Genomic DNA, 72,089 nt, shown 5'->3' with positions numbered 1-72,089 from the left:
GCGTTCCTTTCCTGGGTATGGCCAGCCTTGTCCAGTGCCTCCACAGCTAACAGAAAAATCTCATGTCGGCACCCGCAGGTGGTCTGGCCCACCTCCTAGCTGGCTTCAGGTGTGACAGGCGAGACCACCCTCAGTGGGCCAGGCGCTCAGTGGCCAAGCCGAGCAGGAAGGCAGGGCCTTCCCCTTAACCCACCTCCAGATGAACAATTCGGCTTTTAGTCCAATTGGCCCAGCAGCCACTGTAATAAGAAGACAGTGGGTCTGACATCGACATTTCACTCGCACAAGCCCAGAGAGCCCCTGTGACTCAGCTGACCACTGCAGAAACACCAGCTCGGGCAGCTTCCCAGAGCCGGTTCTCCAGGACTCTCTCCCTGTCTCCAGACCCCGTTTGAGGAATCAGGACCCATAGAACTGACGGGGTTGAGTGGCCTAGAACCTGAGGGAAGGCTGCAGTTGTCTGTTGCGCTGTGAGGGGTCTGTGGGAAGGAGCTGCTACTAGACGTTAGGAGCCCAGGGACAGGGACAGGGACTTCTGACCACAAGGACCTGAATTCTATCAACACCACCAATGAGCATGGAAATGGTTCTTCCCCAGAGTCCCAGTGAAGACCCAGCAGCCAACACCCTGAATCCCCGTGAGATCCTGAGCAGAGGACCCATGCAGTGTGCTGGCTTCTAACCTAGAAAACTAAGCCAATCAGAGGGCACTGTGTTGAGCTACTGGGTTTGCAGTCATTTGCTGAAAAGCAGTAGGAAACCCACTCTGGTCTTCATTTCCTTTCAGCCTCCAAGCCCCTCCAGGAAAAAGGCTTCCACACCTTTCTCAGAGTCTGCCACTCAAGGCCTCAGCTGGGCTCCATGTTGCCAACCATTCTAGGTTTTTAAGAAAAGTTGGGTTTTTTTTCAAAAGTGCCATTTCCCAGTTTTTACAATTTTGATAAATAGTTTAAAATCTTAAACTGCGTGGGCTGACGGTCTGCAGGGCACACAGCTCTTGGTGTTCATACCAGCTTTTCTCAAAGTCTTTCAAGGTGATCTCCCAAAAGGGTTCCATAAACAAAGAACTTTGGGAAACGTTACATATTTTTGCAGGTTCACCAGTGTTATTGATATTTTAAAGGCTCTGGTGTAGTAAAGATACCGACTTCACTTTGTGTTGTTGTTCTTTTTTTTTTTTTTTTGCTGTTCTCAAACTTTTTGGCTAAGGAACCTGTGTTCATAGACTGTCTGTTAACGTCACTCACGCTGCTGTGAGTGTTCTGCCCCGAGGCAGCCTCTCCCAATAAACAGACAGAGAAAAGAGAATCCATAGCCACAAAGATCCTGGGAAGGTGAACTCATTGGCCGGTCAGAGAGTTTCAGAAAGTTCTGGAAGAGAGGGGTGGATAAGGTAACAGTAACAGGTAAGCCAGGGCATGGGGCTTGGAGAGGCCAGGAGGTGTCGGCAATCCAAAGGTGCTCCAAGCCAGGAGTCAACAACCAATAAGAGAGACATTGGTGATGAGGACAGAACCCAGGAGGCTGAGTCACAGGACCATCCATGGGACAGACCATGGCCAACCTCTGGTGGTAGTTAATGAATAAGTGTCATTCCAACATGAATGTTGGTTGACATTTAACAAGTCACATGAAAGTAACACTGTGACGAAGTATATTAGAGCATCATTCATTGCTGGTCAATGGCGCCAGCACCTCCTCTGCTGAATTGGATGACGGTTTTTGAGTCCTGGAAGGCTATTCCCTTCATTTTTGTGCTATTCCCAATGTAGGGCTGCAGACATGGCAGACTTTTAAACTTAATCTGAATTAACGTTGTATCCATTGCTTTCTAAATCTAGACAATAAAAGCATAAACCAAGTCTTGATTTGTAGCAATAAATAAATAAGCATAATAGAACAAAATAAGAAAGAATGCTACAAAAAAAGGAGATGTTAAGAAAAATAAAAGAATTATTTGAGATAATACAGATGACCATCAAAAAATGCAAATAAAACTATGCAATGGCTGAAGGAAATAGTTTAAAAAAATCCTTCAGATAACTGGGCTAAAAGTCAAATAGATGGAACATAAATAATAAAGAGACAGATGGGATCAACCTGACTAGCAAGAGCATCCAGAACACGGGAGCAAGGGACACATGCAAGGTGGTGTCTCATACTGATGGCCTCCTGGCTTCCCAAATGGCTGAAGCTGGAGTGTCCCTCCAGGCCCCCGACCCCTCACCAAGTCAGGCACAGCGAGTCTGGGTTGGAGACACTGCTCACACAAGCTTGGTTACTTTTCAGCTTGGAGCTCCTGCTTGGGTTTGCCGCCCACTGGTCTGCTGGCTGCCATTTTTCTTTGGCCCGAAGATCATCCCTCTGCCAGCAGCCAAGATTTTATTTCCTTCCTGGATAGATAAAGGAATCATATTTATAAAATCATAATACTACAACATCTTTACTGGTTTTAAAATTATAGACCCAACATATTGGCAAATTACAGGGGAGACAGAGAGAGAGAACAGAGGGTAAAGGCAATAAATCCTTCCCTGGCCATTCATGAAATGGCGTTTCTCTTTCTCCCTTTCTCTTCTCTCTGCTTTAGCTTTCGCCATAGCAGTTACGGCCCACCACCTGGTGGGCTGTATATTCTGCTTATTTGTGTTCATAGCTGTCTCTCTCCTGGCACAGGGAAGTGAGCTCCCTAAGGGGAGGGCTTTTTGCCCGCCTTGTCTGCTGCCCACAGCAGTGTCCACGGCAGTGCCCGGATGTGGGTGTGGGCACTACTTTTTATGGAGTGAACAGAGCCTGGAAGATGGAAACACGGGGCATGGTTGGCCCAGGTTGGGGCATTGGCTCCGGCGCAGGGGGGAGCTCTCACTTCTTCCCACGGCACTAGAGGGCAGGCAAGAGATTGTGTCCAAGGATGAAGAAGCAGAGATGGAGGTCTGTGCTCATTGTTTCCAGTTACTAATGAAAAATGGAGGAGCGAAAAATAATACAACTGACAAAATTAAGGGGAGAGTCTGGGAAGTGCAAATGACATAAACTTCCCTTTCTAGCTGGGAAGTCAAGTAAAGATTGTTTAAAACTGATAAATCCAGAAGCAGAAGTAAAAGCATTTTATTTAGAATGATGGCGGGAACAACGAGACCTGAAAACATAAACTGTTAAAATGGTTCTCTCCTGAGAGTGGGACCAGGGCGGGAGACTTTCCTTTTTCATTTCATGTCCATCCACACGGCTTTCATATTTTTACTCGGTGTGTGTATTACTTTTATAATTTTAGAAAATGTGGGGAAAACGCCATGTACACAGACTTCAATATCTGTGTTTCCTGTAAAAATGTCTTCACTTATTTATGATTTAGTATTATGCTGCTGGGTTTTATAGCAGGTCAATGTAAAAAACGGCCATCTGAAGAGTATATTGATATTGTTTGAACAGTGCAATAAGAGACGTTTGTGTCCGTTATGTCATCAATGTCCCGTATACAAAAATTCATGCTGCAAACTTCTAGAACTCATACCTGGAAAAAGTTTGTGTCAGCTGGGGAAAAACAGCCACAACAGATGTGAAAGATGAAAAGGTTGGTTTTCTTAATATGTGAAAACATTCTTAAATCAATAAGAAAAATACCCAAATGCCTCAAAAGAGAAAAGAGATAAAGGACGCAAACTTTCTCACCAGAGAAGAAAAATTTTTTTTTTTTTTTTTTTTTAAATTTTTATTAAGCTTCAAGTGAACATTTACCATTCCAATCAGTCTGTCACATGTAGGTTTACATACATCTTACTCCCTTCTCCCACTTGCTCTCCCCCTATTGAGTCAGCCCTTACAGTCTCTCGTTTCGTGCCAATTTTACCTTCTTCCATCTCTCTCTATCTTCCCATCCCCCCTCCAGTCAAGAGTTGCCAACACACTCTCCCGTGTCCACCTGATTTAATTAGCTCGCTCTTCATCAGTATCTCTCTCCCCCCCACTGACCAGTCCTTTTCATGCCTGATGATTTGTCTTCGGGGTTGGTTCCTGAAGAAAAATTTTTTTAAATCCAAATAAAACAGTGAATTAATATCAGGGGAGGGTGAAAGGGGAAACTTTTGCTTGGAGGACTTTAAGTTTATGTTAATGGTGAAGGAATACTTTGAAAAAGGAGGGCAAGAATGTCTGCGAACACGAACGTAATCAATGTCATTGCATGTAGAAATTGTTGTATTGGCAAAGGTTTTGGCGTGTGTATTTTCACCACAATTGTGATAATAAACAGTGAATTAACATTTGTATTTCTCAGGTTGAAAAATGTTGAAGGAGAAGAGAAAGAAGAGGAGGAGGAGGAAGGGGAGGAGGAGGGAGAGGAGGAGGAGGAAGAGGAGAAGCAGCTAACAATGGTGGGTGTAGGGATCCTGGAACCTCAGGTTGGAGGTTGGAAGTCCAGCTTCCAATGAACATCTGGAAGACATTATCAAGAGCTTTGAAAAACAGACATCTTCTGGTCCACCAGGGTCACTTCCAGGAATTTAGCCTAAGGAAATGATAGTGTAAGCATACAAAGATGTATTTCAATCAGATAGTCAACAAGAATTTACCGAGTGTCTGCTCTGTGCCAGGCATTTGCAAGGATGCTCATTGCAAGAATTAAAAAATAAATTAAAAAAATAAGAGCCAAAATATTGGGCCAACTGTCTATGCCCTGTCTTAGTCATCCAGTGCTGCTGTAGCAGAGACACCACAGGTGGGTGGCTTTAACAAGGAGGAATTTATTCTCTCACAGTCGAGGAAGCCGGAAGTCTGAATTCAGAGGGCCAGCTCCAGGTGAAGGCTTCTCTCTCTGTCAGCTCTGGGGAGAGGTCCTTCTTATCAATTTTCCCTGGTCTAGGAGCTTCTCAGCACAGGAACCCCAGGTCCAAAGGACATACTATTCTCCTGGCTCTTGTTTGTTCATAGTATGAGGTCTCTATGTCTCTCTGCTCCCTTCTCTCTTTTATATCTCAAAAGAGATTGATTTAAGACATAACTTAATCTTGTAGATTAAGTCCTGCCTCATTAACATAACTGCCACTAATTCTACCTTATAAATATCATAGAGGCAGGATGTAGAACACAGAGGAAAATCACATCAGATGACAAAATGGTGGACAACCACACAGAATCAGGGACTAGCCAAATGGACACACACTTTTGAGGGGGATGCAATTCAATCCATAACCTCCCCAAATAGGGAAATGAGTGGAGGTGATCCCTATCAGTTATTAAATTAGGCAGTCATTAAAATGATGTTGGAAATTTGTATTTAGTTACATAGAAAAATGTTCTCAATATAAGGTTAAATGAAGAAAACACATTACAAAAGAGTATAACTAGTATCTAGTTTTTTAAAAATATTTTATTGGATTTTTGGTAAAATTATACACAGCAAACAGGTTCCCATTCAACAATTTTTACACATAACATTCAGCAACATTGGTTACATTCTTCAGTTTGTGCCAACATTTAATGGCCCAAACTGTCCTAGTTGTTCTATTTCCATTAATTTAATCTCACTGCCCCCCAGGCTTCTCACCTATGCTTTAGAGTAACTGCTGTCCATTAGGTCTCCTCTGGCTAATTTTTTTTAAAAGCACAGTTGTCAAGTATGAAATCTTTACTTTTTGAGCTAATGTGCTATTTAGTTAAAAGGTGATTTCAGGGACTAGCTTCTGTTCAAAGTTTAAAGAATATATGACCCAGTTTGGGACACACACCCCTGGAAGGCTATATTCTAAAATACTGCCATTTGTTATTCTTTAAACATTTGGCACAAGTTTCTGGAACACCTGTTTTATGCCAAGCACCGGGGATAAACAGGGAAGCAGACAGGAGAGGTGCCTCCCCCAGGACCTGGGGGCGCGTGGGGTCTCCTGGTTACATCTGAAGTGGGGTTTATTTTCCCCTTCCCAGAATTTGTAATAACACATTCATGTGTGTGTTCTTCTCTTCTCCAGTGCCTCTTCATTCCACCAGAGGGTCCAGGAGAGTCCGTTTTCTCTACAACTGTACATCCAGGCCCTAGTGCAAATGGTTAACGCACTCAGCTGCTAACCAAAAGAATGGAGTTTCAAGTCCACCCAGAGGTGCCTCAGAAGAAGGGCCTGGCAATCTACTTCTGAAAACTCAGGCACTGAAAACCCTACGGAGCACAGTTCTGCCCTGACACATGTGGGGTCACCATGAGTTGGTGTTTGGTTTGGGTTTTTGGTTTGGTGTTGTAAGTTGGAAAGGAGCCTGTCCCTGCTTTGAAGACGAAGAAACGAGGACACACACAGATTGAGCCGCTGGTCCCAGCTGCATAGCTAGAATGCGAGAGAATTGAAATGTAATTCGAGAGCTTGATTCCAGAAGCCAGGCTCTCAGCCACCGCCCTGCGCCGCGTCCCTAAGGGGATTCTTTACACGCATCAAGATAAGTGGTTCATTCCCAGGCTTACATTTTATCCCCAATTCCATGTTTCTCTATTATGTGGGGTGTTTGTAGATGTGAATGGAAGCATTGCTTCACAGACAAATGGTAAAAGAGACCATCCCTCCTTCCCTCCCAAGTGCTTTAAGCGTGCCCAGCTGCTGAATTCGGAACCCTCCGAGCTGGCGCAGAGGACAGGGGGTAGCCGGTGCCTGAGGTGAGGCCGGGCTAAGGGTGGGGAGGCCTCAGGTCTGCAGGACACCCCAGGCTCTGCTCCCCAGCAGCACCCCCCGCTCCCCGCACCGCCGTGGTCAGGCCTTCCCATACACTTTCCAGAGCGGGGAGGACCTGATCCGTCCACGGAACAGCGGCTTTAGCACCCCTGCTCCTTCTTGGGTCCATCGCCTTTCTCTGTGCCCACCTCTTACAGTCAACAACGAATTCAGCCACATGAGGACAAAGATAGCAAAAGGAAGCCACCGGGGGCCACCTGCAACAGGTGCCAGGCACTGGAGGCAGAGGACAGGTGGGGCGGGAGCCAGTCAGCGCCCCTGGGGCTGCCCCATGCCTGGGGACGGAGCCTGGCCTAGGGATCTGGTGACAACTTTGCCGATATGAGCGTCCAGCCACCTTTGGTGATGACAGAGCACTTGAAGGCCCTTCTCCTCACCTTTTCTTTCTTGGGACGTTGCATGTTAGAGCCGTGCTGGTGTCTAAATCATTCATTGGTGGCTTTCCTCGGGCAGTTGTAAAAAGGCAGAACAGGAGAAAATTTAGGAACCAGCCAGTTCTCATGAAGCAGAATAATGAATTCATCCAGGGTGTGAGCTATTGATCCAGCATCAGCTGAGAAGTCATCCTAACACTCCATGAAGAATATGTCTCAGATCTAAAATCTTCTAGTGGATATGCCAATTCTAACGGATTTTTCCTTGTTAGGTCTAAATCTTTCCCGTGGACTGCACCGCGTGGCTGTCACGCACACCAATCACATGACAGTGGGGTTGGGGCCCACATTTCCATTTTCCAAATGAGCCTTGCAGAGGGCAGCCTGTTTCCAGGCCAGCCGGTCCTGACGCTAGGCAGTAACGGGGAAGGGCCAGGGTGGAAACGGCGCCGTGGCAGGCAGACAGGATAGCACAGACCCCCTGCCCACCGCAGGGGGCTCTTTGGACTGAGCATTTGCCTCATGTCCATCCGGGTATCTTTCAGCGATGGCGCTGGTGGCATCCCCGCCATTTTGCAGCTGAGATTCTGAAGTCTGGACAGACAGAACAGCCGTAGTGCTTAACCACTACACCACCAGAGTTTCCAAAGTCCTGCTGTTCCTTTTAATAAGAGGTCCCTGGTGGCACAAACAGTTAAGTGCTGGATGACCAGCTGAAAGTTGGTGGTTTGAATCCACCCAGCAGCACCACAGAAGACAAGGCTTGGAGGCCTGCTTCCAGTGAAAATTGTCACTGTTGTTAGCTGCCGGGGAGTCGATTCTGACTCAGGGAGACCTCATGTGTCCAGAGTAGAACTGGGCTCCATACGGTTTTCAAGGCTGCGGCCTTTTGGAAGCAGATAGCCAGGCCTTTCTTCTGAGGCACCTCAGGGTGGGTTCAAACCACCAGCCTTTCAGCTAGTAGTCGAGCAATTAACCGTGCAGTTATACAGCCATTGAAAACCTGATGGAGCACAGTTCTGTTCTGACTCACGCAGGGTTACCATGAATCGGAAACCACTTGACAGCAAATAACAACACAACACAACAGTGGTGCCTATAGTGAACACCTCAGTGGTGCTTGCTCTGTTCCAGGCACTGCTCCCAGCAATTCATGGTGAGTAACCCACAGCAGTTTGGTGGTATTATCAGCATTTCATGGCAAAAGACACTGGGGGCACAGAGAGGTAGAAACGTTTGCCCAAGGAAACACAGCTGGTAAACGCAAAGCTGTGATTTACCCCAGATCGCCTGGGCTCCAGCCTCAGGGACTAGAATGGCAAACGGCCATGTGCCACCTCCTCCCCCTGGCCCTTCACCTGGGCTAGCGCCACCCCCCTCCCCCACCAGGATAAGTTCAGTCTTCCTTCTCTCCCCACACAGGCCCCGCTGAGACCGGCGGCCAAGCTGTCCCCAGAAAGTTGGGGGCCTGTTAGGCCCCAGGCCAGCCTCAGCCTCCCTGTCTTACAATAGGGGGTCCTCTCAACAGCAGGCCTGGGTGGGAGGTTGTTGCCCGTTCTGTCCCTGAGGTAAACTCTTCAAGTCTTTTATCAATATTACTTACATAGGCCACATGGTTGGGGTTTTTATTATTGATTTGGTTGCCTTGCTATGCAAGATTTTCTCTGGGCTTCACCATAATATGTTTTCTAGTCAGGCTGATGATGTCTCCCTTAAGAGGTATTAATATTCGAATAAATTGTTCTTAAGGTGCACCTTCTTATGAAATAAACTACAATAAGCGCTCCATAGTGTTCCGTGGAGCATAGGATACATCATAATATATAGAAACCTGTCCAATGTTCGTAACTTCTTTTTTTTAACTTCCTGAATCAGCCTGCAAGGGACGAAACATCTTTCTAGATCAATCTCTGTTAAAGAAGAAAATGCACCCAGGGCTTCTTCCCAGTGCAGTGGAGTGTTAGGCTAAGAAGCCTTGGGGGTCAGTCGGATGGGGGCTCACAAGGCCCTGGGCCACCCCTCGGACAGTAGCAGGAAGTGGCTGAGCCCCAGGCTTGGACAGCAAGCCCCCATCAGCAATGCAGGGAGATGAGGTGCACTACTGCAGCTCCTTCAAGATCACCATCCCCATCTGGACCACCTGGAGGTGTCGCTGCCTAGATTCCACCACCGCTGGAGGAGGCTGGCTGCATCGGAAGCCTGTCCCTGCAACGGTAGGAGTCAGACACAAAGCCGTATCTCAATATTCACTTAATTAAGCGTTAAACATCTGCTCTAAACAGCGCCATGAGATGCAGATGCAGGCATCTGTGTTGTATCTTAATACAGAATTCATTAAATGCATAGCCCCGAACTTTCCACCCTCATTGTAGAGCTGCGTGCTCACGATCACTTCCACAGACATGGCTTCACCCTGCAGCCTGCTCTCCACAGCCCCAACACCGAGGCTCAGGGTGGACGAGAAAGATACCAGGAAAGGAGGCTGCCTGGCAATTTGCCGCTACCCGTAAGGGACAGAAGATAAAACTGCACCTTGCCCATGTTGTGCACCCTGAGAAAAGCTAGCTCAAGGTTTACCCCCCAAAATAAACCCAAATGTATCCACTCTGGAGACAGCGGCAAGGAGGGCAGGTGGTCCCTGGGCTGATTGTGGGCTGCCTGCGGGGTCAGCAACTGCAGGGCCAACTCCTCTGTGCAAAGCAAGCTTGTGGGCAGCAGAACCCTGCCTGCCTGGGGACTATCAAAGCACAGGGAGACAGGGCTGCTCTATCCCGAGCCTTCCTGCACTGCCCGGGATACTCAGAACCCAGTCCAGGTATGGTAGCCCCGCTTATCCTCAGGGGATACCTTCCAAAACCCCCATGGGTGCCTGAAACTGTGGCTAGTATTGGACCCTATATATACTATGTTTTGCCCTATACATACATACCCATGATGAAGTTTAGTTCATAAATTAGGCACAGTGAGAGATTAACAACAATAACTGGTAATAAAATAGAACAATTATAACAATACACTGTAACTGAGGTTATGTGAATGTGGTCCCCAGGCAGGATGGAGAGAGATTTCATCACTCTACTTGTCTAACAATTTTGGGCCGAGGTTGCCCTCAGGTAACTGAAACTGTGGAAAGCGAACATGCGGATAAAGGAGAACAACTGTAATCTCCGGTGAACCTCGAGGGCACCAGGCGAGGGGCTGACACAGGGGCAGCAGACGCCACTACTTGCTGGTGAGCTGATTAATCCTTCACGTGTTCTCACTCCCTCTACTCCGGCGTTTCCATGCCAGCATCTCTCTGGAGACAGTCAATCTTACCACAACGTGCCTCTGCCTTATTTCCCACGCCCGGCAGAACATTCTGGAGCCTGGCTGCTTCACTTTGGGGTTTCTCAGCTCTCCCCACCTCTGGATGACCCTTTTCTCCCTAGTGGTAACCCCGGCCTTGCATGTGGTTATTGTTAGTTACCATCCAGTCGTCTCCAACCCATAGAGGCCTATGTTTAACCAAACAAAACGTCGCACCATCCTCACGGCCTTTGGTATGTTGGACATTCAATAAATACTCCTTGAACTATTAAAAGGATGGAGTCCCTGGGTGGTGCAAACAGTTAACCCACGCGGCTGCTACCCAAAAGGTTAGAGATTCTAGTCCACCAGGGGTGTGCGTCAGGCTTGCATCCTTTCACCATACCTATTCAATCTGTACGCGGAGCAAATTATCTGAAAAGCTGGGTTATATGAGGAAGAACGTGGCATCAGGATGGGAGGAAGGCTCATCAGCACCCTGTGAGGTACAGATGACACAGCCTCGCTTGCTGACGATGAAGAGGACTTGAAGCACTGACTGATGAAGATCAAAGACCACAGCCCTCAGTATGGATTACACCTCAACATAAAGAAAACAAAAGTCCTCACAGCTGGACCAAGAAGCCACGTCAGGACAAACGGAGAACAGATTGAGGTTGTCAAGGATTTCATTTTACTTACACTTTCAATGCAATCAACACCCACGGAAGCAGCAGTCAAGAAATCAAAAGACACGTTGCACTGGGCAAATCTGCTGCAAAGGACCGCTTTAAAGTGTTTAAAAGCAAAGATGTCACTTTAAGGACTAAGGTGCACCTGACCCAAGTCATGGTGTTTTCAACTGCCTCATATGCATGTGAAAGCTGGACAATGAATAAGGAAGGCCAAAGAAGAACTGATGCCTTTGAATTACCGTGTTGGAGAAGAATATTGAATAAACCATGGACTGCCAGAAGAATGAACAAATCTGTCTTGGATGAAGTACAACCGGAATGCTCCTTAGGTACAAGGATGGAGAGACTTCGTCTTACCTACTTTGGACATGTTATCAGGGGGGACCAGTCCCTGGAGAAGGACATCATGCTTGGTAAAGTAGAGGGTCAGTGAAAAAGAGGAAGACCCTCAACGAGACAAATTGACACAGTGGCTGCAACAATGGGCTCAAGCATAGCAGTGATGGTGAGGATGATGCAGGACCAGGCAGTATTTTGTTCTGTTGTACATGGGTTGCTATGAGTCAGAACTGACTCAACAGCACCTAACAATAAAAGAACAAAGGTCTGCAGATCTACTTCCAAAAAATCAGCGATTGAATGCTTTACTGGGCACAGTTCTTACTCCTAAACACGCAGAGGTGCCATAAGTCAAAGTCAACTCAATGGCAACTTTTTTTTTTACTAGAAGAACAAATTAAAGTGACCCATGGTCTATGAGATAATTTATGAGTTTGGGGGCCACAGGGGCTCCGCCCCAACTTTCTTCCAGTCACCGTTAGGGTGAATTAGAAGCAAAGTAGTAAATCCACCTGGCCGCACACGCGTGTTCCCCTGGCCTCCACCTCTGCGCAGACAGCTGCTGCTTTGTCAGCTGCCACCCTCTTTCCTATGAGCCCCTGGGTGGTGTGGGTGGAGCTGATCCAAGCCCCTCCTCCTAATCTCCCTCCCCTCAGGGACTGGCTTGGGAGTGGGCATGTGACTCAAGCCTCTGACCGACCGAGGTTTCCTGGATCGTTTTTTTTTCTGGAGCCACTGCAAAAGGCTGGGGAATTGTCACCAGGTACACAAACTACCCACAAACCAAAAACTAAACCTGTTGCCATCAAGTTGATTCTGACTCATGGCGACCCCACATGTTACAGAGTAGAACTGCCTTATAGGGTCTTCTTGGCTTCACAGAAGCAGATCACCAGGCCTTTCTTCCACAGCACCACTGTGTAGGTTCAAACTGTCAACCTTTCAGTTAGTAGTCCATCGCTAGTAGTCAAGCGTTAGTAGTCTCTGAAATACCCACAGTGCTTCTTAAAACTTGATGAGCACACTGTTTACAACAGCAAAAAGATGAAAGCAACCAAGGTGCCCATCAACAGAAGAATGGATAAATAATTATATTATATTCACATAATGGAATACTATGCAACAATTAAGAGCAATGAAGAATCCATGAAACTTCTCGTAACATGGAACCTGGAAGTCATTATGCTGAGTGAAATTAGTCAGTTGCAAAAAGACAAATATTGTATAAGACAACTATTATAAGAACTCTAGATAAAGTTTAAACACAGAAGAAAATATTCTTTGATGGTTATGAGGGTGGGGAGGGAAGGAGAGAGGTATTCACTAATAAGATAGTAGATAAGAGCTATTTTAGGTGAAGGGAAAGACAACATACAATACAGGCGAGGTCAGCACAACTGGACTAAACCAAAAGCAAAGGGATTTCCTGAATACAACCGAATGCTTCGAAGGCCAGAGTAGCAGGGATGGGGGTCTGGGGGCCATGGTTTCAGGGAACATCTAGGTCAATTGGCATAACAAACTGTATTAAGAAAATGTTCTGCATCCCATTTTGGCAAGTGGCATCCAGGGTCTTAAACGCTAGCAAGCAGCCATCTAAGAAGCATCCACTGGTCTCAACCCACAGGGAGCAAAGGAGAATGAAGAACACCAAAGATGCAAGGTAATTATGAGCCTAAGAGACAAAAAGGGCCACACAAATCAGAGACTACATCAGACTGAGACCAGAAGACCTAGATGGTGCCCGGCTACAACTGACAACTGCCCTGACAGGGAACACAACAGAGAATCCCTGATGGAGCATGAGAACGTGGGATGCAGACCTCAAATTCTCTTAAAAAGACCAGACTTAACGGTCTGACTGAGACTAGAAGGACCCTGGAGGTCATGGTCCCAGACCTTCTGTTAGCCCAAGACAGGAACCATTCCCAAAGTCAATTCTTCAGACAGGGATTGGACTGGACTATAAGATAGAAGATGATACTGGTGAGGAGTGAGCTTCTTGGCTCAAGTAGACACATGAGACTATGTGGGCAGCTCCTGTCTGGAGGGGAGATGAGAAGGCAGAGGGGGACAGAGGCTGGCTGAATGGACACGGAAATACAGGGTGGAGAGGAGTGTGTTGTCTCATTGCGGGGAGAGCAACTAGGAGTACAAAGCAAGGTGTATATAAGGTTTTGTATGAAAGACTGACTTGATTTGTAAATTTTCACTTAAAGCACAATAAATTAAAAAAAATACTTGCTGAGCAGATAATGAAAAATGTGCTTTACACTGGAGCAATACTCACATAGTTAAACTTCATTTACTGTCTATTCTAAGACACACATTTTTTATTCTTTTAACATCTGTGTAAACGGACTCTGTCTTGCAATCAAAGGCATCGCACAACTTCTGCCAGCCAGGCAGCTCTCAGGCCGAATCTGGTCCGGACTTGCCAAAACTTGGCCACGCTAATCCTACTCCTGTCATCTCACTGGAGTTGTACGTGTTATTGGTACCGTGTGTTCGGAATTTAATGCTTGTTAAAACATCTTCAAAGGGATTCGGTATGATTTGGCCTTGAAATCGTGCAACTGAAATTGAATTGTATAACTTTGATTTTGTTGTTGGCTGCAGTCAAGCTGGTCCCCAACTCATAGTGACCTCACGAACAATGGAATGAAACACTGCCCAGTGCTGCACCATCCCCATGGTTGGTTGCAGATCTGACCATCGTGACCCATAGGGTTTTCATTGACTGGTTTCAGAAGTAGATTGCCAGGCCTTTCTTCCTAGTCCATAGTCTAGAAGCTCCACTGAAACCTGCTCAGCAAGTCTCCACTGACAGACGGATGGTGGCTGCGCGTGAGGCACACTGGCTTAGATTCGAACCCGGGTCTCCCACACGGAAGGCAAGCATTCTGCCGGTCAACCACCACTGCCACCACCATTCCTCCCTGGAAGACTGACGGTGAGCCCCATATCTTTTTGCAAAACAACTAAGTGTTTAATGAGCGTTTAGACAGGAAGACTCCCCAGGTAGATGTAGGTGTGTCGTGTACAGAAAGACTGGCTGCCACTTGTCCTGTGACACAGCCAAGGCAGGAGAAACGGCCAGCTGCCTCGGAGTGGATGAGATACTCACAAACACAAAGCCGCTGTTGTGACTGCCAATGGCATTTTGAATGTGTGTCATGAATGCGTGCATCATGGTTTCAGTTGTGTGTTTTCTTTCTTAGTCTCTGTCTTAGTTATCTAGAGCTGCTGTAACAGAAATATCACAAGTGGGTGGCTTTAAGAAAGAGAAATTTGTTTTCTCACAGCTTAGGAGACTAGAAGTCCGAATCCAGGGCCCCGGCACTAGGGGAAGGCTCTCTCTCCATCAGCTCTGGGGGAAGGTCTTTGTTCCTTGACTCCTTGGTAATCTTCATGTGGTGTGGCATTATATTCCCCCATCTCTGCTTGCTTCCTTGACTGTTTAATCTTTTATATCTCAAAAAAGGTTGTGTGAAAACACATGTTATGCTAATCCTGCCTCATTATCATAACAAAGAAAACCCATTCCCAAATGGGACTATAATCACAGGTATAAGGGTTAGGATTTACAACACGTACTTTGGGGTAGACACAATTCAACCCATAATAGTCGTTCATAAAATTGTGATGCACCCTACAAGTTATGGTACTTGGGTTGATGAAATAAGAAATACATACCTGAAACAATCCTGGGAAACAATACTCAACTTTACTGTGCCATCCACTCTGAAAACTTCCCATCTTATCCTGTTTCATTTGTTTAAAATTCTGATCATGACTTACTAGATTGATTTGCTGACCCACTAATGGGCTCTGACCTGCAGGAGCTGAAAAAAATGCTGCTGGCAGCCGCCTTGTCACTACGCAGAGACAACCCATCCGAGAGATGGTGGTAGCGTTGTCCAGCCTCTAAGCCAGTGCGGTTGAGAGTCAGCTCTTTGTTCACAAAGCAAAGATTTGAGACACAATCTTTCAGGTTTATCAAGGGCTTGAAGTCTGCCGGTCTGCACCCAACTCTGGTTGCCAGCTGGACTTCCCATCCAGGGCGTGGGTTCTGATGAGCAGGACGGACTTCTCCAGGAGGCCACACGGTGGAAGGTAGAAGATTTTGCCTCAAAGAGACATCTGGCTGGGGCTCCCATAATCCATACTGTGCCTTGTGAGAATCAGAAGAATGCCCCTTCCCAAACACATTTTCTCCCTCCTGTGAGGAAATGGTCACCCTCTTCCGATGTGTTAGAACAAGAAGCCTGTAGCCTAAAGTCTGCCAAAGGATGCCCACCCCAGCCCTGGCTGCCCACTCCTCACCGTCTGTGGTGCCACAAGGGATGAGCCACTGGCAGAGACCCGGGACTGATGCGCTCCAGGACACCTTGTTGGGGCCACTGTCCCCAACCTCAGGACCCGTTCCATTAGTGCCCCTCTGCCCACCCCACCATTTCCCGAGGGGAAACTTCTCCTGCCATCTACAGACAGGGTCTCCTGACAGCCTGCCGTGCATCCTGTGCGGTGATAAGGCCGCCTCATTTTGTTCTCTTTTCACTCCTGTGCCTGGAAACAGTCGCGGGCGGCCTCTGTTCCCAGTGGGTTAGCAGGCCTTCCGAAGGGCGCTTGTAAGAGGCAGCAGGGAGTTGGCTTTCTTTTGCATGAGTTATATGAAGGTTACAAGACGTTGTCTGAAAATATTCTGGAAATGCAAACTGGAGTCTAGGAGGTTCAAAGAAAGCTCAGGAGGGACACTTGGTCCGGTGGTCCCTGGAGCCTGGCATGTGCTAGCTGGTGGCCTTGGGGAATGGCTTCACCTCCCCAAGCCCCGGCTCCATTCTCCATGTGTCTGGGTATGTCAGCCCCTGTCTTGTGAGGAGCTGTGTGGATGGGAGGCAGGTAGAGAAAGCCCCTAGCGACACGGCAGCACACCGGAGGGCCTCAGCAACAGTGTCTTCAGTGACACGCGTCTTGTTCCAGCACCATGTAAGGTGGGTTCTCCTCTGTAAGATTCTGCCACCGAAGAATTGGAGGCATTAACCAACATCCAAGCTAGCAGGGGAACCCTCGTGGCTCAGTGGTTAAAACCTCGTCAGCTAACCAAGAGTTTGGCAGTTTGAATCCAATAGGTGCTCCTTGGAAACCCTATGGGGCACTTCTACTCTGTCCTACAGGGTTGCTATGAGTCAGAATCAACTCGACTGCAATGGAATTTTTTTTTTTTTTTTTTTTTTTTGGTTTAAGCCAGCGGGAAGAGTGCATTGCCAAGCCCTCCTGATCTTATTTATCTGTCCTTAAATGATATATATTTTTTGATTCATTGAGTGACACGCTGCCATATTCCAAGATGAATTTAAGTGGCTTAAAAATCTGTTTATTTTAGGACAGTGAAACTATTCTGCATGATCTGTACTGATGGACACATGACAGTACTTGTTTGTTAAATCCCCCAGGACCGCACCACACGGAGTGACCCCGAATGTGAACTGTGGACGTTATTCGCTTTAAGTAATAAGAGTGCATCACAATTGGCCCATCGGTGTAACAGGTGCACCACAGGGCTGTAAGATGTTAACCGTGATGTACCCCCAAAATGTATGTTGTAAACCCTGACCCCATACCTGCGATGTAACCCCATTTGGCAACAGGGTTTTCATTGTTGTATCAATGAGGCCTTATCAGTGTAGGCTGTCTTAGACCAATCACTTCTGAGACACGAGAAGGGCAGATTAGGCACAGAAGCAAGCAGAGGTGAGGACGACAGATGCTGCGTGAAGATCGCCAATGGGGAAGACACCTACCATGTGAAGATCTCTAAGGGACCAGGAAAAAAGCTGGAAAGAGACAAGGACCTTCCCCCAGAGCTGAGGGTGGGGAGGAGAGAAGAGGGGGAGAGAGAGGGGAAGAAGACAGATGCCACGTGAAGATCGCCAAGGGACTGGGAACAGAAGCTGAAAAGAGGCAAGGACTTTCCTTCAGAGCTGACACAGAGAGAGAGCCTTCCTCTAGAGCTGGTGCCCTGAATTTGGACTTCTAGCCCCCTAAACTGTGAAAAAATAAATTTTTGTTTATTAAAGCTACCCACTTGTGGTATTTCTGTTACCCACTTGTGGTATTTCTGTTACAGCAGCATTGAGAAACTAAGACACGTGGTTCGAGTCAGTTGATCCGCCCAATGGCCCCTGTTACCCCCAGATTCTGAGGAGGAAATGGAGGCTCAGTGTGGTGCAGTGATGGAGCTGGTGAGGGGCAGAGTGGGTCCCCCCTGCGCCACCAGGCCAGTCTGACCAGGAAACCCATTTGGGCCCTTGAGCCCTGGCCTTTCAGGCTGCACCTGGGGACTTCAGAGCCTCCTGTCATAAGATGGCCATCAGCACCTACGGGGAGGCTCGCACAGTGACCAGAGGGGATGAGGCAGTTTTGTGGTCCTGGCTGTGGCTAAACAGCTCCAGTGGACTGAGACCTGGCCCCAAGGCAGGCGCTCCTTCTCTGGGTCCCAGGACACCGGGGGCTGCGCCTATCCAAAAACCTGCCTGGTGCCTCCACCTGAGCACCCACTCCTTCTCTGGTCAGCTGCATGGTCCCTGTGAGTCCCTACCTCAATGGTCTGTACTTGACGATCTACGGGGAGATGCCATGTGGCTCCAGAACTGCTACGACTCTTGCAGAAAGTGTTTAAATCCCAAACACGACAGGGCAGCGAGGCGGGCACCCAGCCACCTCGGGGCTGCCCTCTCCTCACCTGTACCGGGGCCAGAGTGGGTCCCCAGGAGCAGTTGGTCCGCAGAGCTGGGGCCTGTCCTGGTGTATCCCAAACCCTATGCTCACGCCCTACCCTCCCCGCTGGAGAATGCACCAGAAATGACAGCTGCTATGGAGACGGAATCATGTCCTGGACAGAACAGGGCTGGCTTCTCCGAGCTGCAGATAGACGGATGAATCAACACCTGGAATGAGCACATGTGGAATGTTGTGGCAAACTTGGCTTCAATGACATTTCAAAGATCAGATGATATAGCCAAGCGTGGCGCAGGATATCTGAGTCTGAGACCAAATCCCTGACATTGGAGCCACCAGAAAGTTGGAGACAAAGACCATGGGAACCTGCAACGCCCTCTCCACTGTGGATGGGACGGACAGGCAAAATGGCGGCTTGGTGTCAAAATTCCCCATGGCCAGCACTGGTTCAGTGCGTTTGACACAGGAAAGAAAATTTTTAAGCAAGCTTTGCCCTGGCTCCTTTCATCCAGGTATCTGCCTCAGTCACACTGCCTGGAGGACAGCTGTCAACCCATTAACTCGTAACGAGCGATGTGATCAGCGAACACACTTAGGAAAGATCACTCAGGATGGGACTTCACCATGAGGCTTGTGAGGAGGGTCAGGGTACCCAACCGGGGTGCTGCAGACAGCTCTCCCCTTCGTCCCAAGAGCCTGTCTTCCCAGCGTCCGGCTGGCCACTCACCGATCCATTTCTCCCCAGGGAGAAGGTGCGACTTGCAAGGCGCACGAACCCTGGAAGAAAATGTCAGCCACGTTCATCTTGTCCTGGAGCTTCTGTAGCCGAGTGTGGGGTCACAACAGGAGGAGGTGCAATTACGGGGACAAAAATACCCACAGGAAATCAACGCGGGACTTATTAATCCCAGGCCTGTAGGTGACACTACCAGACAATCGGTCAACAAGGGCTGCACGTCTGCTCGTCCCAACTAACCCACCATGATCTTTATGAAGTGTCCTTCTGGGGGGTCTGGATTTCAGATATGAGGGGAAGACCCTCTCCTTTTATTAGCAGCTAAGCTCTTTATGCTTTTACCATATTGCGGCAGGTTAGGAGTCTGAGCTTTATTGTCTTATGTTATTGAAAATCCAGATTCCGGCAGCCTTCTCCCTCAGGTCAAGATTTGTCTGCGAATACATTCTCATTTTTCCATGTACAGAGGCTGTCTGCAGAGAGGCAGAAAAAGATTATGACTGTAATATACTTAAATCCAATTTATTTGCCTGGCCAGGAACTTCCACTCTCCACAATTGCTTCCTACCCGAGATTTTGTCTTTAATTCTTTCATGATAGGGAAGCGTGGCTTCCAACTGGTCCAGGCAGAGCGAGGGGCGTGCACCCCACAGCATCAGGCCTGAGAGGGACAGGTAGGACCCAGGCTGTCCAGCCACTAGCTGGTGCTTCCTAGTCAGAACTTCTCATTTGTTTATTAGGAATACATCTGCAGTCCCGTGTTGTTTACTGGGAGAGAAATGCATTTAACTAGGGAATAACAAGTTGTTGTCTCGCAAAAATGTCCTTGGGTGGGGTAAGTAGATTGCTCTCAGCTGCTAACCAGAAGTTCAGCAGTTCGAACCCACCAGTGGCTCCATGGAAAGTCCTGGCAATCTGCTTCTGCAAAGATTACAGCCAAGAAAATTCAATGGAGCAGTTCTACTCTGTAGCACATGGGGTTGCCATGAGTCAGATTTGACTCAAGGGCAATGGTTTTTTCTGGGTTTTGTCTACAAAAATCACCACCAGCCCCAAGGTTCTGGCCTCGTCCTTCACTTCCGTGTCAGTTCAGCAGGACTAGCTGAGTGGCTGCTGGTCCTGCTGGGTCTGCCCAGATCGGGAGGCCTTGATTAGCCTGTGTTAACATTCCACTCCAGGCTTTGCAAAGAACGGACCAAAGAGCAGGCATTTTAAATATTTATAGATCTTGCTCAATTGTCTTCTGAAGTGATTATAACACTTTATTGTAGCCAACAGTGACTAAAAATCCATTGCCATCGAGTCAATTCTGACTCCTAGCGACCCTATAGGAGAGAGTAGAATTGCCTCGTAGGGTTTCCAAGGAGTGGCTGGTGGATTCAAACTGCTGACCTTTTGGTTGGCAGCTGAGCTCTTCACCACTGTGCCACCAGGGCTCCAACAGTGACTAAGAGTGCCTATTTTCCAGCATCTTCGCCAGCATGAAGTACTATAAAATTTTTAAATTTTTTTGCCCACCGTCTGGCAAAATGGTATGTAGTAGATTTGATTAGGATTCTTTTAAACTTACGTGTTTGAGCATCTTTTCCTATAGCAAAATGTCCAGACCCACCCAAGTGGGTCTATCAAGAGGATATCCTCCTAAAATGACAAGTGCAATCTGTACTGATGAGTCCTGCTCACAGGAGACACCGCTGTGACATACTGTTAAGTGAAGATAAAAGCAGTGGGACATTTGGGTATTATTTTAATAGCCGGTGCACACATGCACCCTCGTGCACCCATGTGCACACACATGTACACGCATACACACATACTGAATTGTACACATAAACAGTTGAGAATTTTTGCACTGGTGTATTGTTGTATGTATTTTCTCCACAACAAAAAATAAATTTAAAGTAATGGTTGAAAGGGCCAATGTTTTGTTACATATATACTAACCACAAACTAAAAATATACGTATTAAAAAAACAAAAGTGTGCATCCCACTTTGGAGAGTGGCATCTGGGGTCTTAAACACTAGTAAGCGGCCATCTAAGATGCATCAATTGGTCTCAACTCACTTGGAGCAAAGGAGAATGAAGATCACCAAAGACACAAGGTAATTATGAGCCCAAGAGACAAAAAGGGCCACATAAACCAGAGACTACAACAGCCTGAGACCAGAAGAACTAGATGGTGCCTGGCTACAACCAATGACTGCCCTGACAGGGAACACAACAGAGAACCCCTGAGGGAGCAGGAGAGCAGTGGGATGCGACCTTAAATTCTCATAAAAAGACCAGACTTAATGGTCTGACTGAGACTAGAAGGACCCTGGAGTTCATAGTCCCCAGACCTTCTGTTAGCCCAAGACAGGAACCATTCCCAAAGCCAACTCTTCAGACAGGGATTAGACTGGACTATGGGATAGAAAATGATAACTGGTGAAGAGTGAGCTTCTTGGACCAAGTAGACACTTGAGACTATGTGGGCAGCTCCTGTCTGTATGGGAGATGAGAGGGCAGAGGGGGTCAGAAGCTGGCTGAATGGACATGAAAATACAGAGTGGAGGGAAGGAGTATGCTGTCTCATTAGAGGGAGAGCGACTAGGAGTATATATCAAGGTGTATATAAGTTTTTTTATGAGAGACTGACTTGGTTTGTAAACTTTCACTTAAAGCACAATAAAAAAAATTTTTTTTAAATCACCAAAAAAACAAATGTGAATGACAAGGGGCTGCTAGGTAGCTGCAGCACGTCCAGTCACACTGCACACTGGACTCGCCACTGTGAGGCCAGAGACGCGGTATCCATGGGCAGGTCATGTGGACGCAAACTTTGGCGTCTTGTGGACAATTCACACCGTCCTCTGATCCTATCCAGCGCGCTCTCCTCTATTCCAAGGCAGACCGATGAAGCCCTTTGATACAAACGAGTTATAGATTTGATTCCGTAAAACACATTTTCCTAGGAAATCTGGTTGCACCTGGTTTGGTTTGGGGGCCGTATCGGTCATTCGGCAAATCTGCATCAAGGGTGCTGAGGCAGTTTGAGCAGGAGGGGCGAGACGAGAGGGCTCGGGGTGGAGGGGCCCCTTGGTGCCACACCTCCTGGCCGGAGCCCACCTGTCCACTCACTGCTTGCCTTGGACGGGCACGGCCCCCCAGCAGACCCGTCCCCTCGACATGGCCATGGGGTGGTTCTCGCAGTGAGTGATTCATTTTAATTATGTGGGACATAAAAAGACCACCTACAGACGAGACAATGCAGCTGTGAGAGGCTCAAGGTGACTGCAGGGAATACTTCATAACCGGAGTGTGTTTTCCCCAAGGAGATAGACTACCATTTGATTTAATTTTTAATTTTTACATTTTAATCAAAAATAGATCAAATGGTGGTGGTCTCCCCCGGGGAGCATGCTTCAGCTATGAGCCGGCCAGGCTCCTCTTCAATATGTCAAGCTGCCGCCTCGTGTAAGTCACGCGTGGCACCCGCCGAAGCCGCCCTGCCTGCCGCAGTGGAGCTCGCCACCCCCACTTCGTGGCGCCAGCCCCCACTTGTAATCCACAGATGGGGGCAGCTCAATTAACTGATGCTCATCCATGTGCATGTGCACGCGCACACACACGCATACCCACACTGGGGGGCTCAGACCTCCCCTGGACTCCAGTTAACGTCTCCCATGGGGAGTGCCCTCCTGTCCCAAAAGCGCAGGGGGGTGGGGAGTGGATGTTGTCAGCCTCCACCCCTGAATCCATCCCTCAGGTGTGTGGACATGTGCACGTGTGTGTCTGTGTGTGCCTGTGTGTATGTGTCTGTATGTGTGTCTGTGCCTACTTGTGTGTGCATGAGTGTATCTGTGAATGTGTGTGCCTGTGTCTCTGTGCATGCATGTGTCTGTGTGAGCGTGTCTGCGTGTAGTGTATGCATGTGTGTGAGGGTGTAGGCATACGTACTCACACTTAGTTTTTAATGGTCTGTGTTCTAAACAACAGACAGCAGGGGTATTCAACTGAGAGAAAGGGCACTCACGTCTTTGTCCAGGTGCCCCAATGGTTCCCTGGCTATGAGGTTGGTATACAATCCCACTCATTGCGAGGGGGGTTCTGAGAGCAGCCCCCCGCCTCTGCGTGACCTCAGGGGGCTCACTGTGCCCATGATGTGCCACTCCAGGCCCCCCTTTTCTCACCTGTGAACTGGGGATGATGCTGGTATGCCCCCCACCACAGTGTTTGGGGATCAAAGGATTCATCCCAGTGAGCTGCTAGAGAGTCCTGGCTGTGGTAAGATGTGCTCAGTAGACGTCACTGTGTTCATGTCATTCTCACTGCAGGGGAAACAAAGGCAGCCTCTCTCTCTCTCTCATCCTGAGTGGGCGTCTGCTCAAAGCGTGAAGGGGCTGGGTGCTTGGTAGGAAAGCTGCCGGCCAGTAGGGGAGACCTTGAGGCCCCAGAACCACTGCCCATCCTGGGGGCGTCCCAGTGTCTTCTCTAAATTCTGAATCTTGAAATTACCAGGCATCTGCCCGCCAGTGGCCAGACCCTAGCAATGCCGTCCGAGCTGACTGATGAGAGAGAGAGTGAGTGTCATCCGCTTCTCTTTCTCCGGCTTCTGTCCTGGCATCAGGAGATAAGCGGACCTCCCACATCTGCCTAGCTCCCTGGAGAATGTTTCCACATATTTATATTTTAACGTGGTGGTGGCCTTGGCCGTGGGTGCTAGAAGAGATGTCCGATGTGCGACGGCTCTGCAGCTCCACCAGTGGCACCCGCGTCACGATCGCCGCTGCGGTTTTCTGATTCAGCACCAGGAAAAGAAGGTGTGGTTCCTGCCATGGGGCCGCTGCATTAAACATCACACCCATTCCCTTTTTGCCTTAGAAGCCCAGAGAAAGATGTAGTGCTCCTGTCTGGCGGCCCGGTGTTTTTGGCCCAATTATCTTCCCTTCCACACAATGTAATCTCTTCGGCCTCTGTCTCTCCAGCTCCCCACGTATGTACGTGTTTCCAGGTCACTCCTGAAGCTGTAGGGTGGGACTAGGAAGCCATGGCCTAGGTGAGGTCTGCGTTTCTGGGTGCCCTCCCACTGGCTAGATGGGGGCAGGTTGATTGGATAACAGAGCCCCATTTTGCCCAGGTCTGATGCCCCCCATTACCTTGGCAAAGTCCCTGTACAGCTGCTGGGGGCAGCATGGCCCCTTCCATTCAATCTGGCCGGGACTGCAGGACAGCTGTCCAGCCTCCTCCTCAGGACAAGATAAGTGGGCAGGGCCACAACTCTGCACCCATGGGGCTCAGGGGAAGTGAGTCTTCCAGACCCTTGCCAGTTTCAGGCTCCAAGGACCACCCAGAGGCCCTGCCATGATTACACAACTCCCAGAAGCCCACTGCAGAGAGGGCTCACGGCCAAAAGGAAGAGGGTGGGAGATGTTTTCGTGCCCCTCACCATGTCTATCTCAGCCAGCAGGAAAACAGCCAGCCTTGCTCATCCCTGAGCAGTGGGGCACTTGGGCAAAGTGGCCCTGAGACCCAGGGAGCTGTCATCAACCTGGAGATGCAGCAATCTCCACCTTGCAGGTAGGTAGGAAGATGAGATGATATCTAGCAAATGGTAGCTCCTTCCCACCATTTTGATTGATGGCAGCTCCCACCCACCATTCTGGTTTATGTGTTTGCTGTTTGTTTTAGAATTGAGCTTGAAATGATGGATTCCCAGGTGGAGAAAGTGGGCCACCTGGGCCCCGAGCAAGGACGCTCCAAGCCTGGTGTGCACAGAGCAGGCAGTGTCCTGGGGGAGCCACTGGCCAGTGACCCTGTTACGGGGCCTGAGAGACTTCTGGAAGATGCTCGGGTCACCCACTAGAAAGGAGTCCGAGCTGGGATTCCTGTCCTACCAGGACTGGAGAGCTGGGTGCTGTCCAGCCTGGTCCCACGGGAGCTGCGGGCACGCACAGCTCTGCAGAGGCTGCTGAGACAAGCTGGGGGGGGTGTGCCTATCCCGTCAGTCCTTGGCTTGGCTGCCCTGATGGTCAGACGTGATTCCGCTGCCAGGCCAATGCTCTGGAGAGGGCGGCCATGTGAACGTGAGCAGCCTCCCCCGTGGGCAGCCGTGTGAACTTGAGCAGCCTCCCCCCCACCCACTCCCCGCCGAGCATTTAGAAGCATCCCCACTGATTAGCCAGGAGTCACGACAGCCACTGGCAGCAAGGACAGACAGATTTGGATACTAGCGTTGGGTGCCTGGACCACAGTGACAGGCTTCCCTCTTCATGTGACGGCACTATGGGCCCCTCTGACCTTGTTATGAGCTGGAATCAACTTCCCAGCGATAGGCTCTTGTTGGTTTGTTGTTTAGATGGCCCCGTCCTGCCGTTTCACCAGACCTATCTCATCACAGATACGAACCGCCCCTTCTGGCAGAGTGGGACTGTGCTCCACGGGGTTTTCAAGACTGTGAACCCTTGAAAGCAAATCACCAGGCCTTTCTTCTCAGGCATCTCTGGGTGGGTTTGAACCACCAACCTTCTGGCTAGTAGTTGAAAGCTTAACGGTTTGCACCACCCAGGGACCCTCTGATACAGGCAGTCCCCAGAGTACGAATGTCCAACTTACGTACAACCCATAGCTATGAACCAACCCCTGTAAAGCCCATTATATTAAAAGTTTGAGGTACATACAGCTGTTCTTAATAACAAACAGGCGCTACTTTGCGACACACATCAAAACATGATTATTATTATTACCGTAGTATTATGCTGGAGCCCTGGTGGCACAGTGGTTAAGAGCTCAGCTGCCAACCAAAAGGTCGGCAGTTCAAATCCACGAGCCCCTCCTTGGAAACCCTATGGGACAGTTCTACTCTGTCCTGTAGAGTTGCTGTGAGTTGGAATCGACTCGATGGCAATGGGTTTGGTTCTTTTGGATTTTAGTATTGTTAAACATGTTTTGGTGTATCTGGAAGTGTTTCTTTAATGGTTTTACACGTAGAAAGACACGCTACATACTATATGCTAAGACAAGCATTTGACTGACTGACATTAGACATGAACCGTAAATCTAACTGTCCTGACTTAAGTACAAATTCAACATAAAGACAGACTTAGGAATGGAACTCGTTGGTAATCCAGGGACTGCCTATGTTAGGAGTTATTTTTAAAAATATACAGGCTTTAGACCTGGACACCTTGCATATGAGATCTGTGGCTAAAAAATCTCTGTTGCTCTTTTGTGAGCCTCAATAGCCTTACGGGTAAATAGAGTTAATAGTAGAACGCTTGAAAATTCTTGTATTAACTTTGAAGAGAAAACACACACATTCTGAGAATGTCCTCTGCACACTGCCTGCTAACTCCACTGGAATATCGGTGGGGATCGTTTGAATGGTAAACATTTGCAGCCAAATACTAATACTACCTCTGGGGTAAGTTGTTACAACGATCGTCCTCATTTCTATAAATCATGTAAATACAGGAAGTAAGCGGAGGCAGTGGCAATATTTGGATTTTTTGCTGTGCTTAGATCCACATTTTCTAAGACTGTTGCAGAACGTGACAAAGTGTGAATGCCGCTTCACTTGCTGCAAGATTTTATTTTTAATCTGACTGAGTCAGACCTCCTGGATCTAGTCTCTGCTCCTGCGCTGGTTTTCCAGACGAGGCCCCCAGCATGAGAGAGCTTCACAGGAAAAACATTGTCACCTGTGTCAGGATTCTGTTGTTGGGTGTGAAAACCAAGGCGGCAAGCGGCAGCCGTGTGATGTGCTGTGGTTTGGAAGGGTACATGGTCTACGTGGTCTTCTCTGCAGCCTAAGCTTTCAGGCATCAATCACCCCAGATGCCAGCGAAGCCACTTGTGAAGTGGAACTGGAAAGACAAGGCGACTTCACCAAAAGTGTCCCCCGCTCTGTTGTCAGGACACTGCTCGGGCATCTAGTTTTGATGCTTCCCAGTGTGATCTTTGCCACTGACATCATTGTTTTAATTTGCATTTCATGCATTACATATCTGATACACTTATTGCGCACGTGTGGGTCTTCTTTTGTGAACTTCCTATCTTGCCTTAGTCCATTGTCCTGTTGAGATGTATGTCTTTTTTTGTTGTTGTTGTTATTTATTTTTAAGAGTTCTTTTTTTATATATTAAGGCTATTAAATATCTTTTCGTCTCATATGTTGCACATACTTTTCCCAATGCATCATTTCTTATTTTCTTTTCAAAGAGAAACCACTGACCTCCAGGAGAGGGAGAAGGGCCCTCCTGGGGGCTTCTCTCATGGAGCATTAGTGTCTGAACAAATGGAAAGGAAGCAGGTGAGCTTGTCTTCTCCCCTGAGTGCCCACACTGCCAGCTACGGGTCATTTTCTGTGATCACCAAACTTTGTTGTTTTTGTTAGGTGCTGTCGAATTGATTTTGACTTATGGTTACCCCATGTGACATAGTACAGCTGTCCCCATAGGGCTTTCTAGGCTGTAATTATTATGCAAGGAGCTCTGGTGGTGCAGTGGTTAAACGTTAACAGAAGGCCGGCAGTTCGAACCCACCAGCTGTCCTGAGGGAGAAAGATGTGGCCACCTGCTTCTATAAGGGTTACAGCCTTGGAAACCCTACAGGGCAGTTCTACTCTGCCTTATAGGGTCAGAATCAAAGGACGGCCACGGGTTTTAATCTTTACAGAAGCAGATCGCCAGGTATTTCTCCCGAGGGGCTGCTGGGTGGGTCCGAACTGCCAACCTTTTGGTTAGCAGCCGAGTGCTTAACAGTTGTGCCACCGTGGCTCCTTCCATAAACTTTAGGAAGTGGAAAAGGCATTTATGACCCTCAGATTAAATTTCTTCTGCTAATTCAAATTAATTACTAAGAGACCCACCAAGAATATTTGAAAAAATGAGAAGTTTTAGACCATCATTGGCCTGGCTTTCCTTAGATATGAATAAATGGGCTTCACTAGAAGAGTGGCCCCCAAATTATGTTAATTAATAAATATATTTTTTGGCTGAACGCTGCATCTTTTCTTGCAATTTTATTTTTAATAAAGATCCTTTAATAAATTAATGGCTGCATGTGATTTACTTTGGTATATGTTAACAATTTTCACATGAGGAAATTTAGATATCAGAAAAGAAACCTCACGTCCAGACTTCGGGCTAAAAGTCAGCGTATTTTGTAAATCCTCGATGACCCCTCCGTGGCAGAGCTGTCCACTGGGGCTCTTGGACTCTCGTTCTAGTGTGAAGTGCCACTCCCCATGCCTCCAGAAGCGTGGTCATCTCATCTTTACCCTGAAGTGGGGAGTGGGAGTGCTGCAGCTACGGGGCAAGGAGAACCCCGGGGACGCCGCACGTGTGGGCCGCCAGTGGGAACAGCTGCCGTTGTACACCAGGCACCTCACGAGGTAACTAACAGCCCCTACAGGGATGCTTGCGACAAGAAGATAACCCGTTGCCGTCCAGTCCCTTTTGACTCATGACGCCCCCATGTGTTACGGAGTAGAACTGCTCGAGGGGGTGTCCTTGTCATCTTTACAAAAGCAGATCTCCAGGCCTTTCTTCCGATGTGCCTCTGGGTAGACTGGAATCTCCAATCTTCTGGTCTGCAGCCAAGTGTGTTAACCATTTGCAGCACCCCCCCCCAAAAAAAGAAACCAAACCCACTGCCGTCGAGTCGATTCCGACTCATAGCGACCCTACAGGACAGAGTAGAACGGCCCCATAGAGTTTCCAGGGAGCGCTTGGTGGATTTGAACTGCCGACCTCCTGGTTAGCAGCTGTAGCACTAACCACTGCGCCACCAGGGTTTCCTTGCAGCACCCGGGGTCGCCATCATCTAGATACCTAAAAATCAAGACCACACCCGTTTCTGCTGAGCTGATTCTGACTCAGGGCACCCCCATGTTTTAGAGTAGAACTGCTCCACAGGGTTTTCTTGGATGTGATCTTTACAGACACAGATTGCCAGGCCTTTCCTCCAAGGTGCCTCTGGATGGGTTTGAACGTCAACCTTTAGGCTAGCAGTCAGGTTGGAGAGAATGCGAATGATGCTTCAGTTACTGCAAGTTTTTTTTTTTTTTTTTTTTTTAAATCTGACGGTCACTGTTATTCAAAGGTTTTCAGGGCCCCTGAGTTAAACCTTCCGGAACTAGCCTCTGCTGCTGTGTTGAATTGCTGCCACCACCCAGGCTCCTCTACAAGGAAATCTTAGGCCCAACATACAGCTCAAATCAGAAAGAAAACCCAACTAAGAGTGGGCAGAAGCAGGAGACACAGACCAAGCTCAGCAGAAACGGGTGTGGTCTTGATTTTTAGGCATCTAGGTAATGGCGACCCAGGGTGCTGCAAGGAAACCCTGGTGGCGCGGTGGTGAAGTGCTACAGCTGCTAACCAAGAGGCTGGCAGTTCAAATCCGCCAGGCGCTCCCTGGAAACTCTATGGGGCCGTTCTACTCTGTCCTGTAGGGTCGCTATGAGTCGGAACCGACTCGACGGCAGAGGGTTTGGTTTTTTGGGGGGGGGGGTGCTGCAAATGGTTAACACACTCAGCTGCAAACCAAAATATTGGAGGTTCGAGTCTACCCAGAGGCACATCGGAAGAAAGGCCTGGTGATTGACTTCTGTATCAGCCCCCAATAACTGTGGGCCCAGTGACAACCCACTCAGTTACGGGGTGTCCACAGGCTGTTCTGCTGTACACTCAGAGCTGGCATAGGAGATCCAATCTATTTGCCAATCTGGGGTATAAGGGGTGATTAAACGCTAATGAGACTGATGCTGCACCAGACGCTGGCACTGGGCTGCTGCACTGGACTGCTGCACTGGACTGCTGTACTGGACCGTTACGCTGGACTTTTGCACTGGACTGCTGCACTGGACTGCTGCACCAGACAGTTGCACTGGGCTGTTACACTGGACTTTTGCACTGGACAGCTACACTGGACTGCTGCACTGGACTGTTGCACTGGGCTGTTACACTGGACTTTTGCACTGGACAGCTACACTGGACTGCTGCACTGGACTGCTGCACTGGACTGCTGCACCGGACAGTTGCACTGGACTGCTGCACTGGACTGCTGCACTGGACTGTTGCACTGGACCGTTACACTGGACTTTTGCACTGGACTGCTGCACTGGACAGTTGCACTGGACCGTTACACTGGACTTTTGCACTGGACAGCTACACTGGACTGCTGCACTGGACTGCTGCACCAGACAGTTGCACTGGGCTGTTACACTGGACTGCTGCACCGGACAGTTGCACTGGACTGCTGCACCAGACAGTTGCACTGGGCTGTTACACTGGACTGCTGCACCGGACAGTTGCACTGGACACCAGCAGTCTCCGTCCCCAGTAGCCCCCGAGTGCCTCTCTCGCTGGGTCCTTAGATCGATGCACCTTAGAGCCTTACACCAAACACAAGCTGTAGGATCCACACGGGTCCCAAGGAACAGACGTTACGTGGCTGAGGAAGACTTCACGCAGCACACTCAGAGCCAAGAACAGTCTGTTTCGTCATCTCCCTTTATTTCCTTTATCACCACCCCGCCCCTGCATGTGATTGAGGGAGAGGCTGACGGAGCACACGTGGGTCTGCCCAGCTCCTTGGCCTCCCCTGCAGCAGTAATTACTGTGATTCCTATGAGTGTCCTCGGGGGCTCTGCACTGCCCGGGTACTTGCCCTGGAATCGCCTCCCCTGTAAGGACCACAGCTGCCCTCCCAGAACGCCCTGTCCCAAGATCTGCCAGAGGGGGCTGGGGCCCATCAGCACTCTACGACCATTTGAACCCAGGGCAGGGGACCTGTCTGAGTCCCCAGTCATCCTGGGTTCCCAGGGGCTGGAGGAGGGGAGGACACAGACACCACCGGTCAGCATCTAGATGGGCTACATTGGGTGGCTGAGGGGAAATGACACTGTTTTTCACAGGGACAGGCAAGACAGAGTTGCTCCAAGTGTGCATTGCACAGCCCTCCTCCCGACCACACCAGAGGCTTGAAGGTGATGACGTGAACTAATGGCCAGGGACACACTTGCAGGTAGAGTGGTCGCTACCAGGCCAGAGGTCCTGAAGTTGCTTTAAAATCCATATGGCCATCAGGATAGTAGTTACTAAAGCCAGGGGCAGCGGCTCGATGCTGGGGTATGGGGCGGTGTCTCCACACAGTTGCGGGGGAAGGGCAGCACCACAGGATCAGAGAGCCCCCAGGTCTTAATCCCACCTTGTCACGGCATCGCTATGACCGTGGGTGGAGAACGTTGTTAGAATAACTGTTTAATATCTGCGTAAAAATAAAGTTAGACACATCACAATTTACACCAAGGAAAGTTACACAGAGAGCAAATTTTAAACGTTAAAAAATGAAACTAGAATCAGACAAAAATATAGATGTATAATTTATCAGTTCACACAAGGTATATAGCCTTAGGGAAGGAAAGACTTTCTTGAATGATTCTAGGGCAGGAAACATCCAAAAAAAGGTTGACAGATATGACAGTTAAACTAAGTTGAAAAGAAAATGAAAAATTGGGAAAAGTATTTGCAACATACGTGAGGAAAGCAGATTCAAAAGCCTTAATACATAAAGAACTCTTAAAAATCAATAACAAAAGACACACATTCCAAAAGAAAAATGGATAAAGCCAAGATAGGAAGTTCACAGACAAAACATAGACACGGCCAATAAATACATCAGAAATGGGATGAAACACAGACTCCAACAATGACAACAGGAGCAATGAAAACCATTTGGCACGCTTTTGAATTTTCTGAGTTTTCATAACTGGTTGGTCTAGACACTGATAAAAAATTATTCTGTGAAAATATAAAAAGGTGTATGTTGGTATTTTTACTCTTGCACAAAAAACAGTGACATGTTATAAGAAAGGACAAACTGAAACTTATCTAATGGAAATACACAGGAATGCCAGTCTGTTTCCTCGGGGTGTGAGGAAAACGTATTTTTCCTCCGATTTTGACAGGAAAACAAGGATGAGGCACTTTAAGGGGAGAATCATTTCATGCTCTTCACATGTGCGTCAAAACCCAGTGTAGCGAAATACAAGCAGGTTTTGCTTATCAGCGAATCTGCTGTAGAATCTGTGGTGCTGACACATTAACTCAGCAGGGCGAGTGAGTTTCTGTGAGGACAGCCTTCCAGGCGTCTCAAGCAGGGTGTCACAGTCTACCTCTCGCGTGTCACAGCCGCATCATCCAGCTTCCCGTGCCTTCCAGACACAGGGCTCCCCGACGTGATACCCACACCCTGTAAACACAGCCCCTCCAGACAAACGGGCTGTGTTCAGTGTGGCTTTTGGAAGCACTGTCAGCACAGTGGGCTGTTCTGGGCAGGAAGGTTACGCCACCTTCTTTGGAACATTTTTCTAGAACTGATGATTTGGGAGAATCTTCACTTTAGAATATTTAGTTAAAAATAAGGAGATCCACATCTGGAAGGCAGTCAGCCAGCAAGTCAACCGTGGTGACCTGAGCCGATTGGTGGTGACCTGGGACAATGATTGGTGATGACCTGGGACAATGATTGGTGATGACCTTGGACAACTGGTGGTGACTGGGACAATGATGGTTACCTGGGACAGTGATAGGTAGTGACCTGGGATGACTGGTCTTGACCTAGGACAATGTTTGGTGGTGACCTGGGACAATTGGTGGTGACTTGGGACAGTGGTTGGTGGTGACCTGGGACAGTGATTGGTGGTGACCTGGGACAGCAATTGGTGGTGACCTGGGATAATGACTGGTGGTGACCTGGGACAGCCATTGGTGGTGGCCTGGGATGATTGGTGGTGGCCTGGGATAATGATTGGTGGTGACCTGGGACAATGATTGGTGGTGACATGGGACAATTGGTGGCAACTTGGGACAGTGGTTGGTGGTGACCTGGGATGACTGGTGGTGACTTGGGACAGTGATTGGTGGTGACCTGAGAGAGCGATTGGTGGTGATCTGGGATAGTGGTGATTACCCGGGACAGTGATTGGTTGTGACTGAGACAATGATTGGTGGTGAGCAGGGATAGCGTCTGGTGGTGACCTGGGACAATGGTGAGGACGTGGGATGATTGGTGGTGGCCCGGGACAGCAATTGGTAGTGACCTAGGATAACGATTGGTGGTTACCTGAGATGGCAATTGGTGGTGACCTGGGACAGCAATCGGTGGTGCCCTGGGACAGCGATCGGTGGTGCCCTGGGACAACGATCGGTGGTGCCCTGGGACAGTGATTGGTGGTGACCAGGGACAGCGATTGCTGGTGACCTGGGACAATTGCTGGTGACCTGGGACGATTGCTGGTGACCTGGGACAATTGCTGGTGACCTGGGATGATGACCTGGTGGTGACTTGGGATAATGATTGCTGGTGACCTGGGACGATGACTGGTGGTGACCTTACAGTGATTGGTTTCTGTTTGCCTTGCCGCCATTTTCCATGTTCTACGACGGGAAAAGAACAACAAAAACCCAGTTGCCGTCAAGCCGACTCTGATCCCTGGCGACCCCACACGTCAGGCTGGAACCGTGTCCCACAGGGGTTTCAGCGGCTGATTTCTCAGAAGTAGATGAGCAGGCCTTTCTTTTGAGGCACCTCTGGGTGGACTCTGACCTCCAACCTTTTGGTTAGCTGGGGAGTCCTTTAACCATTTGCACTGCGCAACGACTCCTCTTCTACAACTAACAAGTATTAATTTTATACTCATAATAAAGTCACTTAAAACAACAAAGTCCTACCAGAATGTTCATTTCCTCATACCTTTTAGGCCAAAGGGTCCAAGAGGAGGCAGGCCAAGCAGGGCAGTGGAGGCAGTCGCTGGGCCTCTGAGCGACTCCAGAGTAGGGTGGGGAGAAGGCCTGCGATGAGGATCCAATGTAGATGCAGGTGGGTGGCAGCCTGGCCACCACTGTCTAGGGTGACCGCCTGCCAGGTGAGGGCAGCTAGAGGGCATGCTGCCTGGGCTGTGTCATGCCTGAGTAGAATGTGACCCAGCTGGGACCCCAACCTCTGGACAAGGCAGTCCCACTGGGGCAGGACGGCTGGCAAGGCAGCTCTGAGGCTCTCACCAATCCTAGGAAAAGAAGCTCTGGAATTTAGGATTCCAGAGCATTGTATGTCATATGACCTGTACTAAACTAAACTTACTGAACAAGGAGCCCTGGTGGTGCAATGGTTAAGCGCTCAGCTACTAGCCAAAAGGTTGGAGAAGTTTAAGCCACCCAGCTGCTCCACGGGAGAAAGACCTGGTGATCTGCTGCTACAAGAAAACCCTATCGGGGGAGTTCTACTCACGTGGAGAATCGACTCAAGAGTGCCCAACAACAAACTTACTGAACATTTTTGAGAAAATTTTGATGTCATGTCTTTCAAGTGCCCTGTGATCAGCTTTTCTGTGTCGAGTCTTCTCACAGGAATTCATGATAAAACTGCTGCTTTGCCAAATTCCAGCCAACTTCATCCTGTCAGTGCACATTGTTGTAACTCACCTGTCTCTTTTGTCTTTTCCGAAAAGATGGCCTGCTTTGGTTTTGTTCTGGGGGTGAGGGGCTGTGCAGCGGGAAGGGAGACAGGGCTAACCCTAGTGAGTCTCCAAGGCACTCTGATGTGCTGTTGTCCTTAATGCTAACAAGCCACGAGGGTCATCATTCCCATTGGACAGATGAGGACAAGGCTCAAGGAGCTAAATGACTCATTGGGGTCCCCTGGTTAGGCCTCGTGGGGGAGATGAGATCTGAATTCATGTCCGACTCTAACACTGAGGCTTACTCCTCTGGGCCAGGAGGACACGTGGCGCTTATTCTTGACAAGAAAAGCTTTTCATTCATGTAAACAGCTGGGCAATTAACATGCTGCCTCAGTTACCAAAATAACTGGAGTAAATATGTGACATCTTCTCTGGCCGTGAATTTGGGGATTTGGGGGAAGGGAACATCACACACACATGGTGCATACTGTGAAGCTAAGAGTGTTATTTTTTTCCATACAAATTAAGATGTGTGCCTCATTTTAGGTATATACATATATATATATATACACATATATATACACACATATATTTAAACCACGGATCTCAGTTCTCTCTTCCTCCCCCACCTTCACTCTTGGAGCGACTATTCTGGCGTGGACTGGCGTTTTCCAGTCTGGTCACAGCTCTTGACTTCCTGCAGGGTTAAATGTCTAGTGACTTCCCAAGATGTTGGGGGACAGCAAAGCCAACTTGCCACCCTGCACAGTGGATGTGGGTCTGATTCTGGAAAATCCACATCACAAATACAATCCACACCACAAATGGTTGTGTACCAGTTTCAACACCTTGTCTTCTTTTGTTCTGTCTTTCCAATATGAAGTTCCTCCCATGACTACCTACCATAATACTTTATGGACTCGGCTCTTCAGCACATCAGTGTGGAGGGATGGCCCTACAGAGGACAAGGTCCATGCAAATAACAGACTGCAACGTGGAGAGGAGAGGCTCGTCCCTCCTCTGGTCTGGGAAGGTTAAACCTTGAGATCAATTCTCTGGGCCCTTATCTATCACGAGACCAGGACATCTCATGAAGCCTTCCAACCCAGGAAAGATGCCAGTCCCCACCATCAGATGGTAAGTGGAAAACCAAGAGAAAATCGGCTAACTTCAGTAGTTGAATGACACAAGGCAGACTGGGCACTAGTATTCAGTAAAATTCAGTTTACCATCACAGAGCACATCAGATATTTTATAAAAATAAGTCTTTAATTATAAACAGCACATAAGCAGACCGGGCACATGACAAAACTGAGAAGAAGAAAAGTGGGCTGTCTCTGACGACCCTGTGGGTCACAGGCTCTGAAGCCAAAATCAGGAGACTGATTTTTTTTAACTTTTAAATAACGTAATTGATCTTCTTCGCACTCTTCTCATGAGAGGTGTATTTGAAAGGAGGCTGTGGCGGCTAATAACACTTTGGAGGCTCCTTGGCCGTGACATGGACCCTCCTGGCCCCGGCACAGAGGCGGCGGGATTACCTGAATGAGAGAACAAACAAGCCCCCGGCAAAGAATGCCCAGCTGCTATTTGAACAGGTGGGCGCCTAAATCCATCTGTAAGAGATTTACATCCGCCGTCACTCGGAGGGTTCAAATCAAAATTGGAATCTCCCTTTCTTCCAGCTTGCATCTTCTAACGATCCTTGGTGTGGTTAAGGTGCCCCTATGATGGGAAAACAGCACATGTGCAAGGAACTTAATTTCCAGGGGGAGGCATGCACTTAACACCCGGCTACACACTCCCCAACACAATGCACCGTATGTAAAATTGGTTGTGGTGACATTTGTAAGTAATGTCCTCATACCTGATGTAAGTACATAGTCACAGCAGGGTGGTCTAGATTATAATTAAGATATTTAACGCACTCACGACAGTGCCTGGTACACAGAATGCCCTCAGTAAATAGTATTTCCCTTCCTGCAGGGCTATGAGGAAACAAGGGAATGAAAATACCACTATATATCCCCAAAATGATCAAAGTAAAATGTATAAAAATGATGTGGTCTCGTGGAGTCTGTCACGGCGCCGGCTCTATGGCATGACACAGTCAGCTAGGAAGAGAAGGGTTAGTTGTGCCTGGACTGTAAGTCTTATTGCTGACAAAATGCCTTGCTTCCTGTTTGGGTGGGGCTGAAAAGAGACCTGACGTGCAATCATGGGAAGTAACACTGCTCTCAGTGAAACATTGCAATTCCAGTATTTTTCCACCAAGCAAGAAAATGACTTTTTTTAGGAGGGGGTTTTTATTCACTTCTAATATTGAAATGAAAAGGCAATCAGGTCAGGCTGCCTCCAGCTGCTTCCACTGCTGAGCCCTTCTCGTACCAGCTCTTTGCGGGCCACACCTGTGAGCATAGCCTCAGCATTTCGTTCATCCCTCTCGCTGTGGTGATTCCCTCAGGGGGCTTACCACAATTCATGAATTCTTTCAAAGCTTCCCACTAAGAGCCTTCTTCCTAGGCTCTACCTCACCTGTTCTGAGGTGCTGGCTGGCACACCCAGACCAGCAGGTACGCACGTCCTGTGCTCCCTCTGTCTGGGCTTATCACACCAGACTGACACCTTCAGCTACAGTAAATCTAGCTGCACTTTAACCCACGCAAAGTGGGAAAGAGAGACCTTTGCAACATACCTTTTCTGTTTTTGCTAAAACCATTTTTCATTAATGTGCAGAAACTTGGCTTTGTGGCTAGCTCTCTGACTTCACTTGAGTAACTGCATAACTTATAGTAACAGCCCCTTCCCAGTTTACGGATTTCTATTGATTCTTGCCATTAGTTGCATTAGGAATGCTTTTCCTTCTTTGTTTAACAGCAAAGATGGAGACTCACTGGTTCCAGGCATTTAAGGAAATCTGTGTCTAATCACTAGCTGACCACCGAGCTAACCAAGAAGAGACATCAGGGGCCACAGACAACAAAGAATACAGGTTTTACAGAATTAGTTCTGAAAAGTCACTAAAGAAACAACAATAACAGTAAAACCTGGAGGGGGGAAATCTAGTTTTAATAATTGCCACTTTATATTACTTTAAAGGTTCAATTTTCAACCAAAAAGGCAGGCAAAGAAACAAGGAAGTATGTTCCATACAGAGGAGAAAAAGCAGTCAACAGACATTGTCCCCAAGGAAGCCCAGATGCTGGACTTGCCAGACAAAGACTTTAAACCAGCTATTTAAAATATGTTTAAAGAATTAAAGAAAACCATGACTAAAAACTAAAAGAAAGTATGAGAACAATGTCTCAACAAATGAGAATATCAATAAGGAGATAAATGTTACTTAAAAAAAAAAAAGACAACTAAATCAAAATTCTGAAGCTGGAAAGTACAATAACGGAAATGAAAAATTCACTATAGGGGTTCGACAGCAGATTTGAGCAGGAAGACGACAGAACAGAGAACTTGAAGAGAGGTCAACCGAGATTATTCAGTTTGAGAAACAAGAAGAATAAACCGAACCTCAGAGACCTGTAGGACATCACCAATTATACATATTGAAAGTCACTGAAAGGCAGGCAAGAGATAAAGGGGGAAAAAGAATATCTGAAGAAATAATGGCTGAAAACTTCCCAAATTTGATGAAAAACATTCATCTACACACCCAAGAAGCTCAATGAACTCCAAGTTGGGTGAAGGGGGAGAAATTCACACCTAGATACATAATAATCCAACCGCCTAAAACCAATGACAAAGAAAAAATCTTGAAAGCAACAAGAGAGAAGCAACTGCAAGTGATCCTAAATAAGATTACCAGGTGATTTCTCATCAGAAATCACCAAAGCCAGAAAGCAGGGAGATGACATATTCAAAGAGCTGAGAGAAAAACTGTCAACCAAGAATTCTATAACCAGCAAATCCATCCTACAAACCAGACTTACTGGTCTGACAGAGACTGGAGAAACCCTCTGAGTTTGGCCCCCGGGCACCCTTATAGCTCAGTAATGAAGTCACTACTGAGGTTCACCCTTCAGCCAAAGATTAGACAGGCTCATAAAACAAAGCAAGACTAAACGGGCACTCCAGCCAAGGGGCAAGGATGAAGAGGCAGGAGGAGACAGGAAAGCTGGTAATGGGGAACCCAAGGTAGAGAAGTGGAGAGTGTTGACAAGTCATCAGGTTGGCAACCAATGTCACAAAACAATATGTGTATTGTTTAATGAGACACTAATTTGCTCTGTAAACCTTCATTTAAAGTACAATAAAATTTTTTTTTTATCTATCCTATAAAAGTGAAGGTAAAATTAAGACATTCCCAGGTAAACAAAAACATAGACAATCTGTCACTAGCGGACTGTCCTACATGAAATACTAAAGGGAATCCTTCAGGCTGAAAGGATGCTAGACAAAAACTTGAATCTACATGAAGAAATCATATGAATGGAATTTTTCTTCTAATTGGTTATTACCAGTGAATAAGAAGCCTATTGATTTTTGCATGTTCATCTTATATTCAGCACCCTTGCTGAACTCTCTTATTAGTTCTAATAGTTTATCTGTAGATTTTCTTGGATTTTCTGTGTAGATAATTATGTCCATTGTTTCTTTTTTTCTTGTCTTACCGTGCTGTCTAGGAACCCTAGTAAACTAAACAGAAGTGGTGTTAGGAAGCTCCGTGCCTTCTCCCCGTCATCAACAGAAATGCTTCCATTGACTGGGATGCCCCTTCTCCCTTACCAGGGTAAACCCTTCTATTCTGGCTTGTTGAGTTTTTACCATGAATGGGATTTGGAACTAATTACATGCTATTTCTGCATCTATTAAAATTAATCAAAATCAATAAGGATACAGAAAATTTGAATAACATAAATTTCAAAAACTTAACAAGTTTGATCTAATGGGCTGTTTCCAGTAACTGGAAACAGCTTTTCACAATCAGACAGAAAACAATTGTAAAAATTGACTCCATGCTAGAAGCTCATCAAATTTAAAAGTGTCAGTTCACTCACAGAGTACATTCTCTGACTACAAAAAAAAAAAATTTAGAAAAAAATAACAAAAAAGATGATCATTTGTTTCTTCTCCTTTGATCAGATAATATAACTTTTCCTATTGTTAAATCATCCTCCTGTTCATTCATGTAGAAATTTTTTTAACCTGTAAAATCATCTTGGATGATAGCTTTTTAACTTCCCCAGTTTCTTCCATTGATACTAGTCTGTTTATGTTCTCCTTTCTGGAGTCAATTTTGATAACTAAACTTCCTAGAGGGGTAACTCCCATTGTTCAGGCTGTCCTAGCTCTATGCCTATTAGCTGCCTGCACACATGCCCACACAGGCACAACCCCTTCAGCACTTTCAAAGATGTTGTTCCAAGGTCTTCTGGCATCTACTGGTACTAATGCTAGGTCTGTTGTCACCAAATTACTGTTCCTTCATGGATAATCTGTCATTTCTCTCTAGCAGCTCTATAGATTTTTCTGTCTTTGATGTTCTCGAGTTTCGCCATGATGTATTTATGTGTGGATACATCATGCCCAGGACTCTCCAGGATTCCTCAGGCATACAAAACTGTACAGACAACAAAAGAACAAACACTCATGAGCTATTACATGGCTAAAGATATATACACTGCAGATGTAACTGAAATTCCCACTGTATCCTCAGCCCTCAACCCCTCAGGAGAAATAACCTCATTCCGAATTTAGTGTTTATCATTCTCATAAATGTTTTGATTCTTTTAGTAAGTGTGTATCGATGTTTAACATGTTTAAAATTGTACCCAAATATAGTCATGTGTTGCTTAACACCCACAATACGTTCTGTGAAATAGGATGTCATGTGATTTGGACATTGTGTGAACACCATACAGACATATGCTGCATCATGTCCACATAGGAAACGTCTGACTGCATATACATCTGTGGTCCCACAGGGTTATACAGCTTTGGGAGGAGGACAAGCCTGCTGCCCCACTCCCCCCAGGAGCAAAGTAGAAAGGCTCACAGGGACGGAGGAGGGAGGGGAACACAGGAGGTGGCTGGCTGGGCCTGCACCCAAGTGAGCAGTGAGCCAAGGGGGAAGGTGAGAGGAAGGAGGCAAGTGTGTATGAAATATGGTGCTCACACAATGTCCAAATCACATAATGTCCCATTTCCCAGAACATATCATGGAAAAAAAAAAAAAATTTTTTTTTTTTTTTCATGGATGTTGAAGGGGACAGGGCTGCAGGCTCCTCCTCCTCCTGGTGCTGGATGACCCTAGGAAGAGGACCATGGACGTACGTATATTCGGTTGGATGTTGCCTGAAGAGATGTTTTGCAGCTCATGGCTACAGTATGTTCTATACATAAACCCGGCTGTAATTTGCTTTTTTTTAGTACATTCATTTTCATTGCAGTATATTTCTTTGAATAAATATACCCCAAATCATTTATTCATTCTCCTGTTAATGGGATTTTAGGTTATTTCCAACTTTTTGCTAAACAAACAATGCTATAACAAATATTTCCTACACATTTTCTTGGGCATCAGTTAAGAGTAAATACCTAGGAGTGGGACTTCCAGGTCATAGGAAATGCCAATCGTCACCTTTACTACCTATAATGGACAGAGTACTACCTATGTGCTCTCCAAAGTAGTTGTGTCAACTTACACTACCTTCAATAAAGTCGACAGTTCTATAATTCCACATCCTTGCCCATGATTACACTGTCAGGCATTTTTATTTTTGCTTCTCTGATACTTTAATTTGCATGTCGTTAACTGTTAGTGAGGTTGAACATCCATTTATAGTTATTGACCATTTGGGTTTTCTCTTCTCTGAATTGCCTATTTATATACTTTGCCCATTTATCTACTGGACATTGCTTTATTTATTCAAGATACTCATTGTTCTCATTTAGCATGTTGTAAACATCTTGTCCCAGTTTGTGGTCTCAAACAATGATGGTGAATTTCATTATGCAAAGTACTGTAATGTATGCAGTCAAATATATCAATCTTTTCATTTTGGCTTATATATTTTATAAATCTACTCAACTTCATAAGTATATTTCTTTTATATATACTCTACTAAGCTTTTGTTTTGTACATTTAGGTTCATCACTACTTCCTCCACCTCCCAGAATTGATTTTTGTAAGAGACAGCTGGATGCATTACAGAGAGGCCATTATGAACCAGCTGAGAGCAATAAGCTACTCTACAAATTGTGCCCGAACAATTGGGTACCATATATATATGACTTTCTTAAAAGCTTTCAATTGTAATTCATTGGTCTATTTGTCTACCCCGGGCCAACGACACCTTGTTTTAATTATCACAGCTTTGTAATACATCTTGATATCTGATTATCTCCCTCACCTTGTTCTTCTACTTCAAAATTATTTGGCTACAACTTGCCTTCCTTCGATTCTGGAAAACTCTCAGCCATTATCTTTTCAAATATTTCTTCCTCCAATTCTCTAAATTCCTTCCATCTGGATTTCCTAATGGGCTGTCTTATTCTTTCCTCTATGACTTACTAATTACACTTTCATACATTCCATCTCTTTATCTCTCGCTGTGTTTTGAATGGTTTCCTCGGATCAATCTTCTAATTCACTAGTTCTGTCTTTAATTGTGTCTAATATGATGCTATTTTAACTTCAATGCCTAAGTAATTCACTTTTAGGGTTTTTTTTTTTTTGTACCTTCCTATTCTTTTTTCATACTGTCCTCTTCTTTCATCGTGGCTGTATTTCCTCTTTGATCATTTTAATGATTTTAAACACACTTTATAATGAACTTCAGGTTTTTCTATTATTTTAGATTCTTAGATGTTTATATTCTGTTTGTATACTTCCTGACTACCCACCAGTGGAAGATTTGTTCATGTGATTTGTATTTTTTTCTAATTGTGATCTCAGCTTCAGTGGGGGTTGTTTCAGCTCTGAATCCTATATGCTCCAGATGGTGGAAGCGTGCCTACAGTGGAAGCATGACACTATCCAGAGCCTTAAGAATTTCAATGGTCTGGATCTATTTTTATGTTAATGCTTTGGCTTTAGGTTCCTGTAACATATCGGTAGAATAAACTTGAAGCCCACATCATGCATACTGATGTCTTACTTTCCAATCCTTTTATGAATATAAAGATCTGTAAGACACTCAACTTTATTCAAGGGTTCCAATTCTAGCTCCCATAACTCCGCTGTGCCAAAGTCACATCTTCTCTCTCTGTGGATATTAGGATTCTAGTCCCCAGTCTCTGGGATATTAGGATTCTAGTCCCCAGTCTCCGGGATATTAGGATTCTAGTCCCCAGTCTCCGGGATATTAGGATTCTAGTCCCCAGTCTCTGGGATATTAGGATTCTAGTCCCCAGTCTCTGGGATATTAGGATTCTAGTCCCCAGTCTCCGGGATATTAGGATTCTAGTCCCTGGTCTCTGGGCCATTCTACGACCAAACCCAACAAAGACCACTATGGAATATGTTTGTACTTACTGTTTTGGTTTTTTTTTTTTTTTTTCTGTTCACTTATTATATGCTCAACTATGTATTTTTCATTTGAGTTTATCTAGTATTTCTGTTTGTAGCAGTCAGGGACCTATCTACATTAGCTTGGTGTCACACGTTTATACAAGGTCTACATGGCATTTTCTTTAAAGTAATAACTTTTTGGTGAAATTCCATTTCACCATCTCCTCACAATTGCACATACTTTATTCCTAGAGAAAGAAGGTTCTTTTGAAAAAAAAAATTTTTTTTTGTCTAGTCACCAGAAGGTTCTCTGTTCCTTCAGAGCCTGGAAATGATTTAAATAACACAGTTAAATATTTGTAAAACTCCTATTTTTCTGGTATACATATTCCAGAAAAAATATCTCTTGTCAGAAACTAAATCTGAAGAGATTTTGTCAGTGCATCTATTCAGACTGCTACTCATCTATTTCAGGATTCACATTCAGCTATCTTGACACAGCCAAGCCCTTCTTTTAGCCAGCTCACTCTTTCACAATTTGAATATATCAGTCCTGTGTCTGAGCCAAGACACTCTTGTTATGTCTGGGAATGAAGTCCACAAAGACCCACAGCATCACTGCTGCCCTTCTCAGAGGGTGTCAGAGCTGGTCGCCGTGTCACCATGTGGACAGTTATTCTGGCACATGGACTGAAACCACAGAGATCAGCAGAGAGGAGGAGGTGATGGCTCCCTACCAACCATGTACCTGTCAGGCCAATCACTTAACCTCTGGGGGCCTCATTTTCCTTATCTGTAACTTGATGGGGTCAGACCAATGAAGTCTAGGATCCCTGACAAACCCAGGGAAAAAATATGTGGAGCACAATTTGATTCTCACAGAACCATCAATGAAATTTCTGCTGATCCCTCCATGACTGTGTTCTCTTCTCTCAGGACGTAATAAAGGACTGACAAGAACTAGCTGTTGCTGCAAAGGACACACACGGCAAACCAGGGCACATCAATCCCTCTTCATCCATGTCAGAACACTACATTTCCATCCCAGGTGGCGCAGTGGTTAAGTGCTACAGCTGCAAACCAAGAGGTTGGTAGTTCAAATCCACCAGACGCTCCTTGGAAACTCTATGGGGCAGTCCTACTCTGCCCTATAGGGTCACTACGAGTCAGAATGGACTTGACGGCAATGGGTTTGGGTTTTTTTTTGGTATCATGAGTGGCAGGCCTGCTCTGCCAGCACTGCAGCTGTGGGAGGAGGCGGAAAGCTCACTTACTCCAGGCTCTAGGCATGGTGTGGCTTCAGGGCGTGTTTACAGGTGCTACAGATGTGTGAGGCAATTACAAAGAAAACGCATGTGTAAATAAAATCAACACACAATTTTAAAGATCACCCATTTGGAAATAAAAAAGAAGTATAAAGGAAAAAAAACGGTATCCATTTAGAATCACAATGGTCATACTTTGGCTCCTCCTGCCGTCCCTACAGGGCAATACTGAACCAAAGCAACAGATCTGGACCAAATCTTTCCTGCCCGGCCCTCTATTTCTGCTCCCTCACTACCCTCCCCACCGCCCCCACCACACCACTGTCAAACAATGGACTTCAATTTCAAAAAGAGAGTAGTAACACATAGGCTTATTAAGACTCCAAAGAGCCCTGGTGGGACAGTGGTTTATGTGGTCAGCTACTAACCAAAAGGTCGGTGGTTTGAAACCACCAGCTGCTTCACGGGAGAGAGACATGGCAGTCTGCTTTCGTAAAGATTTATAGCCTTGGAAACCCTATGGGGCAGTTCTACTCTGTCCTACAGGGCTGCTATGAGTTGTTTAATTGACTCAATGGCAGTGGTGGATCTTTATTAAGACTCCCTCAGTATTTTCCCTGAAATTAAAAAAAAAAAGGAGTGATAGCTCTAATGAGTGGGCTGGTCTCCAAAACCCATGTGGCAGGAGGGGCCAAAGGTCTCCAGAATACTCAAGATACATGGAAAAGGGGGCATTATAAGGTAGAAAACTATATGAAAAAAGATCTAGGGCAGTTACATTCTGATGATTGGAAGCATGGTAGAGAATGCTCATTGAGGGGAAAGGTAACTACCAGTGTGGGCAATGAAACCCGATGACCCCAGATAAAAGACTGTGGAGGAGCACTGGGCAGTGCAAATGCTTTGCACTCCACTACTAACCTAACCTAAAGGTTGGTGGTTCAAACCCACCCAGTGGCATCACAGGAGAAAGGCCTGGAGATCTGCTTCAGTAAAGATTACAGCCTAGGAAACCCTATGGTGCAGTTCTACTCTATAACACATGGGTCATCACGAGTTAGAAGCGAGTCAACACTGAATGACCCAGCTCTCAATACTGCCCATGTGGCCTATAATTGGGATTGGCCAGCGCTCCAAAGTGCTGAGCTTGCTGAACAAAGCAGCTGGGCCCTGAAGGTGAATAACAGAGACCCAGAGGCCTATGTTCAAAATGGTATACCCCCCTCCCCCCGCCAATCAAGGTGACCCAACAGGTCAATTACTTGGTTTGAACTCACAGAGAGTTGCATAATTTCTATGCCACAATAGGCTACCACGGGACCACTGTGTCAGCAAGGGAAGCCCACTGCTCAGGCAGGGGCCAGGTGGGTCTGGAATCTTTTGTGGAGGAAAAGAAGTCCACCAGTTAAGGAAATAACTGGGTTTTGGAGCCACCACACCAAACGTGGCATAACAGAGAGAGCAGCCAAGGCCCTGAGTGGAGGCGTTCACCCCAAGGGACATCTTACCCAGTCCAATCACACAGATTGAGGGCAGTTTGTCCCAATGATTCAGGCAAAGAGGAGATGTTCCTAATAATAACTTCTACTAAGAGTTAACTCTAACAGAGATCAGTAGAGGAAACTACAGTCAGTGGCTACCGAAAGAGTAATCACCATAACAAGCCAGCTACCAGCTTAAGTCAACAGAAGAAATAGAGAAAAAGAGCAAAATGCAAGCTTAGAAAATCAGTTTGAGAAGGTCTACAGAAAAAAACCATGGTGTTGCCGATCGTCTCATATGCATGTGAAAGCAAGAAGAATCGATGCCTTTGAATTATGGTGTTGGGGAAGAATACTGAACATAGCCTGGACTGCCAGAAGAATGAACAGGTATGTCTGAAGAAGCACAGCCAGAATGCCCCTCAGAAGCAAGGATAGTAAAATTTTGTCTCACGTACTTTGGACATGTTATCAAGAGGGACCAGTCCCTGGAGAAGGACATCCTGCTTGGTAGAGTAGGAAAAAAAAAAAAAAAAAACACCCAGTGCTGTCGAGTCGATTCCAACTCATAGCAACCCTATAGGATAGAGTAGGACTGCCCCCTAGAGCTTCCAAGGAGCGCCTGGTGGATTGGAACTGCCGACCCTTTGGTTAGCAGCTGTAGCACTTAACCACTACGCCACCAGGGTTTCCGGTAAAGTAGAGGGTCAGCAAGAAAGAGGAAGACCCCCAACAAGATGGACTGACACAACGGCTGCAACAATGGGCTCAAGCCTAACAACGACTGCAAGGATGGCGCAGGACCGGGCAGTGTTCTGTTCTGTTGTGCAAAGAGGGTCAGAACCAACTGACAACACCTAACAGCAACGGATAAAAGAGAGTCGAGATCTTGCCTATGTGAGAAATGACTCCATGATAGAAATAAAGAAAAGCCTGGGGACAGAAGCAGAGTAGAACTCAGGGATCAGGCTGAGACAGCTGAGCTGAGAATTCAGAGATCCGAAGAGGTCAGCCGCTACCTCACTGAGGTCAGAAATACACAGAGAATTAGGATGCAGAGGAGATGGGGGGAAGCCAGCAAACAAGGTGAGACCCAAGCGCTGGTCTCCTGTTTGGAATTCCATTCAAATACCACTGGGGCAACCTCTACTTCTCTCTGACCCCAGGGGGACTGTGGGTCACCTGTGTAAGGGATGTGCCAGGAGGGAGGGCACGCCCAGCTGTGGATGGGAGCGTTTGTGAATGGAGTTGTGTGTTTAATAAAGTCTTCTGAAATTTGGAACAGTTGCCCATTGGTGATTCGCTGTTCAGCAAAACTCCCTGGGATCTCGAATTTCTAAAAACGCTATTTGCTTTTTATTTAACTCTGAACCTTCCGATGTTTTAGAATACAAAAATAGCAAGTGTCTTATTATTTTAAAAGCTTCGGAGAGAAACTAGCCATATTATTAGAAAAAGAAGATATACGCAGCCAGAGTCTGTTCAAACATCCAGAGGTGTGACTTTTCAAACTCACATTTCAATCCTTATTTACATAAGACTTTTAGAAACAGTGGGTGTAAATATTAAAACGCCCAAGCCCGGGTGAAATTTTATTGAGAATAACTACAAATAAAGGGAAACTGATTTCTTAAAGTCAGTTTCTGAAATTTAGATGAAAAGAGTATCGAGCACCAGCGGAAAGATGATGCATTTACATACCAATATGGGTTTTCCGCTGGTAGGTTCAATTCCTAGGAAGCGTAACAGAGGCAAGCTTGGGGAATTACAAAGGAAGGAAAACCCTAATCAAACAGGTACTGTTGTTCAAACAGAACATTAGCCAAAATGATCCAATCAGTTGCTTGAGCCAAAAGCGGTTCTTTTCTTTAAGGCACTCATGCCAGATACGACCTCTCAGAGCACAAGAATCAATGTTACCTTCCAAGTGTTTGCCTCAGACAGATGGGGGATTTGTTAACGCGCTCCAAGGAAATGGGATGGGAACGAGGAAGTGGTCTAGCTGTTTAGCAGCTTACGAGTAATGTCACCATCAAGTGGTCTCGTTTCTCACAGAAAACGCAACTTCTTTGTATCCCAGGGTAGGTCTGACAACTGCACGAATCTACCTAAGTGTATCACCACTAAACGGCTGAGTGTTTGATATCTTGGCTGCTCAAGGCCGTTCCCTCTCTTGCTCTGTCATACCAAGTCCAACGCTGTAACACTAAAGAATGCAACACATGGACATGTTTCTGAAGATATGGTAGTAAAGTAAAAAAATACACCTTTGCGGAGTGAGTTTTACACTAAGCTCAGTTTTCACATTTGTCTAATGACTTCAGACGACCAGAGGCCCACTTGGGCGATGGCTGTTGGTTTGGGTCTTCACATAAAACAAAACCAGCGCCATCACTGTACGTCACGGTGGCCTGTAACATGTCAGCTGGATATCTCTACAGTTTATCGACTCAAAACCAGAACAATACACTTCTCTAAAATCCTTAGGGGGCAATCTCAGAAATACTCAGCTGAAAAAAAAAGAAGAAAAAGAAAAATTTTCCAGTTTCTACGTGAAATTTAAATTCTATTTCATTGCGATATTAAGATTCCAAATTTTAAATTAAAAAAACTCCAAGAATTACAGAGGTTCTCAAAGGCATATTAACTTGTTCTTAGATGGAGTTGAAAATTAATAACAAGGGTCTTATTATGCTAATGTATACTTCATGATCTTCTGTCGGGTACAAGAGGCTGAGAACAAGACTCTGGCAGGCTTTGACCTCTCTTGACTCTGAACTAGTGGTGTAAACACTGTGCGTCTCCCTCTGAAATCAGTGGTTTATGTGAAGTTTATGGAAACATGAAAGAAAAGCTTTAAGAGCGAAGAGGAAAAAAAAAAAGTTGATTCCTATCTGAATAATTAAAGGAGAGGGTGAGGCCTTTTCGCCCAGATGTCCTAAAATGATCCTTTATTTTAACCAAATCAAGTGGCCTGTTCTTTCCACTAAACCGTGTTTTTGAGAAGGAATTTCAATTGCATTTACAGTTTCCGTTTCCAATCTGAAGCTAGAAACAAATTAGTCTGCACCTCAGTGGAATGCTTAAATCAATCTGCACCTTTTTATTTATGTTCTCGTTTCTCAGGAACGTAACTGCAGTTTTTATTAACTTTGTCCTATGGACCTAATGTTTAGGGACAAGTCTATCTTTTATGTCATAGCAAGAAGGCTGATGCACTTACAGGCTCCCCCGCCATACACCTTGGGCAAGGCTGGGCCAAGCTCCTTCCACCATTCTGGGGAATCTGTGTAACAAAGCACATTCACACATGGATCAGAACGAGACATTCATGCTTCCTGTTAGAACACTGAAATGGGTCCAGGATGGTGCGGTGAACATGGACGTACCCCACAGGCTGGTCTCCCACGGCTGCTCTCTGGCCCGCGTGCAGGTAAAGGTCTGCTGGGCAGGGGCACCACCTCCTCTGGGCTCCAGGATTGCCTGGCACACCCGCTCAACAGACTACAGCCCCGGTCGTGCACAGCTGCCTCTGGTCTCCGGCACACCCGCTTCTGAAACGAACAGAACCTCAACTTAGATGGCCTCATACAGCACGCAACATGCTAATTTAATCTGCTTTCTGGAAACTTCGACCACAAATACAGCCCCCTGTGGGGCTGGAAAACTTTACAGGATGTTTGAGGAGATGATTCTCAATTTTATCTTTTCAGGAATAACAACCCTCAATTACATTTAACCTCATTATTTCCAACGCCGTCTGATATTTACTTAGCTTTATAGATTTAAAATAGTCATTTTAAACAACTGTGGCTGAAAGTCTTCTAATAAACTATTGTGACTGGTTTATTGATATTGAAAATGTACATAACCTATAAATTTTGTTCAAGAAACTAGTTATATGCTTCAACACATTTTGCTTAGTATCAAGTTACATGCTTTCTTAATATGAATAATTTACACGTGAATAATTCTTTGTCTTACTGACAAGAAAGAGAAAATTAATTTTATTTATTTCAAAAGCTGCACATGCAGTCCATACTGCTAACCTTTGGGAAAGTCAGCATTTACTTTTTTTGCTTCCACGTGAACTAAATAAGATAAATTACAAAAGTAACCCTCCAATATTAATGAGAGAAATTACTCACTCTCAAAGTCCTGAGGATTTGGGTATTGTGAGGGTTAACAATGCACTTAATGTGGACACAGCTCAGAGGTGGGAGGACCTTAGAAAATGGGTGTGGAACTACTACGGGGCCAGCAGTCCCTCTCAGCACCAGGCGGGCCATGCTGAGCCCACTGCTGGACAGCTCTCTGCATCAGAAAACCCTTCCCATCAGCTTCTCCCAAAACACCAATGATTTTTGTCAAACTTTTTTTATAGGTGCTGTCGAAGCAAGTACAATTGTTACTTTTTTATCATCTGTACCACTACTGGTTTAGAATGCTAAATTGACTTTTTTTTCATTTAATGGGTTTATTTAAAATAGAAATCCTATATCATGGGTTTAGAGTGCTAGTTTTACTGCTCTCTAACACACCTTAAAACAGATACTTAAAAGACTAAAATAAAAAACGTTGAACTCTGAACCAGATAAATAATATCTTGTGGTAAATTCTCAACTTTTTGGTAGTTGAAGACAAATGGTGGTGCCACAGCTCCTTCTCCTTACAGTTCTTCCCAAACAATGTGAAACAACCAAAAGGGAAAAGCAAATTCTATGTAAAACCACACCCTCAGCATAACGTGAAGACTGAGAACGCTGAAAGTCTCCAAAACCCAGTGTGAGATCTGAAACATGAAGAAAAGGCTGAATGAACTCAGGAAAGCAACGGGGAAAAAAAAAGACAAAATTATCTCAGAAACCAAGTATAAATTATAAGGTGCCCAAAGAGAACAGACTCAAATAAAAATTTAATAAAGGGCACTGATGAAAGACAGGAACACAATCAAGAGATGAAAACGGGATAAAGAAAGAAGTAAAAACGGTGAGAAAGAATGCAACACAAAATGAAGACAAAGAAGAAACAATGTTCGTATAATCAGAGTCCCTTCAAGAGGAAAGGAAAACAACGGAAGGAAGTTAAGGCTCAAAACTGTGATTCAAGAAAACGTTCCAGAAATAGAAAAAGAACCGAATCTTAAATTGAAAGGACGCACTGGATACCTAGGAAAATTAACCAACAAATGTTCAACTCTGGAACACATGCTCATAAACTACTAGATTTCAAAGATAAAAAACTCAGTGAAAGGAAGTATGAACCAAGAATTTTAAATCTAGCCAAGCTGTCCTTCAGGCTACAGAAAAACAATTTTCAACATAAAAGAGTTTAGAGAATTCTATACCCAGCAGCCCTTCTTGAGGAGTCTAACCGAGGATAAGCTTCATATCAACTACTTCATCCAACCAGAGGGTAACTGGGAGAACTCCAGGAAAAGGACCTATGGTTAGCACTTAAAAGCATTCAGATGTACATCTAAGAACAGAACATGGGAGAGTAGAAATAATGCAACTAAAAATGGGAGATGAAGGGAGAAGGAGAGAGGAGAATTCTCATTATTACATAGTTCATTCTTGTATGAGCAACACCAAAAACCCAAACTCGCTGCCACTGAGTTGATCCCACTCATAGCAACCCTATAGGTCAGAGTAGGGTTTCCAAGGCTGTAATCTTTATAGAAGCAGATTGTCACGTTTTTCTCCTGTGGAGCACCTGGTGGGTTCAAACCACTGACCCTTTACTTAACAGCCAAGAGCTTAACCACTGTGCCACCAGGGCATCCTGTATAAACAACAAGCGGATATAAAAGGATACTGGGGAAAAACTGATAAATCTGACAGTTAATGGGTTAAATAATAAAACAGGGTACTGAGGACATTAAAATGGTTTAACTACAAAGGTAATCACTAGAAAATACAGACCCTTCTAAATCCCAAAATATATTCTCAATAAAAGAGAGAGAACACACATCTCATAGAAAAAGAAACATAGTAAAAATGACAAAATATACATAATTATAAAAGATTACGACAGTTGACAACAAACAGATAAGTTATATCAATCAAGGTGAATGAATGGCCTTAACTCACCTGCTGAAGGCAAAAGTCGAAAGGCATGAGGCAAAGAATAGACAAGTTCTACAACCTGTTTTTTTTGGGAAGAATTAACAAAATAGATAAACCACTAATTTGATCAAGGAAAAAAGGGAGAAAGCACAATATAAAAATGAGGAATCACAAGGGGGAAATAACCACTGAAAAAGAAGAAATTTTAAAAAGCACTAGAGACTACTTTTGTAGAACTTTATACAAATACATTTGAAAGTGCAGATGAAATGGCTAACTTCCTAAGAAAATTCAGATGACCAAGATGACCCCACTAGAGTTAGAAAGCCTGAACAGATGATTTCCACAGAAGAAATAAAGTTATGAAGGAGCTACCCATTAAGAAGCACCAGGGCCAGAGGATTTCAAGGGGGAATTCTACCAGACCTTCAAGCCTTCAAAGACCAGATCATCCCAATGCTCTATAAATCATTCCAGAGCACTAAAAATGAGGGCAAACTCCCCAACTCCTTTCATGAAGCAAGTATAACACTGATAAATGAGATAAAACACAAAAGAAAGAAAACTACAGACCAGTATCACTCGTATCAATGCAAAAATATTAAAATACAAGCACACAGAATCCCAAACCACATTAAGAAAACTACATACCACGACCAAGCAGGATTTATTCCAAAAATGGAAGATGGGTTCAATATTGGGAAATACATCATATTATTAATAAAACTAAGGAAAAACAATGATTATTTCCATTGTTGTTGTTATTGTTAGGTGCCCTTGAGTCGATTTCGACTCATAGTGACCCTATATACAACAGAACAGAACACTGCCCAGTTTCGCACCATCCTCACAATCGTTGCTACGTTTGAGCCCACTGCTGCAGCCACTGTATCAATCCACCTCATCGAAGGTCTTCCTCTTTTTCGCTTTCTACTTCCCCAGGGACTAGCACCTCCTGACAACACGTTGAAAGTACATGTTCAAAGTCTCTCCATCCTTGCTTCTAAGGACCCTTCTGGTTGTACTTCTTCCAAAACAGACTTGGTCATTCTTCTGGAAGTCTATGGTATGAACTTCAATATTATTCTTTGCCAACACCATAATTCAACGGCATTAATTATTTTTCAGTCTTCCTTACTTACTGTACCAGCTTTCGCATGCATATGAGACAACTGGAAATACAACAGCTTGGGTCACACGTACCTTAGTCCTTAAAGTGACATCTTTGCTTTTTAACACTTTAAAGAGGTCTTTTACAGCAGATTTGCCCAATATAATATGTCATTTGATTTCCCGACTGCTGCTTCCATGGGCATTGATTATGGATCCAAGTAAAATGAAATCCTTGACAACTTCAACATTTTCTCTGTTTATCATGATATTAGTTATTGGTCCAGTTGTGAGGACTTTTGCTTTCTTTATGTTGAGGTGCAATCCATACTGAAGGCTGTGGTCTTTGATCTTCATTAGTAAGTGTTTCAAGTCCTCTTCACTTTCAGCAAGCAAGGTTGTGTCATCTGCATAACGCAGGTTGTTAATGAGTCTTCCTTCAATCTTGATGCTGCATCCTTCTTCATATAGTCCAGCTTCTCGGATTATTTGCTCAGCATACAGATTGAATAGATATGGTGAAAGAATACAACCCTGACACACACCTTTCCTGATTCCAAACCAGGCAGTATCTGCTTGTTTTGTTCGAACAACTGCCTCTTGGTCTATGTACAGGTTCCTCATGAGCACAGTTAAGTGTTCTGGAATTCCCGCTCTTTGCAATGTTTTCCATAATTTGTTATAATTCACACAGCCTTTGCACAGTCAATAAAACACAGATAAACATCCTTCTGGTATTCTCTGCTTTTAGCCAGGATCCATCTGACATCAGCAATGATATCCCTGGTTCCACATCCTCTTCTGAATCCAGCTTGAATTTCTGGCAGTTCCCTGTCGATATACTGATCCAATAACTTTTGAATGATCTTCAGCAAAACTTTATGTGTGTGTGATATTAATGATACTGTTCAGTAACTTCTGCATCCTGTTGGATCACTTTTCTTTGGAATGGGCACAAATATGGGTCTCTACCAAGCTGCTGGCTAGATAGCTGTCTTCCAAATTTCTTGGCATAAACAAGTGAGAGCATCCAACGTTGTACTTACTTGTTGAAACATCTCAGTTGGTATTTCATCAATTCCTGGAGCCTTATTTTTCACCAATCCCTTCAGTGTAGCTTGGACTTCTTCCTTCAGTACTGTCAGTTCTTGATCATGTGCTACTTTCTGAAATGGCTGGACATTGACCAACTCTTTTTGGTATAGTAACTGCGTGTACTCCTTCCATCTTCTTTTGATGCTTCCTCTGTTGTTCAATATTTTGCCCACAAAATTCTTCAATATTGCAACTTGTGGTCTGAATTTTTTCTTCAGCTCTTTCAGCTTGAGAAATGCTTAATGTGTTCTTCCCTTTTGGTTTTCTAACTCCAGATCTTCGCACATTTCATTATAATACTTTACTTTGTCTTCATGAGCTGCTGTTTGAAATCTTTTCTTCAGCTCTTTTACTTCATCATTTTTTCCATTCATTTTAGCTACTCTATGTTCAAGAGCAAGTTTCAGAGTCTCTTCTGACATTTATCTTGGTCTTTTCTATCTGTTTAATGGCCTGATGTCATCCTATAACTCATCTGGTCTTCGGTCATTAGTGTTCAATGCATCAAGTCTATTCTTGAGATGGTCTCTAAATTCAGGTGGGACATACTCAAGGTCATACTTTGACTCTCATGGACTTCTTAGGTGATGGAAAAGCCTTTGGTAAAATTGAAACCCCATTTATGATAAAAACGAGAGAAAGTAGGAATTGAGGGTTATTTTCTTAATGTGGTAAAATATACATACATTAATTCTAACGGCAGTATCTCATTTAATGGAGAAAAACTAGAGGTATTTCTACTAAGATCAGGAACAAGGCATGGAGGCCGACTATCTCTCCTTCTAGTCAACATTTTCCCAGAGGTATTAGACAATACAGTTAGACAAGAGAAATCAATTAGAGATGTAAGAATGGGTAAAGACGTAAAACTATCTCTATCTTCAGATGATATCATATACATAATAAAACCTGTGAGAGCTGGAACTCAATGGGACTGCCTTGTTTTTCCGGGTCTTGCAAGTTTTCTACCTTTGACAGTGTACAGTCTTAGCACTTTTCTAACACTCCCTATTAATGGAAAATATTTTAGTTTGTCTTCTTTGCAGGTTTCTGCCTCACACAGGCTCTGCAGGTTTTATTGTACCTGGAAAACCCCAGAGCGTCAATGATAAAACTAACTCAAATAATAAAAGAATTCACTGAGTAGCAGAATACAAAATTAACATGCAAGATGGTGCCCGGCCACAACCGATGACTGCCCTGACAGGGAATACAACAGAGAACCCTTGAGGTAGCAGGAGAGCAGTGCGATGCAGACCCCAAATTCTCATAAAAAGACCATACTTAATGGTCAGACTGGGACCAGAAGGACCCTGGAGGCCATGGTCCCCAGACCTTCTGTTAGTCCAAGACAGGAACTATTCCCAAAGCCAACTCTTCAGACAGGGATTGGACTGGAATATGGGATGGAAAATGATACTGGTGAAGAACGGGCTTCCTGGATCAAGTAGACACATGAGACTATGTTGGCATCTCCTGTCTGAAGGGGAGATGAGAGGGCAGAGGAGGCCAGAAGCTACCCGAATGGACACAAGGAGAGAACGTGGAGGGAAGAACTGTGCTATCGCAATTAGGAGTGTATAGCAAGGTATATATAAATTTTTGTATGAGAGACTGACATGGTTTGTAAACTTTCATTTAAAGCACAATAAAAATTAACTAAAAAAAGGGAAAAAATTAACATGCAAAAATCAACAGCCTTCAAATACAAAAGAATAAACAAAGAAAACCACATTTAAAATAATTGCAGCAAAGAACATTAAATGTTAAGGGGAACGTTTAACAAGAATTGCACAAAACCTATGCAAGGAGAATTTAGAACGCTCCTGAAAGACACAGAGGTAGACATGAAGAATGAGAAGATGTTGCTGTCTTTAGACAGGACAATTCAACATCATAACGATGGCGTTTCTCCCTAATTGATAAATGTAATGCAACGTCAATAAAAATACCAACAAACTATTTTATGCTTTCACAAGTTGACTTTAAAGTTCATATGGAATAACAAGCATGCAGGAATAGCCAGGAAAACACTGAAAAATAAAAACTACTAGACATTAAACCATACCATGAAGTCACTATAATTAAATTGTGTGATACTGGTGCTTAGATAGACAAACAGACCAATGGAATACAACCGAAAGTCCAGAAACAAAGACTAAAACGCCCAGGAGAATGTAGTGTAGGATAGGGGTAGCACCTCGAATCACCGGGATAAAGATGGAGTTTTTAATGTGTGGTACTGGGACAACTGTGTAGCCATTTGGAAAAAAAGATAAAAATAGCCCTGTGTCCCACACCACATATAAAAATAAACCCCAAATGGATTAGGATGTAAATGTAAAACATGCAAGTATGTAATGCCTGGAAAAAACACAGGTGAATTACTCTTTAATCAGGGTTACCAAAAACCCACGGCCATCAGGTCAATTTCAACTCATAGTGACCCTACAGGACAGAATAGAACTGTCCCACAGAGTTTCCAAGAAGTGCCTGGTGGATTTGAACTGCTGGACTCCTGGTTAGCAGCTGTAGCACTTAACCACTATGCCACCAGGGTTTCCTTAATCTGGGTTGGGGGAAGGCTTTCTAACTGGGGCTCAAAACCCAGAGGCAATAAACAAAAATCAATAAGTCCGACTACATAAAAATAGAAAACATTCTGCAGGCCAGAAAATAAAGTAAAAAGATAATTGACAAACTGGAAGAAAATATTTGCAACATATACCACATACACACACAAAAAATGCTAAGAACCTTGATATACGAAATTCCCACAAAAACTCAGGGACAAAGATCCCAGAACCCAAAATTTATCAAAATCTACTTGATTCTTATTCTGTGATCTATCCCAGCAGTCATGTTAGTCATCCTGATGAGCTTTGTCTTCACCCAAGTCGCTGATGAAAGGGCATCAGACAGAAACACACGTCTCCGGTTATCTGGGATCTGCTCCATCTTTATATCGTAAAAAGACGTGTGATATGTTAAAATCGGTTTACTCCAACTTTACCAATTACTTGGACAAATGAGAAAAAGTGATCTTAGATATTCCCTGTGCCACTTTATACATCTGTTTCAATTTGTCCCTGTTAGCAGCATCATAGTCAGCTAATAGGCAATAACATCACTTCCCTTGTTCTGTTCTGAATAACTGACCAGTTACCAGCTGCCAATGAGTCGATTCTGATTCATGGCAACCCCATGTGTGTCTGAGTAGAACTGTGCTCACAGGGCTTTCAATGGCTGATTTTTCAGAAGCTGACTGCCAGGCTTTTCTTCCAAGGCACCTGTGGGTAGACTTGAACCTCAACCTTTCAGTTAGCAGCTGAGCACATAAACTGTTCACGACACTCAGGGCCAGCTCTGAATAATACAGGGCTTACTAAAAAAGGAAAGCCAGGGCACAGACGAATAAGAACTGGAACCTGTATTTTCTGGAGGAAATTAAAAACATTTCTGGAACTATATTCTAAACCATTTCTGTGTGCTCAAATAACATTTGATTCATGAAGGGCAGCAAACTGGTGATTTTCTGTGGTGAAGGGCCAACATTCTTCCAGAGGGTCGGGTGGCTGAGGGGTCAGGATCCCACACTCCATGGCAGACAAAAACGGGAGCCATATTCTGGTCCCAAGATGGGCAGCGAGGACGGGGCTCCCCCACGGATGTAACCAGCCAGCTGAGTGGATTAAATCATTCACATTTTCTGTTATCTACTGCGGATTATTGACAGCTGACCACAGAGGATGCTGACTTGCATACTGACTTGGCAAATAGTCCCACGGGTCTGGGCCAAAGACAAACGGACAATGCAGAGGCATCCACGCTGGGAGAGCTTGTGTTAAACGGCTCGTTCTCTTTTACTCCCTTCTCAGGAGGCCCTGCTAGCCTTCATAATAGCAGGTGAAGATTTACTACCAAACATCTGCACTGTATAAACAAAATTATAAACCTGGCTATACACAAAGACCTCATTACTTAACAATACATTAAAGATCAATCGAACAGCCACCCTTACTAGAGAACGGTTGAAACAGGAACATGGCTGAGGAAAAAAAAGAAGACACTTGATAAGGTACAAAAATTAAAATGTAAGATATGTATCCTGTTGCCTTCGTGATGGAAGTGAAAACAGTGGGCGCAGGTCTTGAGGGGATGAGCCATCCTCTGCTGAGGACACTGATCACCCCTGTGCTGATGGGGACTTTCTCCTTGACTAAAAGTGATGGGACACACGTGAGCCTTGTGAGCCAGGTGCAGGGCAGGTGAGCGGGAAGGCTGAGCGCTCTGCCAGGAATTAAACTACAGCCTTGGCTTATGGGCTGATCAGAGTCAGCCTGTAGGAACTGGACTGGGAACGTTCTCCCGATGCATCCGGGTGCACTCCAGGTGAACCGAGGGCACAGGACATGGAGGTGGATAGAGGGCCTAGGCTCGGAACCAAAGACCTGAGTCTCAGGCCTGTGCAGCCTTGGATGGACTCAGGCTGTGGGGCCACCTCCCAAGATTTGTGTCTCCATTCTCCACCAGCTTGAGAAGGATGCAGGAGATAAAGAAAAAAACCACGCACACCTCTTTGAATTCTTCAAAGGAAAGCTCTGTGTACCCGCTTCAATCTGCAGAGCAAGAAAATCGCATATTCTTCATAATTAAACACCCTGGGTAACAGAGGACATATATACTACAAACCAGAACATCAGTGCAAACCACTGGAAGGCAGTAAAATGCAATTAATAGTAAAATAAGATAAATAAATAACCTAATCTTTCATTTTGAAGGTATTTTCAGGATGTTTACTGACTCATGGCCACTTGCACTGTAAACACGTATGCTGGATAACTGAGACCTAGCTGCCAAGAAGAGTCCTGGTGGGATACTGGTTAAGCACTCGGCTGCTAACCAAAACGGTTGGCAGTTCAAAGCCACCCAGCAGCTCCGTAGAAGAAAAGACCTGGCGATCTGCTCCCATAAAGATTATAGCTCAGGAAGCCTTACAAGGCAGTTCTACTCTGTCCTTTAGGGTCGCTATGAGTCGGAATTGACTGGATGGCACCAACAACAACAGCTGCCAAAAACTGTTTGCCAAGTGAGGTTTGCTTAGTTTTGTTTTCTTTTGTCTGAATTCCATCATGGTAAAGAAAGTTTACTTCTGCTGTAGTAATGATAGAGATGACCATCAGACCTGGGTTTAGAAGAGTTAATGCTGAATGGGGCAGGATTAGTAAAACAGCATGGCTCCCAGCAAGCAGATTCCTTCCGGGTGGCATTTCAATTGGAAAACGACCTTGCGCTCTTGTGAGGCTTGCTTTCTACAGTACCATGAGATTTGGCACAGTGTCACCTAGAGGGGAGCAGGAGTTAGGATTCCTAAATTCATGTTCTATATGAACCAGGGCATACTAGGACTTTAACCAAGCTCATCCAAACATCCTGATGCTCTGCTGGGGTCAGCTGTGACCATTTTTAAGCGATGCCTCAACTTACTGTCCACGAGCTTTGTGTCCACATTCTCGACCCAGTCTGGCTTGGCAAGAAGGAGGCAGTTTACAAGGAGTGGAGCAAGGACAGCAGTGGTCAGAAGAGTGCCAACGTAGTGCTCCGACGTGTAGTTACCCAGAGGAGATGACTCCGATAGCAGCCGTAAAGCCCCAGACTCACTGAGCGGAAGGTTCACCAGTCACACTATACCAAACCTAACCAGTTGCCGTGGGGTCGATTCTGACTCATGGTGATCCCGTGGGTGTCAGAGTAGAACTGTGCTCCATGGGGTTTTCGATGGCTGCTTGTCAGAAAGAGATCACCAGGCCTTTCTTCCGAGGTACTTCTGGGGTGACTACAACGCCAACCTTTCAGCCAGGAGCTGAGTGCGTTCCCCGTTTGCACCACCCAAGAACTCCCATCAATCATTAGGGCAATGGAAAGTAAGACCACCCTGAGAAACCACTTTATAACCGTTAGAATGACTACAATGACAAAGACAGTAACAAGTGCTGTGAGGATGCGGACAAACTGGAGCCCTCGTGCCTACACTGCCGGTGGAAATACATAATCGTGCACCCATTTTGGAAAACAGATTGGCAGTTTCTTAAAAAGTCAAACACAAATTTATCATTAAAAAAACACAAAAACCCACTGCCATCAAATTGATTCTGAGTCATAGCGACCCTACAGGAGAGGGTAAAACTACCCTTTAGGGTTTCCAAGGCTGTAAATCTTTACAGAAGCAGACTGCCAAATCTTTCTCCCATGGGGTGGCTGGTGGGTTAGAACAGCTGACCTCTTGGTTAGCAGATGAGTGCTTTAACTCCTGTGCCACCAGGGCTCCAAATTTATCATAAGAACCAGCAATTCCAATCCTAGGTATCTATCCGGAGAAATAAGAATTAATGTTCACACCATGATCTATACGTGAGTTTTCAGAATTTGCAGCACTATTCACAACAGTCAAAAAAGAAGAGACAACCCAAATGCCTGTCAACGGATGGATAAAACAAAGTATATCCATGCAATGGTAATATTATTTAGCTATAAAAAACAAGAAGCTACTGATAGATACTTCAATATAGATGAGCCTTGTAAGCCTTATACAAAAAAGCCAGGTGCAAAAGATTACATATTGTATATTCCATTTATCTGAAATTTCCAGAGAAGACCAGTCTTTAGAGACAGGAAGTAGATGAGTGGTTGCCTGGAGCTGGGGGTAGGAACAAGAGTGACTGCCAAATGGACAAAGGGAACTCTCTGGGGTGACCGAAATGTTCTAAAATTAGGCGGTGCCGATGGTTCCATAGCTCTGTAAATTTACTAAAAATCACGAATTGTACACTTTTACAAAAACCGAAGCAATGTGGTCTAGACAATAAGTACAGGAAGGAAATCTAGACAGGTGAGCTGCAGTCACGGCAATGCAGGGTAATGACATGGCACGCGGCTGGGGTTTTCCCAATTAATAATAATTTTCTCTGAATAAATCAAACCCTGAAACTACTAACAGTTTTATGCATTAGTGTAACCTCTCATTTCTTTCCAGCTAAACACACACACAGCCTCATATTTTCATCAACCAAAGTATTTGCTGAAGGCCTACTATGTGTCTCGCACAGTACTTGGTAATTAAAAGCACAAGCAGATACCTGTAAGAGGTGTGTCCACCCATGGAAAACTACCTCCTGGCTGACACAAACCTGGTTTTAAACTTTCAGTGTCATATACATCGAAATCTGCCACAAACTAGAAATGTTGAGGCCACATGCAGCTGCCAGGGCGAACACCCGTATTAGAATTATAACCAAAGATGATCGTGGTCGATAAATTTCCTTTATCTAGATGAAAGGACTGCCAGAAGAACAAACAAATCTATCTTGGAAGAAAGACAGAATGCTTCTTAGTAGCAAGGATGGCGAGACTTCATCTCATGTACTTTGGACATGTTATCAGGAGGGACCAGTCCCTGGAGAAGGACATCATGCTCAGTAAAGTACAGGGTCAGTGAAAAAGAGGAAAACCCTCAACGAGATGGACTGACACAGTGCCTGCAACAATGGACTCAAACATAACGATTGTGAGGATGGCGCAGGACGGGGCAGTGTTTCATTCTGTCGTACACAGGGTCGCAATGAGTCGGAACCAACTCAATGGCGCCTAACAACAACAGATGGGAGAATGGCTGAGTACAACTAATCCAAGTAGAACAGACAGGAAAAAGTAGCTCAGCAGACTATTTCTAAACTAAAAAATGATAAAATAATTAATGTGTTTCTTGAGGGTTGGTTATGATTACTCAGAAGGACAAGGGTGACCACAAAAAGGCCAGATGAAAGGGTTTTGTTGCGGGTCTGCACCACCAGCTAGTGTTCATTACTTTCTCACAGTGGGGACCCTCCTCAGCAGATAAACCATAAAATCTACACCCAATGGGGTGAGACAAGCATTTAACTTGGAATGTTCTTTCTCTGTAAGTCAGACCCCTTAGGGTTACTTGAATGGAGTTAAAACCATTAACATGTTTAAGAGGTTTTGCTGACGAGGAGTAGTAGCTTCACTAGGTGACTTTTCAAGTGTTAGCAACGTTCGGTCTCAGGGCAGAGTGGATATAAAATACCCTCGCCCTCTATTTTGGGGGCAGCTATTCATAATACGAGGAGCTGGTGAAAATGCAAGACTGGAACCTTACAATTTACTCATGTCTAAGTTTCTGCAGCTGCGTCAGAAACGTTCCAGACTGCAACTCAAAACCACCTGCCCTTTTGAAAGCTCAAACTTCTGCCCACCCTGGACTGGTGGCATGGCGTGAGGCGGAAGGAAAGGAAAGGAAAAGCGTGTGTACCAGGAGAATGTGCCCCAGACTGGTGCCAGAGCTGCTGAGAGCCTAGAAAGGGAGCTGATGGCACCCAGCTGGAGAAGGTCCGTCATATTTATCGCTGACATCCTGGGCTCTGCACAGAAAACACATTGTTAGTGGTCCCAGGTAGCAGTCAAGATGCTGCTGCTATGCACAGCCTACGTGAACTTTTCTCTAAGACAATCTTAAAAATGCTCTTAACCATAACACAGTTGGATGCTTTTAGGAGGTGCATTCTTGAACTTTTTAGGAGATCCCTCAAAATTAACCTTATTGGGTGTGTGTAGAATCTAGCATCATCAGACCACATCTAACATCACGAGGAGGATGACATTCATGGTCAGCATAAACCTGGCTCCTGAGGTGGAGGTCAGACATACCTCCACATTCCAGGTGTTTCATCATTTCTGACACCAGCCACTCCTCGTCCCCACCCCCACATGGCACTCTCTACTTCTCTACTGGGTTCAATAATTCATTGCAATGGCTAAGAACTCACAGACCGTACTTACGATCACATGGTTTATTAGAGAGTAACAGGCTACAATTTGGGATCAGGATCAACTTGGAAGTAACAGGATACCACTTAGAAGACAGAATACAGTTCATCAGTCAGGACAGCCCTCAACCAAGACAGCTCTCAGCTTCTTCTCGGCCATGTCCACAGGCAGGCAACCCTTCTCTCAGCCGTGCCTGCCACCCAGCAAGTGTTACAGCTCTTTAGCTCCACTGACCAGTGCCCGGTGACACCCCTCTGTGCTAATAAGCCTCCTGCCTGAAGGCGCTCAGCTCTCTCTCACTCTGTAAGCTGGCAAGCCCACCACAGCTGACTCGTGCCGGTCTCCTGGTTCCCGCCGCTCATACTGCTGCCGCCGTTTCTCTGCGGCTCTTACTGCTGCTGCTCTCCCCGCTGTGCCATTGCTCGCTGTCGGCAGTGTTACAGCTCTCTCTCTCCTGTGTCTAGGAGGTTCTCAGCACAGGGACCCCAGGTCCAAAGGACATGCTCCGCTCCAGGCTCTCCTTGATGGTAGTGACGCCCCCTCAACCTGTGTGACTGACGCTTATGAAAGCAAACCCCTGTCAATTTCAAGACACTGCCCTCCCACCAGACCACAGACGGACCAATCCCCTCAGTAGGCCAGTCGCTTAATACGCATAGTGACTGACCAATCCTCACAAGGTCACTTAATCCTATTGGGTGGTTTCACACACCCTATTTGCATAGTAGACTGACCAATTCCTTTGCAATACTGTGACTCAGCTAATCATTTCGGCAGAGTTATAAACCCAAGGCCAGAAAGGCCACATGTAGGTAAAACCCATTGCACCGCAGTGTGTGTGTGAGTGTGCGTGTGTTTCAAGTTCTTAAATTTTGAATCAAGCTGTATTATCCAACTTTCTTTCCAGGCCAAGAGGGGTTAAGAGGAACCGGATTTACTCTCCTGCATGAAACAACCAAAAAATGGATAAAGCATATGAAACAACAGATTTGAAGACACTGACCAACAAGCAATGAAGAGCAGTGATCCCTGAGATAAGGGGACCTGAGAGCATTACAAGTGAGGGCCTTGACTGTGGTCCTGTATGAGGATCACTGCGAAGCCGTTACCAAGAGATGGGTCCTGAGCAGCTGTATTTTCTAAACACTCCACTGAGGGTTCTAACGCACAGCCAGACCGTTGGGGGAATGGTCTGCCTCTACGCCTCCCATCCAGGCCACCCACATAAAGGCCTCGGGCCCAGAACATTTGCTGATAAGGAGGCTAGGAATTGGGTTGCTCTCTCTCTCCCAGTTCCTTTTCTTTATTGGAGGCTTCCCCCTGTTCAAGGAGTTCTGGTGGCACAGCGGTTAGGTGCTCAGCTGCTAACTGAAAAGTCAATGGCTCGAACCCACTATCAACTCCATGGAATAAAGATGTGGCAGTCTGCTCCCATAAAGATTACAGCCTCGGAAACCCTACAGGGCAGTTCTGCTCTGGCCTTTAGGGTTCCTAAATCGATTCGACAATGGGTTTGGTTTTTTTGGGGGGTTCCGCCTGTTCTGGGCACACAGTAACTTTCTGTCTCTTGCACATGTGCAGGCACCGAATGGCACTTGGCCAACCCCACTTCTCTATCTGTTCCCAGTAGGGAGGGAACAGGATCTCTCACACTACAGAACAAGATGGGGGGGCAGAGAACACCTGCCCTGCACCAGCCACACGTGGGATGAGTCTGCTGGCCATGGGAGACCAGCGCCACCAGTGAAGCTGATCTCGCCGTCTCTTCTGCGTGAGTAACGCATTTCCTGTGCACTAAGAGTCTGTGTGTGATCTTCTGCCACGACACAGAGTATGGCCCACTCACAGTGAACACAGTGTTAGCTGCACTTCTGGGGTGGCCAAATTCTGGAAGTGTGTGTGTGCATGCGCACGTGTATGTGTGTGTGCATGTATGTGTGTGCCCGTGTGTGTGCGTGTGTGAAAGAGAGAGAGAGAGGACAGAAAACATGGGACAAGAACGTGGATACTTTATTGAACTCAATCTGGATTATCAAAGAGAAGAATACAATACAATATAAACAAGATCTTTATCAGATTATGAGGCAATACACACCATAAAGCAATTAGGTACACAATGCATTCTTTGCTAACAGTCAGGAAGTACTGCGACCTCAAGTGTGGCACTTCATTTCAACGCTCCCAATCACAAAGATCCCTCCAGGTTCGTTCCATGAAGCCCGTCTTGTTCTGGTCAGCTGGTGAACAGCACTACAGGTAAAAGGGCAGGCTGTGGGGACAGATGGCTGGGGTGTAATGCCCAGTTCAGCACTTACTGGCTGAGGATTCTTAGGCCTGGTGAGTAACCTCTCTGTACCTCAGTTTCCTCATCTGTGATATAGGATAATAACAGGTTGTGGTGAAATTCAGGCAATCTGTACAAGGCACTCAGGACAGCACGTGGTACAATCACTTAGGACTAGCGGTGTCTGCCTATAAACATCTCAGAGACACAACTCGGGAGTGCCCAACAGGTCTCATTTTCTCCCCCAAGCAGTCCCTCGCCCCTCCTCTCCTCTCAACCAACAGGCCCACTGCCCACCCAGGTGCTCCAGTTGCCACCCTGGACTCCCCTCTTCCCTTTTCCTTTTCATGTCCCCTCTCAGCAAGACCAGCTCTTACTCCAAAGCACACAGCTGCACGTGCTGACCTCACACCATCTCACTGCCCTCCCTGTCAAGCCTGTCACCTCCTGCCTGATCTTTCCACCACTGTAACTTCATCCTCACCTCCCTCTCACTTCCCACAGAGCAGCCAGGACACGCCCTTGAACAAGTCAACACGATGGTGTCACTACTGACTTTCCCCGCCCCGGAATGCAAGAACTGCCGCGGTGGGCCAGCATGGACAACACCCCAGGGGTGGCTGAGTGCAGACAGAGGAATCTGGGTCCCTGCCTGTCCTTTGATCCAGAACCACTTGCCCTATACCTGTATCTAGGGGCACTGGGTTTCACCACCCTGGAGGGCTGCCCTCCATACTGTTATGTGTGGGAGAATCCATCTTGTGTATTGTTCGAGCCACTGTAGTTCAAAGTCAGCCTGTGCCCTAGTCACATAAAAACTGGTACCTGCAGGTAGGGTGGCACCAGCTTGGTGGTAAGGAAACTCGTCGAAGGGGAGAAAGCTAGTGACTCCTGTTATGCTGTGCAAAACATTTTAGGTAAAAAAAAAAAAAAAAATAACCGTTGCCCAGGGTAACATGGAAGGCATACTGTGTGCTCATCAAGCCTGTAGCTCTGGATGCAGGTAGGAAGAAACATGCTGGAGGTGGTGGCTGCTCTCTGCAGTTCTCAGCAAGGACCATGAAATAAAGGAGACCCAAAGAGAACGGTTGTCAAAGATTTCATTTTATTTGGATCTACAATCAACATTCTCTGCTTTCAACCAGGATCCATCTGACATCAGCAATGATATCCCCGGTTCCACGTCCTCTTCTGAAACCAGCCTGAATTTCTGGCAGTTCCCTGTCGATATACTGCTGCAGCCGTTTTTGAATGACCTTCAGCAAAATTTTGCTTGTGTGTGATATTAATGATATTGTTCTATAATTTCCACATTCAGTTGGATCACCTTTCTTGGGAATAGGCATACATATGGATCTCTTCCACTCAGTTGGCCAGGAAGCTGTCTTCCATATTTCCTGGCATAGACGAGTGAGTACCTCCAGCGCTGCATCTGTTTATTGAAACATCACAATTGATATTCCATCAATTCCTGGAGCCTTGTTTTTCGCCAATGCCTTCAGAACAGCTTGGATTTCTTCCTTCAGTACCATCGGTTCCTGATCATATGCCACCTCTTGAAATGGTTGAGTATCAATGAATTCTTTTGGGTATAATGACTGTGTGTATTCCTTCCATTTTCTTTTAACGCTTCCTGCGTCGTTTAATATTTTCCCCATGGAATCCTTCACTATTGCAACTCGGGGATTGAATTTTTTCTCCAGTTCTTTCAGCTTGAGAAACGCTGAGCATGTTCTTCCCTTTCGGTTTTCCATCTCTAGCTCTTTGCACATGTCATTATAATACTTTGTCTTCTCGAGAGGCCCTTTGAAATCTTCTGTTCAGTTCTTTTACTTCATCAATTCTTCCTTTTGCTTTAGCTGCTCGACGCTCAAAAGCAAGTTTCAGAGTCTCCTCTGACATCCATCTTGGTCTTTTCTTTCTTTCCTGTCTTTTTGGTGACCTCTTGTTTTCTTCGTAGATGATGTTCTTGATGTCATTCCACAACTCGTCTAGTCTTCGGTCACTAGCGTCAAATCTATTCTTGAGATGGTCTCTAAATTCAGGTGGGATATACGCAGGGTCATATTTTGGCTCTCATGGACTTCCTCTGATTTTCTTCAGTTTCAGCTTCAACTTGCATATGACCAATTGATGGTCTGTTCCACAGTCAGCCCCCGGCCTTGTTCTGACTGATGATATTGAGCTCGTCCATCATCTCTTTCCACACATGTAGTCAATTTGATTTCTGTGTGTTCCATCTGGCGAAGTCCATGTGTATAGTCGCTGTTTATATTCGTGAAAGAAGGTATTTGCAATGAAGAAGTCGTTGGTATTGCAAAATTCTATTATTCGATCTCCAGCATTGTTTCTATCACCAAGGCCATATTTTCCAACTACTCGTCCTTCTTCTTTGTTTCCAACTTTCACATTCCAATCGCCAGTAATTATCAATGCATCTGCATTGCATGTTCGATCAATTTCAGACTGCAGCAGCTGATAAACATCTTCTATTTATTCATCTTTGGCCCTAGTGGTTGGTGTGTAAATTTGAACAATAGTCATATTAGCTGGTCTTCCTTGTAGGCGTATGGATATTATCCTATTGCTGACAGTGTTGTACTTCAGGATACATCTTGAAACGTTCTTTTTGACGATGAATGCAACACCATTCCTCTTTGAGTTGTCATTCCCAGCATAGTAGACTATATGATTGTCCGATTCAAAATGGCCAATACCAGTCCATTTCAGTTCACTAATGCCTAGAATATCGATGTTTATGCATTCCATTTCATTTTTGACGATTTCCAATTTTCCTAGATTCATACTTCATACATTCCAGGTTCTGATTATTAATGGGTGTTTGCAGCTGTTTCTTCTCATTTTGAGTTGTGCCACATCAGCAAATGAAGGTCCCGAAAGCTTTACTCCATCCACGTCATTTAGGTTGACTCTACTTTGAGGAGGCAGCTCTTCCCCAGTCATCTTCTGAGTGTCTTCCAACATGAGGGGCTCATCTTCCAGCACTGTATCAGACAATGTTTCACTGCTATTCATAAGGTTTTCACTGGCTAATGCTTTTCAGAAGTAGACTGCCAGGTCCTTCTTCCTAGTCTGTCTTAGTCTGGAAGCTCAGCTGAAACCTGTCCTCCTTGGGTGACCCTGCTGGTATCTGAATACCGGTGGCATAGCTTTCAGCATCACAGCAACACACAAGCCCCCACGGTACGACAAACTGACAGACACATGATGTCAGATGGATCCTTGCTGAAAGCAGAGAATACCAGAAGGATGTTTACCTGTGTTTTATTGACTATGCAAAGGCATTCGACTGTGTGGATCATAACAAACTATGGATAACACTGCGAAGAATGGGAATTCCAGAACACTTAACTGTGCTCATGAGGAACGTTTATATACATCAAGAGGCAGTTGTTCAGACAGAACAAGGGGATACTGATTGGTTTAAAGTCAGGTAAGGTGTGTGTTAGGGTTGTATTCTTTCACCGTACCTATTTAATCTGTATGCTGAACAAATAATCTGAGAAGCTGGACTATATGAAGAAGATTGGGGCATCAGGATTGGAGGAAGACTCATTAACAACCTGTGTTATGCAGATGACACGACCTTGCTTGCTGAAAGGGAAGAGGACTTGAAGCACTTATTAATGAAGACCAAAGACCACAGTCTTCGGTATGGATTACACCTCAACATAAAGAAGACAAAAATCCTCACAACTGAACCAATGAGCAACATCATGATAAATGGAGAAAAGATTGAAGTTGTCCAGGATTTCATTTTACTTGGATCCACAATCAACAGCCAGAGAAGCAGCAGTCAAGAAATCAAAAGATGCATTGCATTGGGCAAATCTGCTGCAAAGGACCTCTTCAAAGTGTTGAAGAGCAAAGATGTCACCCTGAAGACTAAGGTGCGCTTGACCCAAGCCATGATATTTTCGATCACATCATATGCATGTGAAAGCTGGACAATGAATAAGGAAGACTGAAGAAGAATTGATGCCTTTGAATTGTGGTGTTGACAAAGAATACTGAATATCCCACAGGCTGCCAAAAGAACGAACAAATCTGTCTTAGAAGAAGCACGGCCAGAACGCTCCTTAGAGGCAAGGATGGTGAGACTGCGTCTTACATACTTTGGACACGTTGTCAGGAGGGATCAGTCCCTGGAGAAGGACATCATGCTTCGCACAGTACAGGGTCAGCAGAAAAGAGGAAGACCCTCGACGAGGTGGACTGACACAGTGGCTGTAAGAATGAGCTCAAGCATAACAACGATTATAAGGATGGCTCAGGACTGGGCAGTGTTTCGTCCTGTTGTGCATAGGGTCTCTATGCGTCGGAACCAACTCAATGGCACCTAACAACAATCAACATCCATGGAAGCATCAGTCAAGAAATCAAACGACACATTATACTGGGCAAATCTGCTGCAAAAGACCTCTTACCTCTCGTTTTAGTCATTTAGTGCTGCTATTAACAGAAATACCACAAGTAGATGGCTTTAACAAGGAGAAATTTATTCTCTCACAGTCTAAGAGGCTAGAAGTTGGAATTCAGGACACCAGCTCCAGCGGAAGGGTTTTTCTCTCTGACGTCTCTGGAGGGAGGTCTCTGTCATCAATCTTCCCTGGTTTAGGAGCTTCTCAAAGAAGGGACCCCAGGTCCAAAAGACGCATTCTGCTCCTGGCACTACTTTCTTGGTGGTATGAGGTCCCCCCTGTCTATCTGCTCCCTTCTCTCTTTTATATTTCAAAAGAGATTGACTCAAGGTACAATCTAGTCTTATAGATTGAATCCTGTGTCATTAACATAACTACCTCCAATCCTGCCTCATTAACATCATGGAAGTAGGATTTATAACACAACGGAAAATCACATAAGATCACAAAATGGTAGACAATCACACAGTACTGGCAATCATGGACTAGCCAAGGCAATCATTGACACACATTTTGGGCGGGGCACAATTCAATCCATAACACCTCTGTAAAGTGTTAAAAAGCAAAGAGATCACTTTGACAGCTAAGGTACACCTCACCCAAACCATGATATTCTAATTACCCTCAATACGCATGTGAAGCCTGGATGATGAATAAGGAAGACTGAAGAATTGATGCATTTGAATTAAAGTGATGGCATAGAATATCGAATATACCATGGACTGCCAGAAGAACAAACAAATATGTCTGGGAGGAAATACAGCCAGAAGGCTCCTCAGAAGCAAGGATGGGGAGACTTTGTCTAACGTACTATGAGCATGTTATCAAGAGGAACCAGTCCCTAGAGAAGAACATCATGCTTGGCAAGGTAAAAGGTCAGCGAAAAAGAGGACGACCCTCAACAAGATAGACGACACAGTGGCTACAACAACGGGCTCAAACAGCAACGATCGTGACAACGGCACAGGACTGTGCAGTGTTTCCTTCTGTTGTGCACAGGGTCGCTATGAATCAAGCTGGAAGGCACCTAACAACGCGTGAGATTAAAAAAAAAAAACAAAACCCAGTGCCGTCCAGTCGATTCCGACTCATAGAGACCCTATATAACAGAGTAGAACGGCCCCATAGAGTTTCCAAGGAGCGCCTGGCGGATTCAAACTACCGACCCTTTGGTTCGCAGCTGTAGCACTTAACCACTATGCCACCAGGGTACCACCCTGGAAATCCTGGTGGCATAGTAGTTAGACGGCTGCTAACCAAAAGGTCAGCAGTTCGAATCCACCAGGAGCTTCTTGGAAACCCTATGGGGCAGTTCTACTCTGTCCTATAGCGTCGGTATGAGTTGGAATCAACTCCACCGTAAAGGGTTTTAGAGAGAACTAACCAGTTCGCAAGCAGACGGGAAGGTGACAAGGTTCTGCCGAAGGAGGCTGTGTCCGTGCTGCCACTCCACAGGCCTTCTTTTGGTCTCCCCACTACGCTTAGCTTGGTGTTCCTCTCGCCTCCACCCATCTTTCAGATCTCTGACCCCACCCCATCTCCGTTAGGCCCCGGCACCATCTCATCTCCCTACTTACTCCCTCCGCACTGAGCACACCTCGCCCTGGAGGAGCACGCGCTGGGCTGTCTTTGCTTCCCTTGGACCCCGACCCTCCCCGGCACGTGGAGGCGCTCGGCCGGCTGTCAATGCACGAACCACTCCAGAGCAGCAACGTGGGGAAAAGTGGGGTCCACAGGACTCACACATCGGGTTCCCGGGGCGTCGCGAGGGTGCCCGCGCACATTTAGGAACCAGGGTTTGGAGGTGCTAGCCTAGTCTAGGTCAGGGGCTCCCTGTGCGCATCTCTGCGCATGCCCGCGGCCTGACTGACGCGGAGGGTGGCCCCGCCCACACACGACCACGCCCCGCGCGCCAAACCCCGCGAGAGCGCGGGCTGTGCCTTCCGGGCCTCCTCAGGCGGACTGCCGCTCGGACGGACCTCAGCGGAACCCGTCCACGGGCGGCCCCCGCCCCGCTCATAATGCCCAGGCCCCAGCGGCTCACCGCGTCCCCCGGAACCTGTAGTTCCTCCGGCCTCTGACGTCGCCACCGGCACGGGGCCACGGCGTCCATGCGACCTCAACCCGGAGTCGTAGCGGCCGCTCATCCCCGCTCCGGAGGCGAGGTGCACCCGCCCCCGCGCTCGCCCCGCCCCCTGCACGTGTCCCGGGGGAGCCAATAAGGAGCCGGGAAGGCAGCCCCGCGAGGCAAACGTGGAGGCCACAGAGGAGAGAGGCGCCGGCAGGAGGAGCGTAGTCCAGGGTCTCCTTGCCTAAGCGGACAGTGCGGGGAGATGTTCTACCTCCCATCATTTTCCGTGAAGAGGGGCTGGCTTGCCACTTCCCAGAACCAGCGGGAACTCCCAAGAACCTTTTCCTGAAGGTACCGGCCGCTCCCGACTACAAACGTGGGCTTGGCCGGAGGAACGCCCGCCCCCTCTCTTTTGTGACTGGATGTCCGCGTCCTCTTCCTAGTGACTCGGTGGCTGGCTGATAGGCGGCGCCGCGCACCAATCAGCGTGTGCGAGGGCGCAGGGGTCTCTGGAAGTTGTAGTCTCCTGGGCTGCCTCGCGTCCTGGCGGGGCTGGAGCGGGGTAGTTCGCTTTGCGTGGTGGTGGTTTCGGTTGTTTTTGTGTGTGTGTGGTTTAGGTGACGGTTTACAGAGCA

The 72,089-nt window shown here is 45.9% G+C and overlaps 1 protein-coding gene across 3 annotated transcripts; it reads right to left on the bottom strand.

Moving 5' to 3' along the window:
• Positions 1 to 35,534: 35,534 nt before the first annotated feature.
• C16H10orf143 (chromosome 16 C10orf143 homolog) lies at positions 35,535 to 71,561 on the bottom strand. Of its 3 annotated transcripts, none has more exons than XM_064269166.1 (4): positions 71,428 to 71,561; positions 48,930 to 49,094; positions 48,764 to 48,826; positions 35,535 to 36,055 (listed from the first exon to the last, which is right to left on the bottom strand). In XM_064269166.1, the coding sequence occupies exons 1-4, from the start codon at positions 71,494 to 71,496 to the stop codon at positions 36,026 to 36,028; spliced, it is 327 nt and encodes a 108-aa protein (XP_064125236.1). In that variant the 5' UTR covers positions 71,497 to 71,561; the 3' UTR covers positions 35,535 to 36,025. The 3 variants fall into 3 exon arrangements, with proteins under 3 accessions (XP_064125236.1, XP_064125237.1, XP_064125235.1); XM_064269165.1 differs by lacking the exon at positions 35,535 to 36,055 and adding an exon at positions 36,062 to 39,902; XM_064269167.1 differs by lacking the exon at positions 48,764 to 48,826.
• Positions 71,562 to 72,089: the final 528 nt, after the last annotated feature.

The sequence above is a fragment of the Loxodonta africana genome, chromosome 16, assembly GCF_030014295.1.
Source record: "Loxodonta africana isolate mLoxAfr1 chromosome 16, mLoxAfr1.hap2, whole genome shotgun sequence".
In the NCBI taxonomy this organism is placed as follows: Eukaryota; Metazoa; Chordata; class Mammalia; order Proboscidea; family Elephantidae; genus Loxodonta; species Loxodonta africana.
This window is presented reverse-complemented; position numbering and strand designations above follow the sequence as displayed.

Bases quoted from the DNA above. Each gene is read 5' to 3' on its own strand.
- C16H10orf143 (XM_064269165.1), bottom strand. From the start codon at position 71,496: ATGGACGCCGTGGCCCCGTGCCGGTGGCGACGTCAGAGGCCGGAGGAA. The intron at 48,827-48,929 runs GTACGTCCATGT...TTTGTTACACAG, and splicing joins GTGGGAGACCAGCCTGTGGG to ATTCCCCAGAATGGTGGAAG. The intron at 39,903-48,763 runs GTAAGTGCATCA...TTGTCTGTACAG, and splicing joins GGTGTATGGCGGGGGAGCCT to TTTTGTATGCCTGAGGAATC.